This window comes from Oncorhynchus kisutch, linkage group LG20 (assembly GCF_002021735.2).
Source record: "Oncorhynchus kisutch isolate 150728-3 linkage group LG20, Okis_V2, whole genome shotgun sequence".
Taxonomy (NCBI): domain Eukaryota; kingdom Metazoa; phylum Chordata; class Actinopteri; order Salmoniformes; family Salmonidae; genus Oncorhynchus; species Oncorhynchus kisutch.
In genome coordinates this window covers 50337191-50409279 of record NC_034193.2, presented here as the reverse complement: position 1 = coordinate 50409279, position 72089 = coordinate 50337191, and the positions used below count along the sequence as shown (strand labels likewise).

The window sequence follows — 72089 nt, the reverse complement described above, 5'->3', positions numbered from 1 at the left end:
CCCCATCATGGGACTTGGCACTGGTTCTGGATGCACTCACGGGCCATCATTTTGAACCCCTGGACACGGTGGATCTTAAGACTATGTCTTATAACAAGGTTTCCCATACTCGGTCCTGGGGCCCCCCCTGGGTGCATGTTTAGATTTTGGCCTTTGCACTACACAGCTGATTCAAATAATCGATGCCTAATGATGAGTTGTTATTTGAATTAGCAGTGTAGTGCTAGGGCAAAAACCAAAATGTGCACCCAGGTGAGGCCACAGGACCGGGTTTGGGAAACCCTGTCTCATAAGATGGACCTGTTGCTCAACTTGGCTATGGCCAAGCGAGTTAGTGACCTTCATGCGCTCTTGGTTCATTTTCATGTACTCAGTTTAATCCCGACTACTCCAAAATTATGATATGTCCTTATGCCGAGTATGTTCCTAAAGTAATTCATATGGCATAGTAGTCAAGCCACTGACCTCTTCCCCTTCCACCCTCCACCATTCTCTTCCCCAGGTTGTGTCTGGTACATGCCCTGCACGTCTACATGGACAGGACTAGGCTGTTCCGGAGCTGTGACCATTTGTTTGCTTTCCCAACCCTGCTCAGGGTAGGGCTTTGTCCAAAGAACAGGTAGTGAGGGCTATTGCCAAGGCATACAGTTGTAGGGGGTTGCAGTCTCCCCTGGGTGTCCAGGCACATTCCACTGGAGGATTTGCTACATCATGGGCACTGTTCAGGGCCATCTCTCTGAGATTTTTGGGCTTCCTGTCACACCTTTGTTAGGTTATATCGTCTGGATGTCAATACACCTTCTCTGGCGCACAAAGTCCTCGATGCTGGAGCTGAGTAGGATGAAGAATCAGGCACATTACCATGTACCACAACAGGCTTCTCAGGAAATGGGGTAGTGGCAATCAGGGCATTTTGCAAGTGTCCCATTGTGAGATGTCGAACCGATTCGACTGAAAGATAACTTTGGGTTACAGTATGTAACCCCGGTTCTCTGAAGGAGAGGAGGGAGCCATCTCACCAGATTGCCCCTCTTGCACGACTCTAGAATTAGGAAACCAGAGCATTTCAGGTGCTATATAGCCAAGCAGGGTGTACACCCACAAAGCTCTGATTGGCCTGCTAGGTGTGATTCTCCTCCAGAGAACCGGGTTACATACCGTAACCCAAGGTTTACAGTCCCAGACAGTTCGCCCAAGCCAGTGGTCCAGCAGCAGCCCTGGTATGAACTCAAGCAAGCTAATATAAATCATGCTGTTACACAGAGCAAAGGGGTCATGTGGAACATGGGCTCTGAAAAGGGAAGCAGTTTTTGGCCCGCAGATTCAGCAGGCAGCCAACTTACCAGTAGCCGAGCTCCCAGGAGGCCAAGCAGTCAACCTACAAGCAGCCAAGCAACCAGCAGCCCAAGCAAGTCGTGCAGCTGACCTACCAGCAGCTGAGATGCCAGCAGCCCAAGCAACTCGTGCAGCAGGCCTACCAGTAGATGAGATTCCAGCAGCTCAATATCATGATTAGTGATAAGTTGGAAATGTTCATGGTTTTCCAGACTCTACACCTTCCCTGAGGGTGACATCCATGGAACCTCTGACCAGATCAAGAGAGTTTGGACAACCACACTTGGGTGGGTATAAAGCAATTGCACTATTAACCACTTGAAGGTTTTGGCCTTAGAAATTGTCTATAACAACTAACATTTCTGCTCTTGCTCTCAGTTTGGGGAAGGCCCTTTCCTGTTTCAGCATCACAATGCCCCCGTGCACAAAGCAAGGTCCATACAGAAATGGTTTGTCAAGATCGATGTGGAAGAACTTGACTGGCCTGCACAGAGCCCTGAACTCAAGCCTATCAAAAACCTTTGGGATGACTTGGAACGCTGACGCTGTCCCTGTAGCAATGTTCCAACATCCAGTGTGAAGCCTTCCCAGAAGAGTGGAGGCTGGTTTAGAAGCAAGGTGAGGACCAACTCCATATTAATACCCATGATTTTGGAATGAGATGTTCGACAGGCAGGTGTTCACATACTTTTATCATGTAGTGTGTGTAAACAGTGCATTTCGGAAAGTAGTCAGACTTGTTACATTACAGCCTTGTTCTAAAAATGGATTAAACAGTTCCCCCCCCCCTGTTCAATCTACACACAATACACCATAATGACAAAGCAAAAACAGGTTTAGAAGTTTTAGCAAATGTATTAAAAATAAACCAATATCACATTCACATAAGTATTCAGACCCTTTACTCAGCACTTTTGTTGAAGCACCTTTGGCAAAGATTACAGCCTGGAATCTTCTTGGGTATGACGCTATAAACTTTGCACACCTGTACTTGGAGAATTTCTCCCATTATTCTCTGCAGATCCTCTCAAACTCTGTCCGGTTGGATGGAGAGCGTTGCTGCACAGCTATTTTCAGGTCTATCCAGAGATGTTCAATCGGGTTCAAGTCCGGGCTCTGGCTGGGCCACTCAAGGACATTCAGAGACTTGTCCTGAAGCCACTCCTACATTGTCTTGGCTGTGTTTATGGTTGTTGTTCTGTTGGAAGGTGAACCTTCTGCCCAATCAGAGTTCCTGAGCACTCTGGAGCAAGTTTTCATCAAGGATCTCTCTGTACTTTGCTCCATTCATCTTTCCCTCAATCCTGACTAGTCTCCCAGACCCTGCCGTTGAAAAACATCCCCACAGCCTGATGCGTCCTCCAGACGTGACACTTGGCATTCAGGCCAAAGAGCTCAATCTTGGTTTCATAAGACCAGAGACTCTTGTATCCCATGGTCTGAGAGTCCTTTAAGTGCCTTTTGGCAAACTCCAAGCAGGCTGTCTTGTGCCTTTTACTGAGGTGTGGCTTCAGTCTGGCCACCCTACCATAAAGGCCTGATTGGTGTAGTGCTGCAGAGATGGTTGACATTCTGGAAGGTTTTCACATCCACAGAGGTACTCTGGAGCTCTGTCAGTCCCCATTGGTTTCGTGGTCACCTCCCTGACCAAGGCCCTTCTCCCCCGATTGCTCAGGTTGGCATGACAGACAGCTCTAGGAAGAGTATTGGTGTTTCCAAACAACTTCCATTTAAGAATGATGGAGGCCACTGTGATCTTGGGGACCTTCAAGGCTGCAGAACATTTTTGGTACCCTTCCACAGATTTGTGCCTCGAAACAATCCTGTCTCGGATCTCTACGACAATTCCTTTGACCTCATGGCCTGGTTTTTGCTCTGACGTACACTGCCAACTGTGGGACTTTGAACGGGGTACGGTAGTAAATGCCAGGTGCATTGGTTTGTTTTTTAAGAACTGCAACACTGCTAGGTTTTTCACGCTCAACAGTTTCCTGTGTTGATCAAGAATGGTCCACCACCCAAAGGACATTCAGCCAACTTGACACAAGCGTAGGAAGCATTGGCGCCAACATGGAACAGCATCCCTGTGGAACGCTTTCAACACCATGTAGAGACCATGCCCCAACGACTTGAGGCTGTTCTGAGGGCAAAAGGGGTTGCAACTCAATATTAGGAAGGTGTTCCTAACGTTTGGTATCACAGGAGGTTGTTGGCACCTTAATTGGGGAGAACGGGCTCATGGTAATGGTTGTAATGGTATCCAAAACATTGTTTCCGGATCTTTGATGCCATTCAATTTACTCTGCTCCAGACATTATTATGCACCGTTCTCCCCTCAGCAGCATCCACTGTTTGGTATACTCCAGATTGTTTTTGTTGAATGCCTGGTATAGCAAGTAGCGGCGAAGGAACACAATGTATATTATCCAGGTCAAACTCAAACCCTATAATCTGCATGAATAGTGTTGAATACTTCTCTGGTCACACTTTATGCTCACAAACTAAATTAGTCAAAACCAGCTATTGCACCTTATTCTACCCTATGGTGAATTATGACATTCTGTGCAGACAAACATCCAAAAGGGAAGATCAAATCAGGGAATGGAACCTAAATTATTTTCCAATCGTTTCATTCCGATCAGAACCCCTATTTATTTTGTTCCGTTCGTGTTTTGACCAGGATAATAAAGTTCTGAGTCAGTTCTAATCCCCAAAAAGTAACTGTTCGTATGGTCAGAGAGGAAGCGAGGCCCAACTCGCTGGAAAATCTGTCTCTCTCCAGCAGGTGGCGTTTTCCCACTGTATTTTCGCCCACTAAGCAAGGAGTTTTTGGTTGGAAGTCAATAAAATAGTGTCTAATTTGGTCAACAAAAATTTGTTACGTGAGTTCTTTTTGGTCTAATAGAAGTTTCATAATGCTTAACTTGTTATGAGTGTACTGATATAAGTAGGACACATGACATCCTGGAAATTTTGAGAAAAAAAACCCTATCGGAGATGTCTAGAGATGACTACACATACAGTATTCATGGCATGAGGCTAGTAGCATAAAATCTCTCTCATATGAATACAGACTGTTGATGTCAACAACCCTCATCGAATATTAAAAAAAGTATTATAATAAGGAGTTCATGTATCCACCAACCCAAAGAAAGGATAAGCAGAAGCTAGACAGCCAGCCGTGCCGCTTTGTGGACAATGACTCCCATTGTTAGGGCAGAGACATGTATCTTGTCAGTATACCCATACTCTTTGGTATAGTTCCTTTTCGTTCATTTGTACTGCAAGAAATCAACTGTTTTTACATTTAGCTCATTAAGGCTGCATTCACACAGGCAGCCCAACTCAGATTTTTTCTTCTTCCACTAACTGGTCTTTTGACCAATCAGATCCGCTCTGAAAAAGAGCTGACATGAACGGATCTGATGTGATTGGTCAAAAGACCAATTAGTGGAAAACATATCAGAATTGGGCTGCGTTTAAAGGCAACCTGATTTACTCCACCAACTAGAGTAGATAGAGCAGCTTGCTATGGAACAGAAACTCGTTTTTTGCATATTTGATGGACAGATAAGCGCAGGCCATAGAAACTACTATAATATCACAGGTGGGGATAGAGCGAGAGAGAGAGAGTGGGGTGGACATGGAGGCTTCCCTTGAAGCACTGAGCAACATGACAAAAAAGTGTTTTCAGTTCTGTTCCTTGAAACAGTTCCAACCTCTGTATCAAATTTTGATACATCTTTGTATTCTATATTCTCTCCATTTAGTTTTTTATTTAATTTTTCACTTATTGTTATCCATCCACAGATTCGTCACTGAATTAACTGTAAACCCATGTGACGATGTAAACTATTAGAGGATGAGTTCCAACACTTACCTGCATGTTCAAAGGTGGGTGGGTGCCTTTAGCTTTGCTATATACACTACCAGTCAAAAGTTTTAGAACACCTACTCATTCAAGGGTTTTTCTTTATTTTATATTTTCTCCACCTTACAGTGAAATACTTACTTAAAAAACCCTTAAAAAACTTCTTTGGGACTGGTGGGCAGTATTGAGTAGCTTGGATGAATAAGGTGCCCAGAATAAACTGCCTGCTACTCAGGCCCAGTTGCAAATATATGCATATTATTAGTAGATTTGGATAGAAAACATTCTGACGTTTCTAAAACTGTTTGAATGATGTCTGTGAGTATAACAGAACTCATATGGCAGGCACAAACCTGAGAAAAAATCCAACCAGGAAGTGGGAAATCTGAGGTTTGTAGTTTTTCAAGTCATTGCCTATTGAATATACAGTGTCTATGGGGTCATATTGCACTTCCCAATGCTTCCACTAGATGTCAACAGTCTTTAGAACCTTGTTTGAGGCTTCTACTGTGAAGGAGGGAGCTGTTTGAGCTGATTGAGTCAGGGGTCTGCCAGAGTGGCATGAGCTGATCACACGTGCTCACGTGAGAGTTCCATTGCATTTCTACAGACAAAGGAATTCTCTGGTTGAAACATTATTGAAGATTTATGATAAAAACATCCTAAAGATTGATTCTGTACTTCGTTTGACATGTTTCTAAGAACTGTAATATGACTTTCATCTGAACTTTCGCCTGGACTTGCCCGCACCTCGTGAGTTTGGATTGTGTACTAAACGCGCAAACAAAAAGGAGGTATTTATCAAACAAAACAAACATTTATTATGGAACTGGGATTCCTGGGAGTGCATTCTGATGAAGGTCATCAAAGGTAAGTGAATATTTATAATGCTATTTCTGACTTCTGTTGACTCCACAACATGGCGGGTATCTGCATGGCTTGTTTTTGTGTCTGAGCGCCACACTCAGATTATTGCATGGTTTGCTTTTTCCGTGAAGTTTTAAAAAAAATTGACACAGCGGTTGCGAAATGTATCTAAAATTTCATGCATAACACTTGTATCTTTTAGAAATGTTTATTATGAGTATTTCTGTAAATTGATGTGGCTCTCTGCAAAATCACCAGATGTTTTGGAACTACTGAACATAACGCGCCAATGTAAACTGAGATTTTTGGATATAAATATGAACTTTATCGAACAAAGCATACATGTATTGTGTAACATGAAGTCCTATGAGTGTCATCTGATGAAGATCATCAAAGGTTAGTGATTAATTTAATCTCTATTTCTGCTTTTTGTGACTCCTCTCTTTGGCTGGAAAAATGGCTGTGTTTTTCTGTGACTAGGTACTGACCTAACATAATCGTTTGGTGTGCTTTCGTCATGAAGCCTTTTTGAAATCGGACACTGTGGCTGGATTTACAACCAGTTTATCTTTAAAGTTGTGTAAAATACTTGTATGTTCTGTTGTTTTGAATTCGGCGCCCTGCAATTTCACTGCCTGTCGGCGAGGTGGGACGCTACCGTCCCGACTATCCTAGAGAGGTTTTAACCAACAATGCAGTTAAGAAAAATGCAAAAAAATAAAGAAATTAAAGTAACAAATAATTAAAGAGCAGCAGTAAAATAACAATAGCGAGGCTATATACAGGGGGTACTGGTACAGAGTCAATGTGCGGGGGCACCAGTTAGTCGAGGTAAATGAGGTAATATGTACATGTAGGTAGAGTTAATAAAGTGATTATACATAGATAATAACAGAGAGTAGGATGCAAATGGGCAATGCAAATAGTCTGGTTAGCCATTTGATTAAATGTTCAGGAGTCTTATGGCTTGAAGGTAGAAGCTGTTTAGAAGCCTCTTGAACCTAGACTTGGTCGCTCCGGTACCGCTTGCTGCTCGGAAGCAGGGAGAACCGTTTATGACTAGGGTGGCTAGAGTCTTTGACAATTTTCAGGGCCTTCCTCTGACACCGCCTGGTATAGAGGTCCTGGATGGCAGGAAGCTTGGCCCTGGTGATGTACCGGGCTGTACACACTACCCTCTGTAGTGCCTAGCGGTCGGAGGCTGAGCAGTTGCTATACCAAGCAGTGATGCAACCCGTCAGGATGCTCTCTGGTACAGCTGTAGAACCTTTTGAGGATCTGAGGACCCATGCAAAATCTTTTCAGTCTCCTGAGGGGGAATAGGTTTTGTCGTGCCCTCTTCACAACTGTCTTGGTGTGCTTGGACCATGTTAGTTTGTTGGTGATGTGGACGCCAAGAAACTTGAAGCTCTCAGCCTGCACCACTACAGCCCCGTCGATGAGAATGGGGGCGTGCTCGGTCCTCCTTTTCCTGTAGACCACAATTATCTCCTTTGTCTTGATCACTTTGAGGGAGAAATTGTTGACCTTGCACTATAGTGTCAGGTCTCTGACCTCCTCCCTATAGGCTGTCTCATCGTTGTTGTCGGTGATCAGACCTACCACTTTTGTGTCATTGGCAAAATGAATGATGGTGTTGGAGTCGTGCCTGGCCATGCAGTCATGAGTGAACAGGGATTACAGGAGGGGACTGAGCTCACACCCGAGGGGCACCTGTGTTGAGGATCAGCGTGGCAGATGTGTTGTTACCTACCCTTAACAACTGGGGGCGACCTGTCAGGAAGTCCAGGATCCAGTTGCAGAGGGAGGTGTTTAGTCCCAGGATCCTTAGCTTAGTGATGAGCTTTGAGGGCACTATGGTGTTGAACGCTGAGCTGTAGTCAATGAATAGCATTCTCACATAGGTGTTCCTTTTGTCCAGGTATGAAAAGGCAGTGTGGAGTGCAATAGACATTGCATCATCTGTGGATTTTTATTTAACCAGGCAAGCCAGTTAAGAACAAATTGTTATTGATAATGACGGCCTACCCCGGCCAAACCTGGATGACACTGGGCCAATTGTGCGCCGTCCTATGAGACCCCCAAATACGGCCGGATTTGATTCAGCCTGGATTCTACCTAGGGACTGTAGTGACGACCTCTTGCAAATGCAGTGCCTTAGATCGCTGCGCCACTCGGGAGCCCTGGATCTGTTGGGGCGGCATGCAAATTGGAGTGGGTCTAGGGTTTCTCGGATAATGATGTTGATGTGAGCTATGACCAGCTTTTCAAGCACTTCATGGCTACAGATGTGAGTATTATGGGTCTGTAATCATTTATGCAGGTTACCTTAGTGTTCTTAGGCACAGGGACTATGGTGATCTGCTTGAAAGATGTTGGTATTACAGACTCATCTAGAAAAAAAAGAAATGCACACCTATTAAGACGAGGTGCTGGCTAGCGGAGTAGAAAACTTGAAAATAAAACTTGAAAATAAAAGAGAGCTGTATTACAGACTCAGACAGGGAGAGGTTGAAAATGTCAGTAAATACACTTGCCAGTTGGTCAGCGCATGCTCAGAGTACACGTCCTGGTAATCTGTCTGGCCCTGCGACCTTATGAATGTTGACCTGTTAAAAGGTCTTACTCACATCGGATCCGGAGAGCGTGATCACACAGTTGTCCGGAACAGCTGATGCTCTCGTGCATGTTTCAGTGTTACTTGCCTCGAAGCGAGCATAGAAGTAATTTAGCTCGTCTGGTAGGCTCATGTCACTGGGCAGCTCTCGGCTGTGCTTCCCTTTGTAGTCTGTAATAGTTTGTAAGCCCTACCACATCTGACGAGCGTCAGAGCCGGTGTAGTACGATTCTATCTTAGTCCTGTATTGACGCTTTGCCTGTTTGATGGTTCGTCGTAGGGCATAGTAGGATTTCTTATACGCTTCCGGGTTTGAGTCCCGCTCCTTGAAAGCGACAGCTCTACCCATTAGCTCAGTGCGGATGTTGCCTGTTATCCATGGCTTCTGGTTGGGGTATGTACGTACAGTCACTGTGGGGACGACGTAATCGATGCACTTATTGATGAAGCCAGTGACTGATGTGGTGTACTCCTCAATGCCATCGAAAGAATCCCGGAACATATTCCAGTCTGTGCTAGTAAAACAGTCCCGTAGCTTAGCATCTGCTTCATCTCACTTCAAAGGGCTCCTTTACTATGCTACCCGCCGCACATGTTCTTCAAGCCTCCAAACAGTGGTGAATGAAAAGAGACATCTTTTCAACAAATCACCAAAAAGTGTAATGACATTTGGCGATTGTCAATTGGCCAGAATTGATGCGTCATTTGCTGTCTGCATCTGTGTCGGCCACTCATCTCTGCCTTGGCAAAATGTCAATGTTCTGGTCGAACCACATCACATTTTGGAGCCTAGGCTATACCACCTGTTTAAGTCCATTCGCAAATGTTTCATGACTCTGACATGCGGTAGAGATTAATAATGGTGTAATAGCCTACCGTTCTCTTGACATTTTGTTTTAATTATTGTAATAGGCTCATGTTTTACCGATATGGCGTACCCCCACTTTATTTTGACACCCTTCCGGACCTCCTTACTTTCACCCCTGGGAAAAAGTAAATGAATCCACAAATTGTACATATATTTTAAATGACCACGTTTTAATGAATTTGTTGATATAATTAAAAACATATATTAGAAAACAGTGAAGCAGGAAGTAGGCGGGACTTTCATATCAGATAGACGGGTTGGCTGACAACGTCACAAATTATGCGTGTGCATTGGTGCCGGAAGCCATTCTTAGTTATAATTCTGAATAGTCAGATGCTGTAGCTAGCAACAATGAAATGCAGGGAATCGCAGTTGGCTCATTTCAGCTAGTTTTTATCTTGTTCTTGATACCATGTCTTGTTTTGAGGTGTTTTGACTGGTTTCATGTCAATGCTAATATGGCAAAAATGTGCTAGCTAACTAACTCTAACGATGTATTTGTTTTCAATAAACATTTGGGGAAGAGTCTAAATGTTTAAATGAAAATTTTACAAGCCCACATAACACACTGCTGCTACTGTTTATCTGTCCTGTTGACTAGTCACTTCATTCCTAGTTATATGTACATATCTACCTCAATTACCTCGTTCCCTTCATGTCAACTTGATACCTCATGTATATAGTCAAGTTATTGTTACTCAATGTGTATTTACTATTACATTTCTATTATTTATCAATTTTCTTTCTACGTTGTTGGGAATGGCCCGTAAGTAATCGTTTCAGTTTTAGTCTACACCTGTTGTTTATTTAACTAGGCAAGTAAATTCTTATTTACAATGACGGCCTAGGAACAGTGAGTTAACTGCCTTTTTCAGGGGCAGAAAGACAGATTTTTACCTTGACAGCTTGGGGATTGATCTAGCAACCTTTCGGTTATTGGCCCAACGCTATAACCACTAGGCTACCTGCCATTTACAAAGCATGTGAGGAATAAAAATGTATTTGATTGAACTTGTTTGCAAATAATTGGTTAGAGATCTTAAATATCACTTTAATTTGTATCTCCTGTAGCTTTAGAATTGTGTCAAAGTTAGTCCCTGTTTCAGTAACGTCTTTGGTCAAGTTTGCGTGAGTCAACCAAAAACACCCGAATGATTGGCTGACAAATAGTGCCTCAATGCAGGTGATGGCTGCATGGTGCAGTTAGTATGACGCAACTGCAGCGACTTGAAGACAACTTCATCAAAGACTGTTACAGAGGATCAAAACTGTAATGTATCATGAGTAGTTATTTATTAAACAAGGTTCTTTGTAGATCAGTCAGTCGGCATTCGCCTGCACTGTCGGCTGCAATGTTAAACAAGCCCATTAACGGCATTCCCTTTGATCACATGGTTTTTGTAAAGTTCATGCAGTCCACATTTTTGTCTCCATAATGCAACACACTTGAGCTGCTCGAACCATAGAGAATGATAGAGGCCTCTAGTGGCCAAAAGTCTGCGTTAGCATGGGAAGCACCATTGAGAGCTTCCACCATCTTAATGTAGTCAACTGGGTGGGACTTCCAACTTCATTGGCTGATCCCTCCTGAAGAAGAACAAAATGTACTACTTCAAAATGGAGATTGCCTCAATGGCGCTCCCAATGCAGTCACAGACGCTATGATGGCAATGATAAAGATGAGTCCTCTATCTATCTCTATGGCTTGAAGGTGCCCATTTTCTGTCTCTCACTGATGAACTGTATGTAGCAAGGTGTTTTGACTGTGTGTATGCGTGTACCCTTTTCTCCAAGTTAATTGTGATGCAGTAAGTTTTAGCAGTGAGGGTGGAAACAATTATAAAGAATAGGCAGTTTAGTTCTGATTGGGTATGTGCAAGACAGATTTTTAACATGGTGATTCAATCAAATAAATCACCCCCCCCCCCCCCCCCCCCCCAAATAAAGTGGTTCGCTAGGGAAAGTGGATATAATCAATTCCAGAAAAACGCACAAACCAGGAGATTAACCAAACAAATGAAATACAGTGGCTAAACAAGAAAACGTGTTAATATGATAAATTAAATTCCAGACATTTCAGGCATAAACATTTTAATCACATATTTTTAAATACCTATTTTGGTCATTGGTGGAACTACAGTGGCACAAGCAGACATTTTAATTGAAAAAGAGTTTGCCTGCAGACGGGCCAGTGAGACAAAATGGCCGACCTGAAATTAGCTCATGGGATGTGCGAAAATGAGTAAATGTCAGTAAATTTAATTTTCCCCAATGATGAATAAATTTGCATATGTTATTTTGGCTCTGGATGCATATGTTGTACATATACAGAACAATTTAGCACTTGAAGCAGTTGAGCATCTTTTTTGTTCAGTCTGGCCTAAAACGAGTCTTACCTTTCTGTTTTTTTGTTTCTTCCTTTTTCCTTTACAATTTAGATTCTAAATTTGAAGCCACAAAACTAACAAATCACCCCTATCTATAGACAATTTGGTTTTTAGACACTTATGTTGCTATGCTACTATGAACAACTATAGCTTTTGAACAGTTTAAATGCTTAACAGCTACAAAGAGAGCCCACAGATCACAAGCACTGGAGTTTCAGCTGAAACTTTTCTAGGATGTGGGATGAATAAAAATAAATAAAAGAAAGTACAATACATCATTTCCACCAAAGATGTTATACTTTACTATAATTATAAACTGTTTTTAGTATACTTGTGTTGCCACGGTTCTTAAACAGACCCCTCCCACTTATGAATTCCACCCCTGCTCCCTTCATACTTCCCTCACCCTTCCCCCATCAGACAAGACCACACCCCATCCCCCTCTTCTTGCCATGTCAGAAAACAGTCTTTAGCTCTTCCACTATGGCGGTCTTGTGACTAATACTGTCTATTCTCCTAGTAGAGCAGGTGATCAGGTAGTCTGTGAAAGTCTACACTAGTCTTGCATACTCTCAGGCGATCAGGTAGTCTGTGAAAGTCTACACAAGTCTTTCATACCCTCACAGATCTAAGAAAATCAAGTTAGAAATGGTTCTGTTCTCTCTTCAACACATATCATTTCCTTCAACTTCTACTTACCTTGTTGAATTAAAAAAAAACTTCATAGACGACAGTATTCATACTGTACTTGATTTTTTTTTATTTTAAAGCTACTCCTACCAGCTTTCACGTTGTTTTCTGTCATGGACGACATCTAGTAGGAGGTGCCTAGACTGCTCTCACGCACTCAACCCACTCCCCTTGACTACGAAGGAGGAGGAGCTGGCAACACAGTGGTGGATGACTGACTGTATTCGCTGAGAACAGTCTGCATGCACAGGTTTTGTTTTGGTGTTCTTTCAAGCCGGTGTGTCCGCGTCACTATCACGCTCATATTTACGTTTTTTCCCTTGGTTCAGTTTGCGATCCTCTGCACATTATAAACCGATGTTGTGAGCGAGGAGCACATTCAGCTCGTGCGGATACCGGCTATTTCGCGGGAAACAGGCAGAATTCAGAAGCATCGGTGAGTTAGCTAGCATGCTAGCTGTCTTAACTGTTTTTACAGATCATTCCAACAGTTTTATTTTTGTCTATTTAAAATGTGTCACGTTCTCTATAAAATAGACGTTTCGTTTTTTTCTGTCATGTTCTTGAACGAGTAAGTGTAAAACATTAGCTTGCGATGTAGACTGGTCTTGGCAGGGACATGGACGTGAAAAAAAGTGAGGTGGGGTGAAGGGGGGCGCTAGTTAGCTAACGTTAACTGTTAGCAAAATCATTTGAGATTTTTGGCTATTGACTAGAGAACTACAATTGTTTGTTGGTATATATTTTAAAGATATATGTGTGTTTATATATCTACCAAAATATATATATTTAAAAAATGTGTGTATATACACACAAGCACACATTTAAAAAAATATATATATATATATATATTTATATATATATATTTTATTATTATTCTATTTATTATTATTAAGATTGTGTGATTTTAAATATATCTATCTTTTATTTATATATATATATTTTTTTTTTAAGTCTGTCTATACACACACTATATATATATGTGTGTATATATCTACCAAAAGATAGCTGCAAATGTAATTATATTTAGTATTTCTTATGTTTGCTTTGTATTTGGCTGTACATTTTTTGTTGCTGCCCAAAATGTTATGTTTCTTTGAAGACAAAAATGTGCTTTCATTGAAAAACAAAAAAACAAGTATCAAGTACAAGTGAATGTTGCAAGCCTAAGCAGCTAAAGCGGTTTGTTTCACAGCATAGCTTGTTGGCACGCTAACTACCATACTTTATATTATTTGGTGTCATAATTTGGAAATGCACACGCCATCTACAGGTTATAGTCCATCATAACCTAGCCAAGTGATTCTCAATTGATGGGTTGTGACCCAAGGAGGTTTTGAGTGGGTCGCGGGTGTCTGGAATAAAATAAAATCTTGACTTAAACCAGGTAGAACATGTGTAGTATAGCAACACTATTTTGGTTGATTTTTGTGAGTTTATTAACATTTTTAGTCAAAGACATGGGCAAAGTTGTATTTTTGAAAATGAAAGCGGTGGGAATGTTGTTTCCTTGTCATATAATTGCTGCATTTACTATCAATATAGCATAAAAATGTTTTTCAGATTGTGTTTTGGCAATGCGAATATTGGGTCGCAACTGAGACAACCTGGTTCAATATGGGTCCCGGGGAAAAAACAGTTGAGAACCACTGATCGTCGATGCACTCAGAATCTAGACCACCCCATTGGTTGGGATGATGTGATCCCTTTCAACCTTGACAACTTCTTTTATAACCATGACGGCCACCAAACATTGACAAAGTTGTGAGTGCAAGTCACTGGGGCTATAACAATAAATGTTGCTTCTTGCTCTATAAATGAAGCAAGGAATTTGTTTCAAAAGGAATTATCAATGATCGTAAATTAAAAGATTTATAAAATGTTTGCAGGGAAGCATGGAAGAAGCCTATGTAGGATCGGGTGATGCTGGAGGGTGTCAGTTGAGATGTTGCAGTATTACAATGAAAGGGGTTATCTGGCTTAAATCATTTTAGTAATCAGACTGATAGCCTCTTTTCAAGATCAGAATATTTGCAAATATTGTCAAGTTTGTAAATAGCCATCAACCATTTCAGTTTCAAAACTAGCAACCAAACAAAGAGCAAGTAATGTCAAACTACCATGAGATATTGAGACAAAGTATTGGTACACACACTATGGAAACACAGACACAACATTGAATGACAAAAGGGAAGAAATGGACAAGACTGGTCAGGATCTTTTCTTTAGAGCCACTGTATGAGGAGTCTCGCTCTAACATCAGCAATAACATGTCAAATGTATGAGTAGGGCATAAATACATTTAGCATATGTCTAATTCAGCACCAGTAGGAACTTTAGGAAGCAACCTTAATGTGACTGCAAAGTATTCCCTGACATTGTTACAAATTGGGGATCAAGCACATGGAAAAAACCTAGCTAACAGCAACTATGGTGGCCATTTTGAGTTGCTGCAATAATAAGTGGCACCGTCAGAAAATGTGGCAGCGCAGTGTTTGTGTGTGGGGGAGGGGATGGGATAGTGAATAGTTAGCACTCAGCTAGCTGCATTAGCCTCCCAGGAAATGCATAATAATTATATATGATAACAACTATATGATAACATTTTAGACAATCTATCACTTTCAAAGTCTTGGGTCTTTGAAGAGTACTGCCATTTTTGTTCTTGTTGGCTGTGTAGAAGGCATTTTGAATATCTGCTCCCAATGTGCTCTCTATTGCAATTGGAACTTTCTTAGGTCTACGAAAATAGAAATGATGGTGAACAGACACAATTACTTTCCCGAACATGTTTTCATTACATTGGAAAGATTATTATCAGATTACATGTGGGCATAGGCCTAGAATGAGCTTTTCTCCTTCTGTTTCCACACAGCCCTAAAATGAACAGTATTGTAAACTATGTGACTTACATCGAGGGCAGACACATCTCTCTTGGAGACATATTTTGTGCTGGAATTGGAATGCTCGTCTCGCTGTATGTACTAGCATACGTGAAAGGCTGTTCATGCTTGAAGAAACCTAGTGCACCCCTGGAAGCATCGTTTCAGGTATGCCTAGATGTTTTTTACACATATTGTAATGAGTTTGGAATTACATTGGTTTTGAGGTAGTCTGTCTATTAGTGTATCGTAAGGTGTACGTAGAATTACAGAATTAATACGCAATCTCCTTTAACGTGAACTATTTCAAGTTGTTTTTGATAAATATTGAAACACCTATTATTGGTATAGTTTCTTATAAAAAATTATATTTTTGAACGTAACAAATGGTGTCTTTAATGTTCGAGCATTACTCTCCCCTCTTGTCTTGTTATTTGATCTCAACCCCCCCTGGCTTCTTAAAGTGGTACGGCCCTGGTTTGCTGTACTTTTCCACTCAGTACACAGTCTGTCTGTGAGTGACTGTGTTAGTGAGGGGGAGGGGTGTTCCAACGTCTCCTGTGTAGACCAATCATTTACTGGATAGTTGTGCGTTTTTGTTTTGTATATTTGTTCTATTGGTGCAACTTTCTGTGTGTGTGTGTGTTTTAGGCAAATTTGGGCTTTAAAAATAAGTTATTTCAGGCACATTGGTGAGTTAGTTAATGTTCATTTGTGTAGAGACTTGAGATTGCATTCGTTCTGGGGGTTTTTCAGTTCCCTAGTGTAAAGTAGTTTATTACCTTGAACGTTTCATTGTAAATATGAGTACCAGTAGTTCCAGTTCGTTCACACCAAGTGTGTATGCCCCCTCATCCACTTTAGTCTCCCCTCTGAGGAAGATGGTACAGTCCTGCAGACAGTTATCCCTCCCCCACTGCTTTTCCAGGCTTCCATATGCCTGCGGTTTCGGGGCTAACTGAAAAGGAGGCAGAATTCAGGACAAAAGCTAGGCTTTTGCAGTTGTCATAGACTATATTAATATTTTATACTGGCTAGTTAATAGCTATTGGGCGATTCCATGCCAGCGGGAGAGAAAAATATTTTTGTTATCTCTGATTGTTTTTGGCAATTCTCACATAGAAACTTCATTGGGAGGAAGGATGTTTGACATTTTTTAAAACATTTGTATCACAAATCATATGATGAAAAGTGTACATTTAAGGCCCTTTTTTTAGACCTACACATGTTTCCTGTAAGACTATGATCCATACATGATATTTTGGAATGTAGACATACTCCATATTTGAGAGAACAATATAAGGAGGAAGATGTTGTCTGGATCATGTACAGTTCACAAATCATCGTGTCTTACAGGAGGTGTGTATTGGTCTAAAAAGAGTCTAAATTGGCCACTTTAATCATGATTTTTCTGAAAAATGGTTAGTGATACAAATGTTAAGTATTTTCAAACATTTTTAATCCCAATGAAGTTCTATGTGAGAATTACCCGAAAAATCTGATATACCCAAAATATTTTTCGCTGATGTGGAATCGCCCTATTGCTAGATGAACTACCTTTGAAATAATACATCATTGTTGAATAATTACCTAATGTTAATAAACCATATGCACATTTCTGTAAGAAAAAATAGGTACGCGTTCTTGTGTCAAGAAGAGACATTGTCGTGTCATCCTAGTTTCAGATAAATAACTTTGTAGAAATGACTGTTGTAAGTTTTTAATAGAAAAACGATAGCATGGCGAGTTTATCCACATAGACACTTTTGAATTTGGCTAACGAAGACGTTGTTGAGTTTATTTTGGTTCATTTGACAATCTGGTTCAACAAGACAGTTAACTGTTTGTGGTAGTATTGGACTGTAACTGGTTCGAAACAATCCCTCTTTCACCTTCTGTCAAACCAAGATGTCTGCCTCAAGCGACCTCACCAACCCTGATCAGTCATACCCAACCTGTCTCGGGACCCAGAGTATGATATAGCCTTATAATAATATATACCATTTAGCAGACTTTTATCCAAAGTGATTTACATCAGTGTGTGCATACATTTGAATGTGAATGGCCCTAGAGGGAATCAAACCCACGACCCTGCGACACAAGCGCAGTGCTCCACCAACCGAGCCACACAGGACACTCCTTGATCAACCAGTTTCAGTGAATCGAACAGCCAGTCTATGGATGAACATAACCCAAGGGAGGGACTGACACCAATGCAGCACAAATATGAGAAATGTGCAATCAGTTCTGTGTGGGCAATCAGTAGCAAAGCAAGGAACCCCTGTCTGGCCTGGGAGAAACAGTCTCCAGATACTCACTTCATCAGTGCTTTGTTGTACAGTTTAGGCCTTCAAATTTGACAGACATTACAATAATCGGAATACCATTCAGATGCCTGTATTCTGTGATTCTATTAGTTTTTTTGCATCGTGGAAGGTATTTAGTTCAGAAGTATGAAAGCTCAGAATACCAGTTGTGTGCGTAGTATTTGAAAATATGTGTTATGTACTTCATCTCAATACGGAAATATTTAGGCTAGTGAGGTTGGACCACTTGAAGACTGCTTCCACGTTGTGACTGTTGCTGTGAGTCGCTACAGAACTGTTGTGTGGGGGATGGGCAGCATAAAAAACGAGAGAGCCTACTCTTAACAGGATTTGTGGAGTAGCATTTGTGTGAAGGCCTACAGGTCAAGTCTATAACAGAACTATAAGGTGCAGCCACCCCACTCCGGAACGTTTTACCCGTTCATGTGATAGACATCTTTAATGGTACTTTACATAACAGAAATATAGGCCTAACACCAGCATAATGTCTTGTACTAGCCTAATCCCATTTGTGGTCAGTTAGCAATGTAGGCTAGTCACTTACATATATTTATCTAATATGCCTGTAGGCTAATGTAGGAAACCAATGCCATATATCACTCCTTGTTCTGGATCCCCAGGGCTATTCATGCCAGAATTCTTCAAAACTGAAGGTCGGAGTTAACACTGTAAAGTAGGAAGTAGAGTATTGAATGATTCTTCCCTTGTCTAAATAACATTGCTTAAACTGGTTTCAGCAGGTTCTAGCTGGTTCCTTTTACACTGCCTCTGGATTGGCTAACGACCTGATTGAGAGAGCAGGGGGAGGAACGTGTTCCCAATGTGATCTTGAGTCAATATTTATGTTCGTCTTTGGTGCTTTGGACATTTCATGAATCATTGATTGTTTTATACCCCAAGGTCATTTAAACAGGTGGTTATTTAAATACTTAAAACATTTTTATGTATGTGTGTCAAAATGTCTGATGTACAAACTTGAGAGAAATTATGTGTTCATTGTCAGCAAGGAACGCATGAACCAACCTGCATTATGGATGAGAATCAGGCCTAATTATAATTTATAACAATTATTATTCTGCTTCTCACAGGAGTCATTCACATAAAGCCATGAACTGCTATTGAATAAAATACTTCGTGGCACTCATTAGACCAGTAAAGAATATTATGTCCAGTCCTGCAGATCTATAATAAAAGTGTTCACAGAACCCCCAGGGTGTAATGTAGTATATATGTACTGTGTTGCTCGGGTCTAATGATTGCACCACTATCAGTTACTAGTATAGGGCCCTATAAAATCTGCATTGAGGAGAACGAGGTACAGAATTACTGAATCCAGATATTAAAACAGAATTGATCAATATTAAAAAATATATTGAACTTATTAGTAGGAAATCAACTAAATGTATTGAACTTATTAGAAAATCCATTAAATTGCCCAAATTAATCATAAAACATGAACAAAATCCATCAGTGATTTGTATTCCTGCACTTTCTGAAAAGACACAGGAATGTCCCTCTGTGTGTGTGTGTGTGTGTGGTGCGTGCATATGTCTACACTTTGTGCGATGATGCTAATGATAACCTTCTGATAGGGATGGAAAGGCTTTCCTAAAAAAAAAACTAAATAAAAAGTTAACTACAAAGTAATATATGCCTACCTGGCAGAATGATATCATGATTATTTGCATCAATCGAGTGGACATTTGTTTTGCACACACTGCAAAGTGCTAGAGAAATGTTGCTAACCAAACAAAGGTATCTTGCTGGTGCATTAAAGGGTAACTACACCCCAAAATCAAAATGTCTTCTATTTTTCTCAGACCTCGAGTAGTATCCTGATGAAGTTTAAGCATTGTTGTGGATTTAAAATATCCCATTTTTTTGTTTTTCTATAAATAAATGTGTGATTTTTGAGAGTGAAAACCTGGTTATTCCCCCTAGGGGGGGAAACGGAATTAGGGGAATAATTAGGGAAATAAACGAATCGGGCAAAAAAATAAAACATATTTTATAAGGCGCTATGTCGGTAGGTTACTTCGACTTATATTTTTTTGTAGTTTCTGGTTAGCAAGGAATTTCTCATTGTTAGGAATATTTGGACTTTCAACGTACAATTGATTTTAGACAGATTGGGTAGTTCACCTTGGTACTGGGTGGTCACTGTGGGTTTCTTGTCCTCTGGAATAGAACAACCTTGTGGTTAAAGATGCCAGGGATTTTGGGGGTTTGGCAGGGTTATAAATCTAAATTACACATCACAAAATCTAATTTGCGACAAGATTACACATCAATATTATTTGCCTTGAAGATACTTGAGAAACTTTCGTTGTTTAAAAAAAATCCATGATAGACAAGAGGGTGACTGAAATAAATCAAGCCCAATGCATTTTTTATTTATTTCTTATGACAATATAGGTCAGTTGTTTGTATTGGTTCAGACAAGAGACCTAGATAAGACCTAGATATGGCCTGTTATGTTGTCAGCTTTATGTATAAAAAAAAAACGGTGATAAAAAATGCTTCAAAAATTGGTTGAGGATTGAAGGCCAGATGTGACCAATATTCTCGCTAAGCTACGCTCTTGCACTCAGTATTTCGTACTTGCACACAGTATTTCTGGCAGTGCCGCACACAGGAAACCGAAGCCTGTGTAGATCCGCACATGTTGTGTCATGCCGATGGGATTCGATCTTGCAACCTTTCGGTTACTAGTCCAACGCTCTAACCACTAGGCTACCTGCCGCCCCACCTTTCTGACCCTGAACAAGGCAGTTAAGCCACTGTTCCTAGGCCATCATTGAAAATAAGAATTTGTTCTTAACTGACTTGCCTAGTTAAATAAAGGTAAAAAAACTAAACAAATGCAACTCCCACCTGGTTGAACATTCACTTGAGGTCACCCAGCCTTTTGGACAGAAATTGAATTTTTTATTTAATTGTTAAAAATTGTAGTTCACCTTTATTTAGCCAGGTAGGCCAGTTGAGAACAACTGCGACCTGGCCAAGATGAAGCACAGCATTGAGTATTGTCTTTGTCACAAAGCACCTAATCAGAGGGAACATTGGACCGACAGGGTAACAATTGGAAGTGGGATGGATGCCAAAGACTTGGGCTTTCCTACAAACCCAGAAGTTGTGAACAATCGTTATTGTGTGAACAAGTCAGACAGCTGTCATTAATTTAGCCCTTCTTTAACTACTAGAATATAGAGTAACAATTCCAAGCTTGACTTAATTCTAGAGGCACTCTGAGGTCAGTGGTCAAGTTCTAAGGAGAACCCCGATGGTGAAAAAGAGGACACAAAGCTCAGTGAGTAAGATACTGGAGGAGGTCTGTAAACTGCATGAGAGCTGAAAAAGCACGGAACATCTCTGTTCAAATCAGTATCTCAATCAGAGAGTCAGCGATCTTTCGGTTTCATTGTTAACGATAGGTTATGAAGTGCTGTCTTTCGGTACAATCCCCATTGTATAATTATGGTAAGAATAAAATGATACCTTAAAGTAGGAGGAGTTTAATCTCTCTAGTCCTCCTGCACAAGTGAATGTTTCAGCCAACAGCTGCCAAGTGCTAAGCCTGGCTGCACATAGCAGCAGCACTGGCGGACATTTTGAGTTTCTGCTGGCAGTCCTCAGGCAGTCTATGAAAGAGGAAGGGAGTGGGGGATGGGCATACTACGCAGTGAGCGATTAGCTGGCTAGTGTTAGTTGTACTGAATAACTGTAATATCAGCAGCATTTTTTTATTATCTTAGGTTTCATCTTGTAATCCAAGAAATATGCAAGAAACAGAAAACATAGATAGATTACTCATTCTTGAGTCAGGACTATCTACTTTTTTGTATGCATGTTCGCTTTATCATTGTATTGCTATTGACATAAGTGATTATAGGCATTTTTAGTTAAGTTATTTTATACTTTCACCTGTGTTACTTGTGTATCTTTTTCTAGAGTGTGCTCAGCTGCCATAATATTCCATACTGGTGTTCAAATCAAATATTATTTGTCACATACACATGGTTAGTAGATGTTAATGCGAGTGTAGCAAAATGCTTGTGCTTCTAGTTCCGACAATGCAGTAATAACCAACGAGTAATCTAACCTAACAATTACAAAACGACTACCTTATACACACACACGGGTAAAGGGATAAAGAATATGTACATAAAGATATATGAATGAGTGATGGTACAGAACGGCATAGGCAAGATGCAGTAGATGGTATCGAGTACAGTATATACATATGAGATGAGTAATGTGGGGTATGTAAACAGTGGCATAGTTTAAAGTGGCTAGTGATACATGTATTACATAACGATGCAGTAGATGATATAGAGTACAGTATATACATACACAGTGGGGCAAAAAAGTATTTAGTCAGCCACTAATTGTGCAAGTTCTCCCACTTAAACAGATGAGAGGCCTGTAATTTTCATAATAGGTACACTTCAACTATGACAGACAAAATGAGAAAGAAAATCCAGAAAATCACATTGTAGGATTTTAAATGAATTTATTTGCAAATTATGATGGAAAATAAGTATTTGGTCAATAACAAAAGTTTATCTCAATACTTTGTTATATACCCTTTGTTGGCAATGACAGAGGTCAAACGTTTTCTGTAAGTCTTCACAAGGTTTTCACACACTGTTGCTGGTATTTTGGCCCATTCCTCCATGCAGATCTCCTCTAGAGCAGTGATGTTTTGGGGCTGTTGCTGGGCAACACGGACTTTCAACTCCCTCCAAAGATTTTCTATGGAGTTGAGATCTGGAGACTGGCTAGGCCACTCCAGGACCTTGAAATACTTCTTACGAAGCCACTCCTTCGTTGCCTGGGCGGTGTGTTTGGGATCATTGTCATGCTGAAAGACCCAGCCACGTTTCATCTTCAATGCCCTTGCTAATGGAATGAGATTTTCACTCAAAATCTCACGATACATGGCCCCATTCATTCTTTCCTTTACACGGATCAGTCATCCTGGTCCCTTTGCAGAAAAACAGCCCCAAAGCATGATGTTTCCACCCCCATGCTTCACAGTAGGTATGGTGTTCTTTGGATGCAACTCAGCATTCTTTGTCCTCCAAACACGACGAGTTGAGTTTTTACGAAAAAGTTATATTTTGTTTTCATCTGACCATAAGACATTCTCCCAATCCTCTTCTGGATCATCCAAATGCTCTCTAGCAAACTTCAGACGGGCCTGGACATGTACTGGCTTAAGCAGGGGGACACGTCTGGGACTGCAGGATTTGAGTCCCCGGCGGTGTAGTGTGTTACTGATGGTAGGCTTTGTTACTTTGGTCCCAGCTCTCTGCAGGTCATTCACTAGGTCCCCCCGTGTGGTTCTGGGATTTTTGCTCACCGTTCTTGTGATCATTTTGACCCCACGGGGTGAGATCTTGCGTGGAGCCCCAGATCGAGGGAGATTATCAGTGGTCTTGTATGTCTTCCATTTCCTAATAATTGCTCCCACAGTTGATTTCTTCAAACCAAGCTGCTTACCTATTGCAGATTCAGTCTTCTCAGCCTCGTGCAGGTTTACAATTTTGTTTCTGGTGTCTTTTGACAGCTCTTTGGTCTTGGCCATAGTGGAGTTTGGAGTGTGACTGTTTGAGGTTGTGGACAGGTGTCTTTTATACTGATAACAAGTTCAAACAGGTGCCATTAATACAGGTAACGAGTGGAGGACAGAGGAGCCTCTTAAAGAAGAAGTTACAGGTCTGTGAGAGAAAGAAATCTGGCTTGTTTGTACTTATTTTCCACCATAATTTGCAAATAAATTCATTAAAAGTCCTACAATGGGATTTTCTGGTTTTTGTTTTGTAATTTTGTCTGTCATAGTTGAAGTGTACCTATGATGAAAGTTACAGGCCTCTCATCTTTTTAAGTGGGAGAACTTGCACAATTGGTGGCTGACTAATACTTTTTTGCCCCACTGTACATATGAGATGAGTAATGAGATGAGTAATGTAGGGTATGTAAACATTATATTAAGTAGCATTGTTTAAAGTGGCTAGTGATATGTTCAGGTACAAGGAACATGATTGATCCCTGATTGATTGATATATGTCAAATGTTGTAAACATTGATATATTTGACTATGTTGTCTAACGTTATGTACTCTCTCAGGCTTGTTTTGAACATTACGGCAAAAGGTCCTTATTTTCACTTGCGTTCTTATTTTAGGACGGAAGTCATCTAGATTTCTGGTGGTTAATTAAACGGTTCTCTCTAGCACCCTCTCTAGTTGGAGAAAAATCTTCTCCCCCCCGTCAGAATGGTTTAGTCCTAGCTAGGCTGTAATTTTCCATGCAGCTACAGACTGCTAGTGTGGGGGAGGGGTGGTGCTAAGTGTGTCAGGCTGTGCACTCTGTACTGACGCTGCTAGCCTGTTTTTTTTTGCGGGCAAAAAGCAGTCTCTGTGCTGCATGCTTCTGCCAAAGTTACAAAAAAAGTATATTTTGCTTTTGTTTTAATCACTTTTAAGATGGCTACCCTGGGGTAAATCCCAAAGGGGGAAAATCATTTTGTTTCCATCCTTTTTGTTCTGAGTGTGTTGCACTGCAGTTTGTCAGCCTGTGCTGGGTCAGTGTTGCCTGTGCTGGCTGTCTTGAGCCACGAGGCTGAGATTGATGGTTTCACTGTGCGCACAGCCTTGCACAAGAACACTCTATGCTGAAACAGATGGAACAGTCCAACCTTAGTCCCCCTCACCCTCCTGCTTTTTTTCTTCCTCCCTCTGCTGTTGCTAGTACAATCAACACAGCCAATCGAATCACGCGTACGACCTCTGTCCAACGGAAGGCCTTCTTCTCCAGACTACTGTTCAAGGTTTACTTGAATTTCTTTCTTTTTTTGAAGACTGTTGTACAGTTATGATGTTTGCTCTGTTCTGACTATGATCTTGGCCTACATTTCACTATTTAACTTAGCCATTGTTCTATATATTATTTTCCATTAAGTAGTGCTATGCTAGCCACAATTCCGAAACGTAGATAATATATATATTTTTTTATAAAGTGTTATTTAAAAAATAATGTTTACAGTAGTGCTGTATTTGTGTTTTGTATTAGGAGAAAATATTTGTATATATTTTCTGTAGTAAAAAAGTATAATTCTTGGCATTTAGATTGTCATGCCCTGCTATTTGTGTGTGACGACATGAGAGGGTTGGGGGTGAATGCTAGAAGCCTTAAGTATTGTATTTAGCAGCAATGCTTTGCAACCAGTCCGAATGTGTAAAATCTTTGTCTGACAAGTGAAAAAGGTCTTGAATCATCATTGGCACCGGAATAAGAACAGGAGCTTTAACAGGGATGTAAAATCTTTATATCTACCAATGTTTTCTCATATTGGTTTCTTGGCTAATGGATTCTTATGGGAATCTATAAAAAATACAAAAAGCAATAAGACCACACGGTCTCTGATCAATACTGGGATATGAACACTGATCAAAGCTCATGTTGCGCTGGCTCCTCCCGCCTTGCCACTAATTGAAAAACACACCTGGGGTTTGAAAGGTATAGGGGCGGCAGGTAACCTAGTGGTTAGAGCGTTGGGCCAATAACCGAAAGGTTGCTGGTTCAAATCCCCTAGCTGACAAGGTAAAAATCTGTCGTTCTGCCCCTGTTCCCTGGTAGGCCTTCATTGTAAATAAGAATGTGTTCTTAACTTACTTGCCTAGTTAAATAAAGGTTCAATATAAAATCATCTTGGATCGAGTTAACAAAAGTTTCATTATTCAGAGGCTGTCAAGAGTAATTTGTTCTTGTCGAGGCAGTGAAAAGTAAGAGCAGGAATTCTTGAAGATTTCTGCGGACTACCTACCTCAGTCAAATCAGTTGTGAAATGTAACATACAATGTTTACTCGACATTGCTGAGACTGATAGCCTACCTTTGCCTGTGTCTTGGGAGAGATCTGAAAACGGAGGGAATTTTCACAGAAAATATTGTCTGAAAGGAGTTTCTGAAATGTATGCCATCAACCTGAGGATGCAGCAGGAGAAAACAGTCACGAAAGAACTGTAGCTTGGACTATGGCTTGGAGCCCAGCCCATCTCTGCCAACTTTTTGGTTTGACCAAACCTGTCTTGCTGTGTGACAGGTTTTTTGTATTTAATTTTTACTTTGTATTGCCCTTTGTTAATGATTGAAAGATCAGCAGTATTTTACAAGTACTTGAGGAATTGCATACCTGTATACCTGCTTAGTAATTTTGAGATGTTTGCCAGTGCCTGTGTTGTCATATGGATGAATTCAGGAATGGGCAGATCACTGGAAATATATTTATAATGCGCTGCAATCACAGATGTGCCCATTATTTTCAAGCCTTTTGAGATTCTGTGAATTGTTGTGCTGCTGTGTGGCCACACACCCCTCTAGAATTGTTGTGAGCTATGAGCAGAACACAGTACTAGTCAAGTACTACTAGCCTAGTAAATCACTAAGGTTGGTCAGAGGAGACAAACATTACCAAAGGAATAGAAGCAAGAACATGATGGTGATGAGGAGTCTTTTTTTTCTCCTCCAGTTTGGAGGTATACAGTGGACAGTTTACAGCTATTGCAGACCAGAAACCAATCATCTATGGCCCACATCAATCAGTAAATACTGTAGTATATAGTACAGCGGAGGACTAGCTTGAACCGCATCATGGGAGCTTCAGGAGAAACTTTACAAAAACTAAATACATTTAACCTAATTGATCAGCATAACCTAAAACAACATTATGTGGGATGGATGAGGATCATAACTACTTTGAAAAAGAAACTGTTGTACTACAGTGGATTGGATGCATGTTCAGTTAGCAGTGTGTGGGGGCTCAGTCTGGCTGGCTGCGCATACAGCAGAGTTGGCGGACATTTTGTTTTTTCTGCAGTGAATCCGGAACGCGTGTAATGAAAGGAGTGGTGAGGGGAAGCCTATGCACAGTGTGCAGTAACATTGGAATGTTAACAGAGCTGTTGTAACATAGCAGTGATTTTATTCATTTTGTATCATATCAGAGATGAGAAAATAACATGTTAATAAATATTATAGTAAAGTTATGATGGCAAAATGTTACTGAACATATTATTTTTCATCTTCCATTCAAAGGACATTTTGGTCAAATAAGTATCACAATCAAAGAGTCAGCGTTCTTTTGATTTCTTTGTTAGCAATAGGAGTCCATAGAACACACAAAGAATGTCATAAATTGCGATCGTTCGATACATTCCCTATTGTATGTATAATTATGCGAAGAGTAAAATGAAACCTAAAAGTAGGAGGAGTTTAAACTCTAGTCCTCTTGCTCAAGTTGATGTTTCAGTCAACAGCTGCCAAGTGCTAAACCTGGTTGTCCATTGCACCAGCACTGGCGGACATTTTGAGTTTCTGCAGGCAGTCCTCACACAATCTATGAAAGAGGAAGGGAGTGGGGGATGGGTATACCATGCAGTGAGCTATTAGCTGGCTAGTGTTCTACTGAATAACTGTATCAGCAGCAATTTTAAATCTAATTTTGGTTTCATCTCATAATCCAAGCACTATGGAAGATACAGAAAACAGGTTAGACCTGCCTCTCAAGAATGATGTTTTTATTGGTGTTTACTTTATCATAGTATTGATATTGCCATTAGTAATTATAGGCCAATTAACTAAACAATTATCATCTCACTTTCTTCTCAGAAATTCAAATTCAAACCACATTTTATTTGTCACATGCCCCGAATACAACAGGTGTAGGTATACCTTACAGTGAAATGCTTACTTACAAGTCCGTAACCAACAATGCTTTAAGAAGTTTTAAGGGAAATAAGGGTTAAGTAAAACATGTAAAATAAAAGTTACAAATAATTAAACAGCAGCAGTAAAATAACAATAGCGAGGCTATATACAGGGGTTACCGGTACAAAGTCCATGTGCGGGGGCACCGGTTAGTCGAGGTAATATGTACATGTAGGTAGCATTAAAGTGACTATGCATTGATAATAAACAAGTAGTAGTAGTAGTAGTAGTAGTAGTAGTAGTAGTAGTAGTAGTAGCAGCAGCAGTGTAGAAGAGGGGTCTGGGTAGCCCTTTCATTAGCTGTTCAGAAGTCTTATGGCTTGGGGGTAGAAGCTGTTAAGAAGCGGTTTGCCAGTCTATGACTAGGGTGGATGGAGTCTGACAATTTTTAGGGCCTTCCTCTGATACCTCCTGGTATAGAGGTCCTGGATGGCAGGAAGCTTGGCCCCAGTGATGCACTGTGCCGTACGCACTACCCTCTGTAGTGCCTTGCGGTCAGAGGCCAAGCAGTTGCCATACCAGGTAGTGACGCAACCAGCCAGGATGCTCTCGATGGTGCAGCTATAGGACCTTTTGAGGATCTGAGGACCCATGCCAAATCTTTTCAGTCTCCTGAGGGGGAATAGGTTTTGTCGTGCCCTCTTCACGACTGTCTTAGTGTGTTTAGACCATGATAGTTTGTTGGTGATGTGGACACCAAGGAACTGGAAGCTTTCAACCTGCTCCACTACAGCCCCGTCGATGAGAATGGGGGCATGCTTGGCCCTCCTTTTCCTGTTGTCCACAATCATCTCCTTTGTCTTGATCACGTTGAGTGAGAGATTGTTGTCCTGCCAGGTCACTGACCTCCTGCCTATAGGCTGTCTCATCGTTGCCAGTGATCAGGCCTACCATGTTTGTGTCATCGGCAAACTTGATGATGGTGTTGGAGTCGTGCCTGGCCGTGCAGTCATGAGTGAACAGGGATTACAGGAGGGGACTAAGCACGCACCCCTGTGGGGCCCCCATGTTGAGGATCAGCATGGCAGATGTATTGTTACCTACCCGTACCAACTGGGGGCGGCCCATCAGGAAGTCCAGGATCCAGCTGCAGAGGGAGGTGTTTAGTCCCAGGGTTCTTAGCTTAGTGATGAGCTTTGAGGGCACTATGGTGTTGAACGCTGAGCTGTAGTCAATGAATAGCATTCTCACATAGGTTTTCCTTTTGTCCATTTGGGAAAGGGTAGTTTGGAGTGCAATAGAGTTTGTGTCATCTGTGGATCTTTTGGGGCGGTATGCAAATTGGAGTCGGTCTAGAGTTACTGGAATAATGGTGTTGATGTTAGTCATGACCTGCCTTTCAAATCACGTCATGGCTACAGACGTGTGCTACTGGTCGGTAGTCATTTAGGCATGTTACCTTAGTTCCTGTTCCCAAGAACACTATGATCTGCTTGCAATATGTTGGTATTACAGACTGCCAGGGACAGGTTGAAAATGTCAGTGAAGACATTTGCCAGTTGGTCAGCGTGAAGACATTTGCCAGTTGGTCAGCACATGCTCGGTAACGCAGATGAAAAACACAACAGGTTAACATTCACAAGACCGCAGGGCCAGACGGATTACCAGGACATGTACTCCTGTGTATCTTTTCTATCTATAGTGTGATCAGCTACCCTAATATTCCATACTGGTCAGGGCTCGACATAAATGCTTGTCCTCTTGTCCAGGATGAATTTTATTTTATTTTATTGTCGGACAAGAAGAATATACATTTAAGTTGTCCTAATGGACAAGTAAAACAAATCACACAAAATTCACAATATCAAACAAGGAGGGCCCTGATACAATATTCAATAGACAATGGCTTTAATATTCAAATCAATTTTTCATGTACATAAATTTAAAAAAACAACATGTCATAGGGTAGGTGACATGCACATTGGCTACAGCCTTGTGTCCAAACCTATGCTGACCAGAGGGAGACGCCAGAAAATGTAGCAAAGTTTTAATGAGACTTTTAATTGCATAAATATAGGCTAAGCGGCCGTCATGTTTGACAAATATTTTGAAAGATAATTTGCCTAACATTAACATCTAAAGGCTTGATTCTTTCTGTTGACATAGGCTACACGAGGCAGGGTTTGTTCAGACTAAATGGTCACAAAACTGGAGAGTGAAGGACCGTGCCTGTTGCCAGATCACACACCTTGAATCTGAGTAGAAGCATTAAGAAAAGATTTAACCATAAATGTAATTGTCTAAAACTTGAAGTTTTATGTGTCATATTAGTAACCAATGCTAGTTGATGCATCTTTAGATCTCCCCTCTTTCTTAATTTCTAACGGATATTTTCTTCTCTGTCACATAAAACCACTTGGTATTTTCCTGCTAATTGCACTTTAGAACATTTGCGCATATCCAACAGCTATGTGCGCCATTGTTGAGCTTATAATAAGTTTTTTTTTAAACTTTAGCAACATTTTATGCTAAATGGTCTGATCTGTTGCATCAACCTCATTATTTTTTTTAAATTCTTTAATCTACAGTGGTTGTATTCATTTTGGATCTGTCATCCCAGAATTCTCCCCGGGTCTGTTTTTAAACCGTAGATGTATTGTTTATCGTCCCAGGGACGACAGGACGAGCCCTGTAGGCAATTATTTTCTAAAGACATAAAAAGTATTTGGTTGTAATTGTAATGGTGCAATATTTTATTGGCTACCGAAAATGGCCAACCATCCTCCAGAAGAGCCTTGAAGCGGTAGTGTTGTATTTTGAGACAGGCTTGAACGTCCAAAGAAGCCATTAGGCTGAGTGTGGCCAGCATTTTTGTCTGATTCTCTATGGTAAAAAATATAGAACTGCATTTTATTTTGCAAAGTGGTTCCTTGCGTCATACAATGATGTGAAAATTGTGTCACAGACCTTTTTTTTGGAACAAGTGTTTGAGCTTTTGGAAATAATTGCAAAAAAAAGTTAATTTCAAGCCCAGCTGGTGTAAAGGCACATGGAGAATAATTGATCCCTGTATTGATTGATATCTGTCCAATTGTACAAGGCTTTTTTTTTAACATAACAGTTAAAGGTCCTTATTTTCATTAGCGTTCTCATTTTAAGACAGAAGTAGTCTAAATTTCTGGTATTTTAATGAAACAGTTTTATCTCTCTAGCTCCCTCTCTAGTTGTAAAAAAAATATCCTCCCCCTTCCTCTGTCAGAATGGTTTAGTCCTAGCTAGGCTGTAAATTTCCATGCTGCTGCAGACTGTTAGGGTGGGTGGGGGAGGGGTGGCCACTAAGTGTGTCAGGCTGTGCACTTTAGCACTGACTGTGCTGTTAGCCTGTTTTTTTGCAGGCAAAAAGAAGTCTGTGCTGCATTGTGAGGTAAATCCTAAAGGCAAAACATAATTTTGTTCTCAACCTTTTGTTCTGAGGGTGTTACATTGTGCAGTTAGTCAGCCTGTGCTTGGTCAGTGTTGCCTGTGCTGGCCGTGTTTAGCGATGAGACTGTGATGGTTTCACTGTGTGCCCATGTGCACAACCTTGCAAAAGAACACACTATGCTGAAACAGATGGCACAGTCCGACCTCAGCCCCCCTCACCCTCCTGCTTTTTTTTCTTCCTTCCTGTGCTGTTGCTAGTTCCCTCAACACAGCTAAACTAATCACGCGTACGATCTCTGTCCAATGGAAGGCCTACTTCTCCAGACTACTCCTTTTCAAGGTTTACTTAAATTTTTATATGTATATTTTTAAACAGCTATACCCAAGTTACTCTATTCTGACTAGTATCTACACTTCAGTATTCTATTTTTTGTTTGTTCGCTAAAGAGTGCAACGCTAACAATTCTTCCAAAACGTAGATAATGTGTTTTTTTTTTGTTAGTTATGTAACACTAATGGCGTTGTATTTGATCATTGTGTGTTTTTGTCTTAGGAACCTTTTTGTTTTTGGTATAAAAAATATGCAAATTTTTGACATTTAGATATTTATGTCCAGCTATTTGTGTGATAGGAAGTGAGAGGGTCTGAACAGTTGGGGGACAATACTAGAAACCTTAAGTATTGTGATGGCAGCAATGCTTTTGCTACAATTTAGAATGTGTAAAAAGTGAAAAAGATATTGAATCATCATTGGCACCAGAACAAGAACACGAGCTTGAACAGGAAAGTGATCCCTTCATGTATTCCAATATTTTCTCCTCTTAGTTAACCGGCTAATTGAGTCAAATAAGTATCTTAGAAAATGAACTGTAAAAGGCGATAAAACCACAAACTGTCTCTGATCAATGCTGGGATATGAACACTGATCAAAGCTCATGTTGCATGGCTCCTCCCACCTTGCCACTAATTGAAAAACACACCTGAGGTTTGAAAGGTAGAGATCATCTTGGATCGAGTCCAATTAACAAAAGTCTAATTATTCAGAGGCTGTCAAGTCATTTGTCCTTGTCGAGGCAGTGAAGAAATTCTTGAAGATTTCTGCAGACCACCTACCTCAGCCAAATCAGTTGTGAATGTAAAATTCTACGTACAATGTTTACTCAACATTGCTGAGACTGATCCTCTACCTTGTGCATTGGGAGAGATCTAAAAGGGGAGGGAATTTTCACATAAATTGTAATCTGAAAGGAGTTCCTGAAATGTATGCCATCGGCCTGAGGATGCAGCTCACATTGGTCTAGCAACAGAACATTAGAGCACTCTGCACTTGGATCAGGGCCTTATTTAACAGGAGAGAATATTCATTAAACTAGACTAGGCTTGAAGCCCAGCCCGTCTCTGCTAACTTTTTGGTTTGACCATATCCTCTCACTGCTGTGTAGCAAGGCAGGCGAGTTGTATTTATTCACTTTTTACTTCGTATTGCCCTATGCAAATGATTGAAAGATCAGCACTATTTTACAATGACAAATGAGAGGACTTGCCTTCCTGTATACCTGCATAGTTTTTAAAAGTAATTTTCAGTTGTTTGCCAGTGCCTGTGTTGTCATACGGATGAAATCAGGAATGGGCAGATTGCTGGAAAGATATTTATAATGCGCTGCAATCACAGATGTGCCCATGAATTTTCAAGCATTTCCCTGATTTTACACACCTGTGAATTGTGCTGCTGTGTAGCCACATATCCCTCTGGAATTGTTGTGAGCTTTGAACAGAACACAGTACTAGTCAAGTACTATTAGCCTAGTAAATCACTAGTGTTGGTTAGAGGAGACGAACATTACCAAAGGAATAGAAGCAAGGACAAGATGGTGATGGAGTCTTTTTTTTCCCCTCCAGTTTGGAGGTATACAGTGGACAGTTTACAGCTATTGCAGACCAGAAACCAATCATCTATGGCCCACATCAATCAGTAAATGCTGTAGTATATAGCATAGCGGAGGATTAGCTTGAACCGCATCATGGGAGCTTCAGGAGGAAAATTTACCCAAACGAAATACATTTAACCTAATTGATCAGCATAACCTAACAGAAAATGGCGTGGGATGGATGAGGAAGTACATAATAACTACTTTAGAAAAAATATACAATTTGTAAAAAGTAAACCTAACCTACTTTTTATACAAATAAAAATGAACGAAACCATCTGTGAAAATTGGCTTACAGAGCAAATAATTTAACATTAAGGTGATGTAAGTTGATGCACTGTTGTACTACAGTGGATTGGATATGTGTTCAGTTAGTAGCGTGTGAGGGCTCAGCCTGGCAGTGCACACAGCAGAACTGTCGGACATTTTGTTTTTTTCTGCAGTGAATCCAGAACGCGGGTAATGAAAGAGGAGTGGGGAGGGGAAACGACGCGCACTGTGCAGTAACATTGGAATGTGAACAGCGCCATTGTAACATAATAGGATGTGATTTCACCTCATTCGTTTTATATCAAGGAAACTCATCAGAGATTAGAAAATAATGTTAATAATTATTGTAAAGTCTAGGGAAAAGGTGACTAAACTATTTTTCATCATCCATTCGAAGACATTTGGGTAAAATCAGTAGTGCAATCTTTTGGTTCCTTGGTTCGCAATAGTCCATACAAGAGACAAATAATGTTATTCTCAATCTTTTGGTAGGATCAAAAATATGAATGCAACATATGAAGTGTTTTTCATGAGCTGAAATAAAAGATCCCAGAAATGTTCCATATGCACTAAAAGCTTATTTTTCTCATCTTGTTGACCAATTTTTACATCCCTGTTAGTGAGCATTTCTCCTTTGTCAAGATAATCCATCCACCTGACATGTGTGGCATATCAAGAAGCTGATTAAACATCATGATCATTACACAGGTGCACCTTCTGCTGGGGGCAATAAAATGCCACTCTAAAATGTGCATTTTTGACACGCAACACAATGCCACATGTCTCAAGTTTTGAGAGAGTGTGCAATTGGCACGCTGACTGCAGGAATGTCCAACAGAGCTGTTGCCAGAAAATGTAATGTTAATTTCTTTGCCATAAGCCGCTCCAGCGTCGTTTTAGAGAATTTGGCAGTACATCCAACTGGCCTCACAACCGCAGACCACTTTTAACCATGCCAGCCCAGGACCTCCACATCCGGCTTCTTCACCTGTGGGATTGTCGATGAGACCAGCCACCCGGACAGCTGATAAAACTATGGGTTTGCACAACCAAAGAATGTCTGCACACACTGCCAGAAACAGTCTCTGGAAGCTCATCTGCGTGCTCGTTGTCATCACCCGGATCTTGACCTGACTGCAGTTTTGCGTCCATTCGATGGCCGCTGGCACGCTGTAGAAGTGTGTTCTTCACGGATGAATCCCGATTTCAACTGTACCGGACAGATGGCAGAGAGCGTAGAGTGTATGACGTCGTTTGGGCGAGTGGTTTGCTGATGTCAACGTTGTGAACAGAGTGCCCCAGGGTGCCATTGGGGTTATGGTATGGGCAGGCATAAGCTGCACACAATGAACACAATTGCATTTTCTAATTTGCGATTTGAATGCACAAAGATCTGCCGCCATCACCTCATGTTTCAGCATGATAAGGCACAGCCCCATGTCTCAAAGATCTGTACGCAATTTCTGGAAGCTGAAAATGTCCCAGTCCTTCCATGGCCTGCATATTCACAAGACATGTCACCAATTGAGCATGTTTGGGATGCTCTGGATCAATGTGTACGACCGCGTGGTTCAGATCCCTCCAATATCCATCAACTTCACACAGCCATTGAAAAGGAGTGGGACAACATTCCACAGGCCACAATCAACAGCCTGATAACTTCTATGCGAAGGAGATGTGTCGCGCTGCATGAGGCTAATTGGTGTTCACACCAGATACTGACTCGTTTTCTGATCAATGCCCCTACCTCTTTTTTTAAAGAAATGTGACTAACAAATGCATATCTGTATTCCCAGTCATGTAAAATCCATAGATGAGGGCCTAATTAATTAATTAATTAATTAATTTGAATGGACTCATTTCCTTATATGAACTGTAACTCAGTAAAATATTTGACATTTTTGCTTGTTTTTGTTAAGTGTATAATTATGTGAAGTGTAAAATGATACCTAAAAGTAGGAGGAGTTTACACTCTAGTCCTCCTGCACAAGTGAATGTTTCAGCCAACAGCTGCCAAGTGCTAAGCCTGGCTGTGCACAGCAGCAGAACTGGTGGACATTTTGAGTTTCTGCAGGCAGTCCTCACGCAGTCTATGAAAGAGAAAGGGAGTGTGGGATGGGCATACTACGCAGTGAGCTATTAGCTGGCTAGTGTTAGTTCTACTGAATAACTGTAATATCAGCAGCATTTTTTAATTATCTATTTTTGGTTTCACCTTGTAATCCAAGAACTATGCAGGAAACAGAAAACGTAGTCCTGACTTTCACGAAGGAGTAAATGATCAACTACCATCTTTTTTTATGCATGTTCGCTTTATCATTGTATTGCTATTGCCATTAGTGATTATCGGCCTTTTAAATTAATACAAATAATTATTTCTAAACAATTATCACACTTCTCAGAAATTTTGTTACACCTGTGTTACTTGTGTACCTTTTCTATCTATATTCCATAATGGATCCCTGTATTGATTGATATTTGTCAAGTTTTACAACTCGTAAGCATTGATACAGTTAACTATGGTGTCTAAGATTATATACTCGCTCAGGCTTTTACATTTTTTTTTTTACATTACACCAAAGGTTCTTTTTTTCATTTGCGTTCTTATTTTAGGACAGAAGTAGTCTAGATTTCTGGTGGTTAATTAAATGGTTCTCTCGACCTCCCTCTCCAGTTATAAAAAAACATCCTCCCCCTACTTCTACCTGAATGGTTTAGTCCTAGCTATGCTGTAGTTTTCCATGCAGCTGCAGACTGCTAGGGTGGGGGATGGGTGGTACTAAGTGTGTCAGGCTGTGCACTTTAGTACTGACTGTTGCAAGCCTTGTTTTTTTTGCAGGCAAAAAGATGTCTGTGCTGCATGCTTCTGCTAAATTTACTAAAAATATTTACATTTATTGTTGTAGCTTTTATTATGGCTACCCTGAGGTAAATCCCAAAGGGAGAAAATCATTTTGTTTCCATATGTTTTGTTCTGCGGGTGTTACATTGAGCAGTTTGTCAGCCCGTGCTTGGTCAGTGTTGCCTGTGCTGGCTGTGTTGAGCCATTAGGCTGAGACTATGGCAGTTTCACTGTGTGCACAACTTTGCACAAGGGCACTCTATGCTGAAACAGATGGAACAGTCCAACCTTAGTCCCCCTCACCCTCCTGCTTTTTTCTTCCTCCCTCTGCTGTTGCTAGTTCCCTCAATCAACACAGCCAAATGAATCACGTGTACGATTCCTGTCCAACGGAAGGCCTTCTCCAGACTACTCCTGTTCAAGGTTTACTTTAACTTTTTTTGAAGAATGTTGTACACCTATAATGGTGTTGCTCTATTCTGACTAGTATCTTGGGCGTTTTAGTATTGAACTTGGATATTGTTATATTTTTTTGTTCCGTGAAGGAGTGCTGTGCTAACCCCAATTCCAAAACGTAGATGTTTTTATGAAGTGTTATTTTTTACAATAGCGCTGTATTTATGTTTTGTATTAGGAAAAAGTATTTGTATTTTTTTTCTCTATTAAAAAAGTAGCAGCATTGACATTTAGATTGTCCATGCCCTGCTATTTGTCGACAATGAGAGGGTCAAAACAGTTGGGGGGAATGCTGGATGTCTGAAGTATTGTGTTAGCAGCAATGTTTTTCAACTAGTCTTAATGTGTAAAAATATTTGTCTTGACAATTGAAAAAGGTCTTGAATCATCATTGGCACCGGAACAAGAACAGGAGCTTTAATAGGAAGGTGATATCTCTATATCTACCAATATTTTCTCCTATTGGTTTCCTGGCTAATGGAGTTCAATGGGGATGTTAGAAAAAAATATTAACGCTACAAAACCACAAACGGTCTCTGATCAACACTGGGATATGAACACTTATCAAAGCTTGTGTTGCGTGGTTCCTCCCGCCTTGCCACTAATTGAAAAACACACCTAAGGTTTGAAAGGTAGAAATGAGCTTGCATCAAGTCCAATTAACAAAGGTTCATTATTCAGAGCTGTCAACAGTAATTTGTTCTTGTCGAGGCACTGAAGTAAGAGCAGGAATTCTTGAAGATTTCTGCAGACCACCTACCTCAGTCAAATCAGTTGTGAAATTCAACATACAATGTTTCATCAACATTGCTGAGACTGATCGCCTACCTTTGCCTGTGTATTGGGAGAGATCTGAAAGTGGAGGGAATTTTCACAGAAATTCTAATCTGAAAAGAGTTTTTGAAATGTATGCCATCAGCCTGAGGATGCAGCTCACATAGGCCTAGCAACAGAACATTAGGGCACTCATTTAACAGGAGAAAACATTCACTAAATAAAATGTAGTATGGACTACGGTTGGAGCCCATCCCAACTCTGCTAACTTTTTGGTTTAACCAAACCTGCAAGACAGGTTTTTTTTCTTCTTATTGCCCGATGCTAATGATTTTAAAGATCAGCAGTGTTTTACAATGACAAATTAGAAAAATTGCCTTCCTGAATAACCAAATAGTTTTTTAAAGTAATTTTGAGATGTTAGCCGGTGCCTGTGTTGTCATACGGATGAATTCAGGAATGGGCCGATCACTGGAAACATATTTATAATGCGCTGCAATCAGAGATATGCCAATAAATTGTCAAGCCTTTCCCTGATTTTACACATCTGAATTGTTGTGCTGCTTTGTAGCCACATACCCCTCTAGAATTGTTATGAGCTATGAACAGAACACAGTACTAGTCAAGTACTATTAGCCTAGTAAATCACTAGTGTTGGTCAGAGGAGACGAACATTACCAAAGGAATAGAAGCAAGGACAAGATGGTGATGAGGAGTCTTTTTTTCCTCCAGTTTGGAGGTATACAGTGGACAGTTTACAGCTATTGCAGACCAGAAACCAATCATCTATGGCCCACATCAATCAGTAAATACTGTAGTATATAGTACAGCGGAGGACTAGCTTGAACCGCATCATGGGAGCTTCAGGAGAAAATATACCCAAATGAAATACATTTAACCTAATTGATCAGCATAACCAAACAGAAAATGGTGTGGGATGGAGGAGGAAGTACATCATAACAACTTTGAAAAAATCTAAATTTTGTAAAAAGCAAACTTAAACTTTTATACAAATAAAAAAACAAATGAATCCGACTGCAAAATTGTCATACAGAGCAAATACTTTATTAACATGGAGGTGATGTAACTTGATTCAGTGGATTGAATATGTGTTCAGTTAGTAGCCTGTGAGGACTCAGCCTGACTGGCTGTGCACACAGCAGAGCTGGTGGCCATTTTGTTTTTTCTGAAGTGAATCCAGAACGCGGCTAATGAAAGAGTGGGGGAGGGGAGGACTACGAGCACTGTGCAATAACATTGGAATGTGAACAGCGCTGTTGCAACATAACAGGATGTGATTTCACTTTTAAAAAATAAAATAATTTAACAAGGAAACTAATATTAGAAAATAACATGTTAATCATTTTTATTGTAAAGTTATGAGGAAAAATGTTACTGAACATTATTTTTCATCATCCATTCGGAGGACATTTTCAAATCAGTATTTCCATCAAAGAGTCAGCGATCTTTTGGTTTCTTTGTTACTAATAGGATTCAATACATGAGACAAATAATGTTACAAATTGCGATATTTCTGTACAATCCCCGTTGTATGTATACTGAAGAAAAATATGAACACAACATGTAAGCTGTTGGCCACATGTTTCCTGAGCTGAAAAATAGATCCCAGACATTTTCCATATGCACAAAAAGCTTATTTCTCTCATTTTGTGCATACATTTGTTTACATACCTGTTAGTGAGCATTTCTCCTTTGCCAAGATAATCCATCCACCTGACAGGTGTGGCATATCAAGAGGCTGATTAAACAGCATGATCATTAACAGGCCACTCTAAAATGTGCATTTTTGTCACCAATGTCATGTGTCAAGTTTTGAGGGAGTGTGCAATTGGCATGCTGACTGCTGGAATGTCCACCAGAGCTGTTGCCAGAGAATTTAATATATATATATATATATATATATTTTACCATAAGCTGTTTCCAACGTTGTTTTAGATTTGTATTATGTCCAACCGGCATCACATCCGCAGTCCACGTGTAACCACGCCAGCCTAGGACCTCCACATCCGGCTTCTTCACCTGTGGGATCCTCGATGAGACCAGCCACCCGGACAGGTGATGAAACTGTGGGTTTGCACAACCAAAGAATTTCTGCACAAACTGTCTCAGAAAAATCATCTGCGTGCTCGTTGTCCTTACCAGGGTCTTGACCTGACTGCAGTTTTGCGTCATAACCGATTTCAGTGGGAATAGCCTCCCTTCGATGGCCACTGGTACGCTGCAGAAGTCTGTTCTTCACGGATGAATCCCGATTTCAACTGTACCGGACAGATTGCAGACAGTGTAGCGTGTATGTGTTTGTGGTTTGCTGATGTCAACGTTATGAACAGAGTACCCCATGGTGGCGTTGGGGTTATGTTATGAGCAGGCATAAGCTATGAACACAATTGCATTTTATCGTTTGCGATTTGAATGCATGAAGATCTGCCGGCATCACGTCTTGTTTCAGCATGATAATGCACGGCCCCTTGTCGCAAGGATCTGTACACAATTTGTGTACAGATCATGTACGACCTCGTGATCCAGATCCCACAGGCCACAATCAACAGCCTGATAACCTCTATGCGAAGGAGATGTTGCACTGCATGAGGCAATTGGTGGTCACACCACATACTGACTGGTTTTCTGATCTATGCCCCTACCTCTTTTTAAATTGGCTCATTTCCTTATATGAACTGTAACTCAGTAAAATCTTTGACATTTTTGCTTGTTTTTGTTCCGTGTATTATTATGTTTAGAGTAAAATGGGAGGAGTTTAAACTCTCGTCCTCCTGCACAAGTGAATGTTTCAGCCAACAGATGCCAAGTGCTAAGCCTGGCTGCACACAGCAGCAGAACTGGTGGACATTTTGAGTTTCTGCTGGCAGTCCTCAGGCAGTCTATGAAAGAGGAAGGGAGTGGGGGATGGGCATACTACGCAGTGAGCTATTAGCTGGCTGATGTTTTACTGAATAACTAATAGCAGCAGCGTTTTTAAACAATCTATTTTTGGGTTCGTCATGTAATCCAAGAACATGTCATCTAAGCAATTGCTATTGCCGTTAGTGATTTATAGGTCTGTTAAGTAAAATCCTTATTTCTAAACAATTTTATCACACTTTCTTCTCAAAAATTGTGTGTTTTCACCTGTTATCTTTGTATCTTTTCTTACCTTCGGAACGTATTTAGGTTACATCCTTATTCTAAAATGGATTAAATTGTTTTTTCTCTTCATGAATCTACACACAATACCCTGTAATGACAAAGCAAAAACAGGTTCTTCAAATTTTATTTTCTCCCCCCCCCCCCCCACATGTGCATAAGTATTCCGAGCCTTTACTCTGTACTTTGTTGAAGCACATTTGGTAGCGATTACAGCCTCGAGTCTAATTGGGTATGACGCTATGAGCTTGACACACCTGAATCTGTGGAGTTTCTCCCATTCTTCTCTGCAGAACCTCTCAAGCTCTGTCAGGTTGGATGGGGAGCGTCGCTGCACAGCTATTTTCAGGTCTCTCCAGAGATGTTCGATCGGGTTCAGGTCCGGGCTCTGGCTGGGCCACTCAAGGACATTCAGAGACTTGTCCCGAAGCCACTCCTGTGCTGTGTGCTTAGGGTTGTTGTCCTGTTGGAAGGTAAACCTTGGCACCCAGTCTGAGGTCCTGAGCACTCTGGTGCAGGTTTTCATCAAGGATCTCTCTGTACTTTGCTCCATTCATCTTTCCCTTGATGCTGACTACTCTCCCAGTCCCTGCTGCTGAAAAACATCCCCACAGCATGATGCTGCTACCACCATGCTTCACCGTAGGGATGGTGCCAAGTTTCCTTCAGATGTGACGGTTGTCATTCAGGCCAAATAATTCAATCTTGGTTTCATCCTACCAGGGAATCTTGTTTCTCATGGTCTGTGAGTCCTTTAGTTGCCTTTTGGCAAACTACAAGTGGGCTGTTATGTGCCTTTTACTGTGGAGTGGCTTCCATCTGGTCACTCTACTATAAAGTCCTGATTGGTGGAGTGCTGCAGAGATGGGAGAACCTTCCAGAAGGACAACCATCTCCACAGAGGAATCTGGAGCTCTGTTAGAGTCACCATCGGGTTCTTGATCACCTCCCTGACCAAGGCCTTTCTCCCCCAATTGCTCAGTTTGCCCGGGCATCCAGCTCTTTGAAGAGTCTTGGTGGTTCCAACTTCTTCCATTTAAGAATGATGGAGGCCTCTTTGTTATTGTACCTTCAATGCTGCAGAAATGTTTTGGTTCCCTTCCCCAGATCTGTGCCTCGACACAATCCTGTTTCAGCTCTCTACAGACAATTCCTTCGACCTCATGGCTTGGTTTTTACTCTAACATGCGCTGCCAACTGTGGGACCTTATATAGACGGGTATATGCCTTTCCAAATCATGTCCAATCAATTGAATTTACCACAGGTGGACTCCATTCAAGTTGTAGAAACAACTCAGGGATGATCACTGAAAACAGGATGCACCGGAGATACATTTTGAGTCTCATAGCAAATGCTCTGAATACTTATGTAAATAAAGTATTTCTGTATGCAAAAAATATAAACCTGTTTTGTCATTATGGGGTATTGTTTGTAGATTGCTGGGAATTTGTTATTTAATCAATTTTAGAATAAGGCTGTAATGTGGAACAAGTCAAGGGGTCTGAATACTTTCCGAAGGCAGTGTATAGTGTGCTCAGCTGCCCTAATATTCCATACTGGTGTTCAGGTACAAGGAACATGATTGATCCCTGTATTGATTGATATTTGTCAAATTGTACAACTCGTAAACATTGATACATTTGACTATGGTGTCTAAGGTTATATACTCTCTCAGGCTTTTTTAAAATCATTACAGTTGAAAGGTCCTTATTTTCACCTGCGTTCTTATTTTACGACAGAAGTAGTCTAGATTTGTGGTGGTTAATTAAACGGTTCTCTCTCTACCACCCTCTCTAGTTAGAAACAAATATTTCCCCCCTACTTCCTTCAGAGTGGTTTAGTCGTAGCTAGGCTGTAATTTTCCATGCAGCGTTAAACTGTGCTAGTGTGGGGGAGGGGTGGTACTAAGTGTGTCAGGCTGTGCACTCTAGTACTGACTGCGCTTCTAGCGTGAGTTTTTTTTGTGTTTTTTTTTTTGCTGGCAAAAAAGCAGTCTTTGTGCTGCATGCTTCTGCCAAAGTTACTAGAAAAGGTATATTTTGCATTTGTTTTACTAGGTGTTAGTATAGCCACTCTGATGTAAATCCTAAAGGGGAGAATCATTTTGTTTCCATCCTTTTGTTCTGAAGGTGTTACATTGTGTAGTTTGTCAGCCTGTGCTGGGTCAGTTTTTCCTGTGTTGAGCCATGAGGCTGAGACTATGACGGTTTCACTGTGCGCACAGCCTTGCACAAGAACATTCTATGCTGAAACGGATGGAACAGTCCAACCTTAGTCCCCATCACCCTCCCGCTTCTTTTCTTCCTCCCTCTGCTGTTGCTAGTTCCCTCAATCAACACAGCCGAACAAATCGCGCGCAAGACCTCTGTCCAACGGAAGGCCTACTTCTCCAGACTACTCCTGTTCAAGGTTTACTTGAATTTTAGATTTTAAAGAATCTTGTACACCTATACCCATGTTGCTCTATTCTGACTAGTATCTTGGACTACATTTCAGTATTTAACTTGGCTACTGTTGAAATTTCTTTTTTTTTGTTAAAGAGTGCTACAGTAACCACGGTTCCGAAACGTAGATAATATACGTTTTTGTGTGTGTTATTTTTAAATAATATATTGTGCAATGGGGCTGTTTGTTTTGTATTAGGTGAAATATTTGAATATATTTTCTGTATTCGTAAAGTAGCATTTTTGGCATTTAGATTTTCATGCCCTGCTATTTGTGAGAGGAAGTGAATGGGTCAGAACAGTTTGGAGAGAATGCTGGAAGCCTTAAGCATTATGTTCGAATATGTAAAAAAAACTTTTGTCTGACAAGTGAAAACTGTATTGAATAATCATTGGCACTGGAACAAGAACAGGAGCTTAAACAGGAAGGTGATATATTCATATATGTTTTCCTGGCTAATGGAGTTATTTTGGGATCTTAGAAAATAAAACCGTAAATGTGACAAATATCCAAACTGGGTCTGATCAACACTGGGATAGCAATGCTAATCAAAACTCATGTTGCATGACTCCTCCCGCCTTGCTACTGATTGAAAACACACATGAGGTATGAAAGGTACAGATCATCTTGGATCGAGTCCAGTTAAAACGTCTCATTATTCTGAGGCCGTCATTAGTCTTTGAGGCAGTGAAAAGTAAGTTGAGGAATTCTTGAAGATTTCTGCAGACCACCGAGGTCACTTAAATCAGTCGTGAATGTAAAATTCAACTTAAAATATTTACTCAACATTGCTGCGAGCGATAGCCTCCATTTTCCTGTGTCTTGAGAGATCTGAAATCGAAGGGAATTAACACTGAAATAGTCATCTGAATGGAGTTCCTGAAATCTATGCCGGTAGCCTGAGGATACAGCTCACATAGGCATAGCAACAGAACATGTGAGCACTCTGTACTTGGATTAAAAGCCTCTGATTAACAGGAGAAAGTTTTATTTAGTAAATGTTATCTTGGACTAGGCTTGAAGCCCAGCCCGTCTCTGCTAACTTTTTGGTTTGACCATATCCTCTCACTGCTGTGTAGCAAGACAGGCAAGAGTTTATTTAATTTGTGTTCGTATTGCCCTATGCTTATGGTTGTAAGATCAGCAGTATTTTACATTGACAAATGATAGAAATTGCCTACCCACATACTTTTTAAACGTAATTTTGAGATGTTTTCCAGTGCATGGACTTTTCAGTTACACCTGTTGCTGATAGGTGTATAAAATCGAGCACACAGCCATGCAATCTCCATAGACAAACATTGGCAGTAGAAGTGGAAATGTCAAGGAGCAACAACAGCCACAGCCGTGAAGTGATAGGCCACACAAGTTCACAGAACGTGACCGCCGAGTGCTGAAACACGTAGCGTGTAAAAATTGTCTGTCCTCCATTGCAACACTCACTACCGAGTTTCAAACTGCCTATGGAAGCAACTTCAGCACAAGAACTGTTCGTCGGGAGCGGCATGAAATGGCTTTCCATGGCCGAGCATCCGCGCACACCAGCCTAAGATCACCATGCGCAATGCCAAGTATCGGCTGGAGTAGTGTAAAGCTCGCCACCATTGGACTCTGGAGCAGTGAAAACACGTTCTCTGGAGTGACAAATCACATTTCACCATCTGGCAGTCCGACGGACGAATCTGGGCTTGGTGGATGCCAGGAGAACGCTACCTGCCTGAATGCAAAGTTCCAACTAAAGTTTGGTGGAGGAATAATGGTCTGGGGCTGTTTTTCATGAATCGGGCTTGGCCCCTTAGTTCCAGTGAAGGGAAATCTTAACGCTACAGCGTACAATTGCATTCCAGATGATTCTGTGCTTCCAACTTTGGCAACAGTGCAACAACAATGCTGTTTCAGCATGGCAATACCTCTGTGTACAAAGCGAGGTTCATACAGAAATGGTTTGTAGAGATTGGTGTGGAAGAATTTGACTGGCCTGCACAGAGCCCTGACCTCAACCCCATAAAACACCTTGGGGTGAATTGGAACGCCAACTGAGAGCCAGGTCTAATCGCCCAACATCATTGTCCGACCTCACTAATGCTCTTGTGACTTGTGGCTGAATGGAAGCAAGTCCCCGCAGCAATGTTCCAACATCTAGTGGAAAGCCTTCCCAGAAGAGTGTAGGCTGGTTTAGCAGCAAAGGGGGGACCAACTTCATATGAATGCACATAATTTTGGAATGAGATGTTTGACAAGTAGGTGTCCACATACTTTTGGCCAGTGTATTTATAATGTGCTGCAATCACGGATGTGCCCATACATTTGTGAATTGTGCTGCTGTGTGGGCACATAACCGTCTGGAATTGTTGTGCGCTATGAACCAAACACCGTACTAGTCAAGTACTACTAACCTATTAAATCAGTAGTGTTGGTCAGAGGAGACAAACATTACCAAAGGAATAGAAGCAAGGACAAGATGGTGATGAGGAGTCTTTCTTCCTCCAGTTTGGAGGTATACAGTGGACAGTTTACAGCTATTGCAGACCAGAAACCAATCATATATAGTACAGCGGAGGACTAGCTTGAACCGCATCATGGGAGCTTCAGGAGAAACTTTACAAAAACTAAATACATTGTAACAAAATTGATCAGCATAAATTAACACAATGATGTGGATGGATGAGGAAGTACATCATAACTACGTATTTTTTTTACTTTTTTTCCCAAACTTAAACTAACCTTTTATACAAATGACTTACGAAACCTATGCAAAATTTGGCATAGGGTGCAAATAACTTATTGACATGAATGTGACTTGATACACTATTGTACTACAGTGGATTGGATGCGTGTTCAGTTAGCAGCGTGTGAGGGCTCAGCTTGGCTGGCTGCGCACACATCAGAGCTGGTGGCCATTTTGTTTTTTCTGCAGTGAATCCAGAACGCGGGTAATGAAAGAGTGGGGGAGGGGAAGACTGCGCACAGTGTGCAATAACATTGGAATGTGAACTGAGTCGTTGTAACATAATAGAATGTGATTTCACCTTTATTAGTTTTATATCAAGGAAACTCATCAGGGGTGAGAAAATCATATGATAATAGTTGATATAGTAAATGAATGAGGCAAATGTTAAGGAATGTATTATTTTTCATCATCCATTCTAAGGCCATTTTTTTAAGTCGAAGGACATAATAAAAATATTTGATAAATGATCAAACTCAAAATAGAACTCAAACCCCCCCTTATCTGTATTGATATGAGGGGTAGCTGTGCGCTTAGTTGTAACAGAGTGTCATTGGTATGTAGGCTAGCGTAGCCTGCAGCTCTGTCTGCCTCCAGCTGTAACTTAGTTTGCACAGTCTGTGTAAAGGACATGCTCTCTCTGTGTGTAGGTTGCTTAAAGGATGTTGTAAAATTTCTGTGACTGTTTGTCATGTGTTACCTGGCTGCACATTGAAGTCAAAGGCACATGGGGTGGGGCCACCAGCAACGTGGCCTATTTATATAGCTGTAAGCAGTCTACTGCAGTCTGTCTAGGCAGCAATGCAGCAACAATGCAGTAGACTGTTGTACCTGGAACTGATACAATAATGCAGTTTCTTGGGCCTGGAATTTATTGAGTTTACAGGGCCAAACTAAAGCACCTGATTACCTAGCTCATTTTAATATGCTGGGTGAAAATCAATTGGTTCGGATAGCAGTATCTGACCATTTCTGAGAAACATTTAGAAAAAATAACCTACTCCTCACCTCAACAATATCATGGCTATTTTGTTGTTTCGCCGATGTGTTCGTTATTTGGAAACCACTGCATTTTGATGAGTGGTAATGTCATTCAGTGACGTGAGTAACCTGTCCCTGTGGAAAGTAAAATATCACTAGGGGGATCAGACAGCAATGCTAGGTAACGGTTTCACTACGTCAACTAGAATGGTGTATCGTAACTAGGCTAAAGGCCTATTGCTCCATGTGTAGGTTGCTATGACCAAATAGTTAGAATATTTTTGTATAGTATTAGTTAGTTTTTTTCTTTTTATGTATACTTTTTATAGTATTTTACAGTTTCTCTGACTGCTGTCTGTAGTTGCTGCTCATCTTTGGAGTGTTCAGGCGAGGCAGATGGCGAATCATCTTCCATTATTCACACTGCAGTTTGTCCGTGCCTTTTAGCTTGGAATTCATTATTATTCATTATCTCTGTGTTGGTCCTGTGGAGCCTTCTGCACAAACTGATCAGTTCTGTGCCGAAAATGTACTTTCAAATGCTTAATTCTGTCGTCATCCTCTGTGTGAAGCCTGTTGTGCGAGTTTGTCTCTGTGTGTGGTGGTTGTTCTAGAAAATTGTGAAACAATTATCTGGACATTTCAAGATGTATCTTGAAGCACAGAAGCCTAAGTAATGATAGTAAATCTCATTTGTGAAGACTAGCCTACCCTTTTTGGCTGGTTTTTGGCCATTGTGGAATACCCTACTTGTAAAACATCAAACTGTCAGGAGCTTTGCAACACCCGCGGCCTGTTCTATTATCAATTATTACGGCCACCATCTCTTGACTAGTAAAACATGTCTGCAACTTGTTTTTTTTATGATGTACTTATTAATGAAACGCTCTATATGTTGCTGAAATGTGCTTTAAGTCGTTACATTGAATTAATAATAAATACATTTTCCCCCTCCCCCTCTAGGTTATTGGATCCTTTTGGTGTCAAATCCATGATCGGAAACCTCCAGGTGAGATATTATTTTAAATATAATATAATATAGGACCACTGACACCCCTAGGTCACATTTGACTAAATACAAAAATCCATATGAATGTCATTTTGTATATTGGCCTATTGTTCTTAATGATTGTATCAATGTCACTGTAACTATGAGAAAATGACTGTCAGCGAAATATATACTCCATAAGCACAAATTGGAACCTAGCCCCGACGCTGGAATGCGTTCGACAATTGGAACTGTATAAGGTAAATCATGCAGTCCTTGCATAACCCTTCCTCCCTGTTGCCAACGGAGCCTGTATCTAGGGGCCCTGATTGGCTGAGGAAAAGGACCAATAAGAGCGAAGGGGAGGGACAAAAGCAAGTAATGTTGCTGCCATCCCCTGGGATAATGTCATATCCGTGCTGCAGACTGGACCGGCTGTGTTGGATTTGACAACGCAAAAGCTTGTCAGCCAATTGAAGCGAGGGATAGTGTTCTTACAGTGAAAAGTATAGTCTTCTGTCATGTTAGTGTGTTCGTCACCCCTGGACCACATGGCATCTCAAGTTCGCAATCCTGAGGACAAAAAGTTGTGAGCGAACATGCTGGACTAAACTTCAGTGGAGAGGAAGCTGGACTTGAGACCATTTGGATTGACTTCTGCTGAGTCACTCTTTCTGCTGAAATTGACTCTTGTATAGAATGGTTCTGTATGCTGAGCTCACAGTGAAAAAGAACCTTCTAGAATAGAACAAAGAGAGGAAAAAACATACAAACAGGGTTCTACAGTGACCCCTAGTGGTGTCCCAGAACACTACATCGGTTTGGCCTTAAAGATAGCTCATCTGTACCCATTGAAGTGGGTAGAAGCTAGGTGGGTGGCGCAGGTGCTGTTAGCATTCCCGAGGAGGATTCTTTCATGACCTGTTCCAACTAACATCCCCATCCCTCCTTGTCATTCCTCAGGTTAAAATGGAAGTTGCTGTGGCAGAAGAGAAGAAGAAGATATTCCGAGCCAGGAAAACCATGAAGATAAGCGACCGCCAGCAACTGGAGTCTCTCCACAGCACATTGTCGTCCCCCGTCCCGCCCCTGTCCAATTCCAGCTCTCCCCCTCCCCGTAGCCCACTGACAAACGGTACGCACCCAGAGGATGCACAGAAGGGGGCAGACAGAGAGCAAAACGACGTTGTGGTGACGTCTCGTTCCACAACCCCAGTCTCCCCTACCTCCCTGACCTCTCGATCCCCTCCCCTTGCTCTGTCCCTATCGTTGTCTCCCTCCCCACCAACCTCCCAAAGCCCCAAAGCCAAGGAAGATGCCACTCCCTCCCCATCATCTCCATTCCACAACCTTAACGACGTGCTGAAAAAGATGGAGGAAGAGGGAAAGAAAAAGGAGTGTTCCACGTCCCCTTCCAATAAGGACAAGGAAGGAAAGGATACAGAGATGGAGGTGGCAAAGACGGACAAGAAAGAAGAGAAAGCACCTGAGACAGAGAAAGAGGTTTGTATGAGAACGAGTGAGAGGAGCTGAAATATGGATAAATGGGGAAACATTGGAAGTTAAGGAAAATGGGGGTTATAGTTGGAAAGTTTTGAAGTTGGCATTGTTAGGGGTCCAAGCACCGCGAGTAGGATTTTTTTTTTCTCCATGTGTTTAAGTTTGGCGGCTAAAATACAAACTTACCTGGATGTTCTCTTCTCCAGGAGGCCTGCACTACAACTGGAAAGAGCCATGAGGATCAAGCCCCTATGGATCAGTATCCTCTGGACTCTTCGCTCTCTCCCGTCTCGCTCGCCACGTCTGACGAAGAGTCTGGGAAGGAAAAGAAGACAGAGCAGAAAGAAGACACCGTGGCCATGGAAACGGATACGGACAAGGACCATACAGAGACCAAGGCCTCTGAGACCCCCACTTCCACGGAAGAGAGACCTTCCTCCCCCAAAGCCGCTACCATGGCCTCACCTAAAGCCGCTACCATGACCTCCCCTGTCCGCACCCCCTCCCCCTCTGCTGCCCCTGAGCCGGATCAGGACATCAAAGAAGAGGTGGTGAAGAAGGGAGAGAAGAAGAAAGACGATAGTCCGAAAGAGAAGGAAGGAGTAACGAAGGAGGAAAAGATGGAGGTAGTTTCTGTGAAAAAGGAGGTGAAAAAGGAGAAACAGAATGCTGCCGGGTGTTCTACCTCATCTCTTGCCTCCTCCACCTCTACATCCACAAGTGACAAAGGTATGAAATGATAGAATCGGCAAGACCTGAAAAATCATCCAGAGCTGACTGATAGTAGTAGGCACTACTATGCCAGCTATGTTTCATTTTCAAACTTTTGGGGATCTCTAACAAAATATATTATCTGGGAATACTTGCATTTTACAAATAAAACAATACAGGAAAAAAATATAAAATTAATAACATACACACAAGCATACTGCACAGGAAATTATATCACATGACCATTAACCAAAATAATCTGATTAAACTAAACCAGAACACTTTGTCTCAACAGGGGTGAAGGTGGAAAAGAGCTCCTCTTCTGGACAGAAGCGTCCCCTGTTGGAAGGTGACGAGAAAGATGGAGGGAAGGTTGAAAGAGACGGGAAGAGGCAGAAAGTGCAGGGCGTGGAGTTGGAAGCTCAGCTCGAGTTGAAAATCACTGCGAAAGGTGGCAGTCGCCTAAAACTTGAAAAGGTTGGTCTGGCAGGAATTGATGATACCTGTTCTCACGTATTTGCATTTTACCCCCAGTCAGGGGGTAACACTCAAACAAGTAACACTCAAACAATATAGCCCCACACTATCTAGCCCTAAATTGCATCTTGAACTCATCCTACGTTTCTCTTCTTTTCAGGTTCTGCAGAAAATGGTTGAGGAGCGGTTGAGGGCGCTGCAGCTCACCGTCTTCGACCAAGGTTTACAGGAGCTAAAAGACCGGGTAGAAAAGATTGATTGTGCCACAAAACACCAGAGCACCCTTAACACACTACAGGTAAGCTAGCTACATGTTAAACTACTAGTAACGGGTATGTTACAAGTCGACTTGACAATAGTCACAACAGTCAGAAATTGTCGTCAATGGTTATAGTCAGCAATAGTCATAGTTTTCAATAGTCACAAAATTCAGCAATGCTAATTAAAATCCTTACAAATGGAAAGTCTCACAGGTTCTCACTGTTTCTTACCCTTTTTCAGGCCAAGATTGCTAGATTAGCGAAGAAATTCGGAGAAGCCAACCAGGCCTCGGAGAACAAAAGAAAACAGGAGGTAAGAAATTTTGTTAATTTATGGGACCCCAGTGTCTCAGATATATTTTTGTAAGTGATCTACTACTCATCGATATTAGTTAAAGCTGCATTATGTAACTCTTTTGGGTGACCTGACCAAATTCACATAGAATTGTGAGTTATAGAGATCTGACATTCTCATTGAAAACAAGTCTAAGAATGCTTCCCGTTCTAAATATTTGTTTTGCGTCTTTTGCTGAAAATACAATATTTTTGGTTATGTAAATTATATTTCACAGCGGTTTAAATTGTACAATGATTCTCTACACTATACTTGCTTGTTTTGTCACATAAACTAAAATTAGGTGAACAATTAGAATTTTAGAAACAGGAAATGGCGGGACGAATTCTGCATATTGCACCTTTAATATCAAACAGACAATTAAATAAAAATTGCTGAGGGTGTTGGCTAAAGGTGTCACCATGGCATGTGTTCGCAGGCGCTAACGTCCCCTGTTGCCAAGACTGCACCTGCTACAAACACCATTCCGACACAACGGTAAGAGTTCGGTCCTACTGCCAATGTACTACTTCCTCATTTAGAAAAGCTTTTAGTCATTTGTATGCATTTCCTCCTGTGAATCACAGGTGAACAGTAATCAAAAACAGGGGATTGCATTGCCTCTAGTCTTATGAAGATGTTGGATTCAACCATTATTTTAGTTTGTTTGCAGTCTTGTGTTAATCACCATTGGCAATCATGGATGGCAATTCCAAAACTTTCACATATTCCATAGTTTCCTTTTTTTCCATCTCTTTTGACAGCACATTCCCATTGCTTGTATTCTCCAGCATAAAAATGTATTTTCTGTATTTGTAATTCAAATCATGCAGAAGGAAAGCTGTGTGTTAGTCATTGCATGGGGCTATACTAGCTATCATTGTGCCTTTGTATCAACGTGACAATACCGGCCTGAAGCCAATGAATGCCACACATGGAGTCAATCACAACGTGTGATTGAATGTGTGGTGACTCTGCACAGGATCGTTGTCAATAATACTGAGGCTGGATTAAATTCTCGGGGAGATTGGATTAAAAAGCAACAACATCCGCTAAAAACCATAATAACGGGAAACAAAGATGATACCTTTCGAGGGTATTCTCTCTGATGTACAAGACTGACTTCTCTTTTGATCGCTTAGTGCCTACCCGTCAGGCATTTTCAAACCAAAATCCCCACATGAAATCAATCATCATTTTGTTTTGGATTAAACAAACAAACAGCGGTTCGGTTTTTGCGTCTTTTCTTTCGCACACCACCATGGTTCCAGGTCCTGAGTCTTGTGACGTTATACAATGCGCCAAAGCTTGAGAAAACAAGCTTTTAAAAGCTGTGCAGACAGTGTTCACAGCACCCGATCCAACTGCACCTCTCCTCTCAACAGCGTGCTCCGAATGCATCCAAAGCTGGAGCTGCAGTCTGAAGAGGGGGCATGGCGGAGAGGGGAGCTGGCGACCTCTATTGGTTGGATTAAGAAGGAAGTGAAGGAGGAGGAAGAATCTGAAGAAGAGTATGAAGAGATATCTGAGGAAGAGGAATTTGAGAATCCTTCATTCAACCTAAGACACCAGCCTGCTAGAAGAGATGGGTCACAGCAGCAGTCACCACAGCAACCGAGTGGAGGAACTAGGGTTCGTTCAGACATAATGCTGCGTCCCATCTCCACAGACAAGGAGAGACAGCTTTACCTGCGTTCTAAGAATGCTGCAAGAAAGGCCAGATCCGATCGTTACGCAGTATTCCTGTTCCGGAACCTGGTCTCGTACGAGAACTACGTGAAGTGGGTCACCACCGTGAACTATGTCGGAACGTTGGGCAAAGACGCGCTGCCTGTTAACCTGCGCGAAACCATGAAGAAATATTTGGAACAAAGGTTCAACAAACTGTATGCCAGAGACTGGAAAAAGATCAGGGACTCCATCAATGAGATCCTGAGAGTGAAGAGACTACAGTTCTTCTTTGAATCAGACTTTAATTTGACTTAAACATGTTTGATTGGGAAGGTGCCATTTTCCACAGTAGTCGTGTTGCACTTTTATGTTTTGTATGGAATTATGGAAACGACATAGTCTTGAGATAGTTGCAATCGTCACTTTTATTTTACCAACGTTAACAATAATATATTTGCATTCTTGCCCCATGAAACATTTTATTTGTTCAAAATATTCCCAGTTCCTAATGTACTGTACTAAATAAAGGTCTGGATTACTATATAAAAAACATGTTATATCATTACAACACAAATGTATACCAAAATGTTTTATTTAATGTACAGTACCAAAAATGTTAACCTGCAAACACTTCATGATTTTCATGACAGAATACCACAAACAACTCAAGAATGATACCTATACACTAAACAAGTCCTAAAGGAATCAACACTTTTTACCCCCTTTTTTGTGATCAAGATTTTTTTTTTTTATGTGTAGATTTTTTGGGGTTGAATTTGTAAAATTCAATGCAAAGAAGAACAAACAACAAAATACACATAACAAAAAAATCTGTAAACACAATGTTACAAACATGGGGGGAAACAGAAGAAGACCGAACCAGAAGACTAATAGTAAACTGGCAAATTAAACTGGTAAAGTGTGGCAAAGAGGTCGCCAAATTACAGGAAGACTTTTTCTCTGGTCTGTCTCAATATGATCTCTGACCTATTTTTAAACAAGCCAACTGAATGCAAATCATATCTCTTTCAATTACCTTTACATTTTTTTTTATTAAACTCAATGCAAACACACATCTTTTCCAACAGGCCAGTAGCAGCTGTTGTAAAGCAGCCCATGACCAGCCCAGTCTCTACCAACCTTACAGGTAAGATCTCCCTTCTTCTTCACCTTCTCCCTTAACTGTCAATAGGATGTTTCATTTATCATGGGGATTGAACGACCCTGAGATCAAGTTACAAGATAAAGAATGACACCAACTGACCATCAGCTGTCAGGAATAAACTCACCATTCCTTTCCTCTCTCCTGTTGTCTTTCCAGTTTCTCCGGTGAAGCAGGCCAAACCTGTCCCCACTACCACTACGGCCACTGCCATGGTAACACAGGGCTCCATCCTGCAGCTGATCCCCACCTCCTCTAGCTCCGCCTCCCTGTGCACCGTCACCTCCCAGAGCGGCCCCACTGGCACCCTGCTCCTCAAGACCACCTCTGGCTCCAACGTGGTGGGCCAGAATGGCCAGCCGCTCCTCATCCAGCTGCCTCTCTCTGCCATGGCCAACGGCGGGGCCGGAACCTTGGTCAACATCCCTGTGTCCTCCTTCGCTGCAGTCAACTCGCTCAACAAGGCCAAGACCACTACTCCCACCACTACCTATATCCTCAAGGCCGGCCCCACCACCTCCACCATGGCCGGCCCCACCACCTCCACCATGGCCTTGCAGCCCATCTCCTCCACCACCCAGCTCTCCCCAGCCATGTCCCCAGCCCAGATGACCCTGGCTCGGGCTGTGTACCAGGGGGGCACTGGGGGGATCAGTACGCCCAGTGCTGGGATGTCAGTGACCACAGCCAGGGCGCCGGTTCAGGCGTCCTCTGGTCCAGCCGCTACGGGCTCGGCAGCTCCAGGACCTCCTTCGGGGACGGCTATGACGTCAAAGACAGGTGGGTTTTCTAGCAACAGGCCTGATAACAATATCCTATACTGTATGTGGACAAGATTAATAATTGCATTTATATATACAGTTGAAGTCGGAAGTTTACATACATACACTTTAGCCAAATACATTTAAACTCAGTTTTTCACAATTCCAGACATTTAATACCCTCAAAAATTCCCTGTCTTAGGTCAGTTTGGATCACCACTTTATTTTATGAATGTGAAATGTCAGAATAATAGTAGAGAGAATGATTTCTTTCTTTCATCACATTCCCAGTGGGTCAGAAGTTTAGTATTTGGTAGCATTGCCTTTAAATGGTTTAAATTGTCAAACATTTCGGGTAGCCTTCCACAAGCTTCACACAATAAGTTGGGTGAATTTGGGCCCATTCCTCCTGACAGAGCTGGTGTAACTGAGTCAGGTTTGTAGGCCTCCTTGCTCACACACACTTTTTCAGTTCTGCCCACAAATTGTCTATAGGATTGAGCTCAGGGCTTTGTGATGGCCACTCCAATACCTTGACTTTGTTGTCCTTAAGCCATTTTGCCACAACTTTAGAAGTATGCTTGGGGTCAATGTCCATTTGGAAGACGCATTTGCGACCAAGATTAACTTCCTGACTGATGTCTTGATGTTCCTTCAATATATCCACATCATTTTCCAACCTCATGATGCCATCTATTTTGTGAAGTGCAACAGTCCCTCCTGCAGCAAAGCACCCCTTCAACATGATGTTGCCACCCCGTGCTTCATGGTTGGGATGATGTTCTACGGCTTGCAAGACTCCCCTTTTTTCCTCCAAACATAACGATGGTCATTATGGCCAAACAGTTCTATTTCTCCAAAAAGTACAATCTTTGTCCCCATGTGCAGTTGCAAACCGTTGTCTGGCTTTTTTATGGTGGTTTTGAAGCAGTGGCTTCTTCCTTGCTGAGCGGCCTTTCAGGTTATGTCGATATAGGACTTTTGTACCCGTTTCCTCCAGCATCTTTACAAGGTCCTTTGCTGTTGTTCTGGGATTGATTTGCACTTTTCGCACCAAAGTACATTCATCTCTAGGAGAGGGAACGCGTCTCCTTCCTGAGCGGTATGATGGCTGCGTGGTCCCATGGTGTTTATACGTGCATACTATTGTTTGTACAGATGAACATGGTACCTTCAGGCGTTTGGAAATTGCTCCCAAGAATGAACCAGACTTGTGGAGGTCTACAATTTTTTCCCCTGAGGTCTTGGCTGATTTCTTTTGATTTTCCCATAATGTCAAGCGAAGAGGCACTGAGTTTCAACGTAGGCCTTGAAATACATCCACAGGTACACCTCCAATTGACTCAAATGATGTCAATTAGCCTATCAGAAGCTTTTCCAAGCTGTTTAAAGGCACAGTCAAGTTAGTGTATGTAAACTTCTGACCCACTGGAATTGTGATTATAGTGAATTATAAGTGAAATGACCTGTCTGTAAACAATTGTTGGAAAAATGACTTGTGTCATGCACAAAGTAGATTTCCTAACCGACATGCCAAACTGCTGTTTGTTAACAAGACATTTGTGGAGTGGTTGAAAAACTAGGTTTAATGACTCCAACCTAAGTGTATGTAAATTTCCGACTTTCAAAGTGCTCAAAGCACATCCACTCAGGATGTGTAGCACCCAAAGCAGCAAAATCCAAAAACCTGTTGTAAAAGAGAATATTATCTAACTGTTTTCTTTCCTATGTCTGTTCCATCCCTTTCAGATAACCAAGCAACAAGCTCTACTCCAACCAAAACGGGGGCTCGACCCAAAGGCTCCTTCATAGACCTCACTGAGGAGGAGGAGGAGGAGGATGATGATGTACTAGGTGAGAATGAACCCCAAAACCATCTCCAAATTCCTCCTTTTCAACTCCAGAGAGGTCTACTAAATTATTGAGTTATGTCCTCTAAAATAGTGACTATTGTTGCTAATGATGTGAACAATTCTGGATAAATAAATATGAATTGAATTCCCTCTTCTGTTCTCTATTCTTAATTCCTTCTCTTTAATTCTACAGTGACTGGTGTGAGAAAGGCCATTACGACTGCGGTATCGTCCTCTTCAGTTACCCAGCGATCTACTGGACCTCCTCCGCTGATCAGCACTCCTAGTGGTGAGGCATGCACGTTACATAGTCATTGATATTGACTCTATACACAGGCAGTTAGGAAAGCTAAGGCTAGCTTTTTCAAACAGAAATTTTGCATCCTGTAGCACAAACTCAAAAAGGTTCTGGGACACTGTAAAGTCCATGGAGAATAAGAGCACCTCCTCCCAGCTGCCCACTGCACTGAGGCTAGGAAACACTGTCACCACTAATAAATCTACTATAATTGAGAATTTCAATAAGCATTTTTCTACAGCTGGCCATGCTTTCCACCTGGCTACTCCGGTCAACTGCCCGGCACCCCCCAAGCCTCCCCATTTCTCCTTCACCCAAATCCAGATAGCTGATGTTCTGAAAGAGCTGCACAATCTGGACCCCTACAATTCAGCCGGGCTAGACAATCTGGACCCTCTCTTTCTAAAAAAATTTTTGCAACCCCTATTACTAGCTTGTTCAACCTCTCTTTCATATCGTCTGAGATTCCCAAAGATTGGAAAGCTGCCGCGATCATCCCCCTCTTCAAAGGGGGAGACACTCTAGACCCAAACTGCTACAGACTTATATATATCCTACTCTGCCTTTCTAAAGTCTTCGAAAGCCAAGTTAACAAACAGATTACCAACCATTTCGAATCCCACTGTACCTTCTCCGCTATGCAATCTGGTTTCAGAGCTGGTCATGGGTGCACCTCAGCCATTCTCAAGGTCCTAAACGATATAACCGCCATCGATATGAGACATTACTGTGCAGCCATATTCATCGACCTGGCCAAGGCTTTCGACTGTCAATCACCACATTCTTATCGGCAGATTCAACAGCTTTGGTTACTCAAATGACTGCCTCGCCTGGTTTACCAACTACTTCTCTGATAGAGTTCAGTGTGTCTAATCGGAGGGCCTGTTGTCTGGACCTCTGGCGGTCTCTATGGGGGTGCCACAGGGTTCAATTCCCGAGCAGACTCTTCTCTGTATACATCAATGATGTCTCTCTTGCTGCTGGTGATTCTCTGATCCACATCTACGCAGACGACACCATTTTGTATACTTCTGGCCCTTCTAGTGACTCCCCATCCCGCATGAGAGGGAGTAATCATCGACTGACACTAATTTGCATAACGCAATGGACATAAATATTCCTATTCATGAAAATCACAAGTGAAATATATTGAGACACAGCTTAGCCTTTTGTTAATCACCCTGTCATCTCAGATTTTCAAAATATGCTTTACAGCCAAAGCTAGACGAGCATTTGTGTAAGTTTATCGATAGCCTAGCATAGCATTTTGTCCAGCTAGCAGCAGGTAACTTGGTCACGGAAATCAGAAAAGCAATCAAATTAAGTCGTTTACCTTTGATGAGCTTCGGATGTTTTCACTCACGAGACTCCCATTGTTCCTTTTTTCCCAAAATATTATTTTTGTATGCGAAATAGCTCTGTTTGTTCTTCACGTTTGGCTGAGAAATCGCCCGGAAATTGCAGTCACGAAAACGCCGAAACATATTCCAAATTAGCTCCATAATATCGACAGAAACATGGCAAACGTTGTTTATAATCAATCCTCAAGGTGTTTTTCCAAATATCTATTCAATAATATATCCACCGGGACAATACGTTTTTCAGTAGGACCGATTTGGAATAATGGCTACCTCTGTATTTTACGCGAGAATCACTCTGGGCGCATCAGGTGACCACTTGCGCAATGTGGCCGCTTACGGGTATTCTTCAACATAAATGCGTAAAACTACGTCACAATGCTGTAGACATCTTGGGGAATACGGAGAAAAAGTAATCTGGTTGATAGCCCAATTCACTGCTCAATAGGGACGCATTGGAACGCAGCGCTTTCAAAGCATGAGGCACTTCCGGATTGGATTTTTCTCAGGCTTTCGCCTGCAACATCAGTTCTGTTATACTCACAGACAATATTTTTACAGTTTTGGAAACTTTAGAGTGTTTTCTACCCTAAGCTGTCAATTATATGCATATTCTAGCATCTTGTCCTGACAAAATATCCCGTTTACTACGGGAACGTTACTTTTCCAAAAATGAAAATACTGCCCCCTAGTCACAAAAGGTTAACTAACCTCCAGACGAGCTTCTATGCCGTACAACTCTCCTTCCGTTGCCTCCAACTGCTCTTAAATGCAAGTCAAACTAAATGCATACTCTTCAACCGATCGTTGCCCGCCCGTCCAGCATCACTACTCTGGACGGTTCTGACTTATAGAGTATGTGGACAACTACAAATACCTAAGCATCTCCAATCCAAAAATAAATCTAGAATCGGCTTCCTATTTCGCAACAAAGCATCCTTCACTCATGCTGCCAAACATACCCTCGTAAAACTGACCATCCTACTGATCCTTGACTTCGGCGATGTCATTTACAAAATAGCCTCCAGCACTTTACTCAACAAATTGGATGCAGTCTATCACAGTGCCATCCGTTTGGTCACCAAAGCCCTATATACTACCCACCATTGCGTCCTGTACGCTCTCATTGGCTGGCCCTGGCGTCATACTCGACGCTAAACTCACTGGCTCCAGGTCATCTACAAGTCTCTGCTAGGTAAAGCCCCGCCTTATCTCAGCTCACTGGTCACAATAGCAGCACCCACCCGTATCACGCGCTCCAGCAGGTATATCTCACTGGTCGCCCCCAAAGCCAATTCCTCCTTTGGCCGTCTTTACTTCCAGTTCTCTGCTGCCAATGACTGGAACAAACAGCAAAAATCACTGAAGTTGGAGACTAGAGGTCGACCGATTATGATTTTTCAATACCAATACCGATTTATTGGAGGGACAAAAAAAAGCCCATACAGATTAATCGGACGTTTTTTTATTTTATTTTTATTTTTATTTTTTATTTATCTATATATATATTTGTAATGATGACAATTACAACAATACTGAATGAACACTTATTTTAACTTAACTTCTTGATGCTACCCATCCCTTTAGCGGGATAATTGTCATCAACAATCGCTGAATTGCATAGCGCCACATTCAAATAATATTACAAAAAATATTTATATTCACATAATCACAAGTGCAATATAGCAAAACACAGCTTAGCCTTTTGTTAATCCACCTGTCGTGTCAGACTTTGAAAATATGCTTTACAGCGAAAGCAATCCAAGCGTTTGTAAGTTTATCGATCGATCGCTCGACAAAACATTATGTACACCTAGCATCAAGAAGGAAGCCTGTACAGAATAAACATATTCCAAAACATGCATCCTGTTTGCAATTAAAACTGCAAAAAAGGTGGCAAAGAAATTAACTTTATGTCCTGAATACAAAGTGTTATTTTTGGGGCAAATCCAACACAACATATCACTGTGTACCACGTTTCATATACTGAAAAAAAATATAAATGCAACATGCAACAATTTCTAAGATGTTATGTTACAGTACATATGAGGAAATCAGTCAATTGAAATAAATGCATTCGGCCTTAATCTATGGATTTCACATGCTGGAAATACAGATATGCATCTGTTGGTCACAGATACCTTAAAACATTGGGCCTCACAGTATCTTCACAGTATCCTCACAGTCTCTTCACAGTATTACTGTGCATTCAAATTGCCATCAATAAAATGTAATTGTGTTCGTTTTCCGTAGCTTATGCCTGCCCATACCATATCCCCACTGCCACCATGGGGCACTCTGTTCACAACGTTGACATGAGCAAACAACTTGCCCACACAACGCCATAAACGTGGTCTGCGGTTGTGAGGCTGGTAGGACATACTGCAAAATCTCTAAAACAACGATGAGAGAAATTAACATTAAATTCTCTGGCAACAGCTCTGGTGGACATTCCTGCAGGCAGCATGCCAATTGCACACTCCCTCAACTTGAGACATCTGTGACATTGTATTTTGTGACAAAACTGAACATTGCATGTATGGGAAATTTCTGGGATCTTTTATTTCAGCTCATGAAACATGGGACTAACACTTTACAAATAGCGTTTTTATATATTTTTTTCAGTATATGATTATGATGGTCATAAGCAAGCATAGTGGTGGGGCTGGCTGCATCATGTTATGAGTATGCTTGTCATTGGCAGGGACTAGGGAATTTTTTTATAGTAAAAAGAAACATAATTTTTTTAAATCCTGGAGGATAACCTGGTCCAGTCTGCTTTCCAAAAGACACTGGGAGACCGTCACCTTTCAGCAGGACAATAACCTAAAACAAGGCCAAATATACACTGGAGTTGCTTACCAAGACAACATTGAATGTTCCTGTGTGGTCTAGTTTCAGTTTTGACTTAAATCGGCTTGAATATCAATGGCAAGACTTAAATGGCTGTCTAGCAATGATCAACAACCAACTTGACAGAGCTTGAAGAATTGTAATAATAAAATAATGTGCAAAGCTCTTAGACTTACCAGAAATAGTCACAGCTGTAATCTCTGCCAAAGGTGATTCTAACATGTATTGACTCAGGTGGGTTGAATACTCTAATCAAGATGTGTTTTTTTTTAAATATATTTTTTATATATACAAATATTAGAATTTTACTTCCACTTTCACATTTAGTATTTTGTGTAGATTGTTGACAAAAAAGTCATGGGGTCATACTTTCTGAAGGCGCTGTAAAGTCTAAGATCTTTGATTGGCTGAGGCAGAATTTGTGACCAGAAATAATCAACGCCAGCTGGACTTGTTAGCATATGGCTAAGTGTGCCAGGATATCTAATTGGAATAGCTAACATGTAGCGTTCTATCACGTGCAAGTACGTAGACCATTTTAAATTGCAGATGCGGAGTTGGACAAAAAGTTTACGTTTAAACTTTTTCTAATGTTCATATATGGACCCCATATCACCCTGATATTACTATAACACTCATTAGATTCTAATCTTAATTGCTGGATGTTTTATGATTGTGGTCAGTCAGTTGACACAATTTAATAGAATTCCAAGGATATCTATTAGCCTAGCCATGCCTGTTATTTAATGTGTTATATATAAGTCAGCTCTATTTGCTCTGTAAAAGTGGTTTTGAGTAAAAGTTTGCATATAGTTTTTTTACTGAAAGAATCTTGTGATCAACGCAGATTTGAGGAGGGGATGCTTATTCTGTTATCTAATTTGACATTGTCCTCTCTTTACAGGCACAACATCAAGAGCTTCTCCTCAACAGTCAGTTGGCGGTCCTCATCTGACAGTTCACTACCGCCCCCCTCTGGTGAGTTTGTTACCGCTGAATCTAATTCATATTTTTCTTTGATTCATTTGAGTTCCTATAACATTTTAATGTGTTAATTTCTCAACATTTTAATGAATACGAAACAAACACAACACAATGAAATACAAATAGGCAGCTCCTTGGCCACCTATATTAAGTAATGACCTTGACCTTTAAAGATTTATCCTTACTTTTCATATTTAATATAGCTTTTGTAAAATAACATTAAAATATATTTTCTGTGTTGTACTGAAGGACATGTGTTTTTGTTACAAAGGTTACTAGAGGATGAAATCATCAAATATTTCAGAGAGATTTACTGACCTCATCACATTGATAGAGAGTCTTCAATGGGTCTTCTTTGTGATGTCACACACTGTCACATGATTACCATCATGTGATATGCTTTAAAATGGCTTTTTACCTTTGTTATACTGAATGACATTGATGAAGTGCAAAAGTCCGGACAAAAGTTGTTCAAGATTTAAAATATTTTTTCGATACAATATGTCGCCCATTACTCTATATATTTTTGCACACACTAACATACACACAAAAAAGATGGCGCCGACAGAGATGGTCGCCTTGCTTCAAGTCCTTAGGAAACTGCAGTAATTTAGTTTTTTATGTATTATTTCTTACATTGTTAGCCCAGAAAATCTCAAGTGTTCTTACATACAGCCGGGAAGAACTATTGGATATAAGAGCGACGTCAACTTACCAACATTACGACCAGGAATATTTCTTTCCCGAAGCGAATCCTTTGTTCGGACCTCCACCCTGGACATTGGATATAATCCCAGATGCTGACCCAAAACATAAAAAGTGAAAAGGGTATCAAAGCGTTGCAAAAAGAAAAACGAGAACTAAAGAAGAAAATTCTACAACTGGAAATGCAACTAAAACAATCGCAACAAAAAAGTGACAAATTAAGAAAGGGCATGCAAAGGTCAAATAAATCTAACTGAAAAATACAGGCCACGAGGGGAAAATAAAATGTATTCCGTGAGGAAAACACTGGTCATTGCATTTCTTAGTAGAGATTAAAATAGTGGCCTTTTCTCAAGGAAGAAAGACACGATCATGCAAAAGAAGATTGAGGCGCATACTCATGAAATCTCTAAAATAACGCCATGCAGAGTACAATTCAGAGGTGGATGAACACTCGCTGTCATACAGACAGTTTTTACCACTGTGGCCACTTTACATTACAGAGCCGAAGGCACATGACCTCAACACCTGTGCGTGTCTCGATCACGAGAATGTGAAACTTCTAGTTGACAGGTTGGGCCAAAGCGGGTTGCTGCAAACCTCAAGCGTTTCCGAGTTACTGTCTTCCATTGTCTGTGATCTCAAGAACAGGCAATGCATGTACCGTCTTTGTGCAAAGTTATGCTATGATGAAATAGAGCTGGTCCTACCTGAAGAGAATGTACTAATTTCCTGGCAACAGTGGCAAAGGGAGAAATCAAGCAATGGAGAAAGGTCATTCTCAAATCTTGTGAGAAAAAAAAACAGATGGGCAAGTGGAGGAAACATGTGTTAACATTGCCAAAGCAAGTGAGGTAGATAATATATATAAAGTGAAATAAACAATAAAAATTAACAGTAGACATCACACATACAGAAGTTTCAAAACAATAAAGACATTACAAATGTCATATATATATATATATATATATATATATCAGTGTTTTAACAATGTACAAATGGTAAAGGACACAAGATAAAATAAATAAGCATAGATATGGGTTGTATTTACAATGGTGCGTGTTCTTCACTGGTTGCCCTTTTCTCGTGGCAACAGGTCACAAATCTTGCTGCTTTGATGGCACACTGGTATTTCACCCAGTAGATATGGGAGTTTTTCAAAATTGGATTTGTTTTCGAATTCTTTGTGGATCTGTGTAATCTGAGGGAAATATGTCTCTCTAATATGGTCATACATTGGGCAGGAGGTTAGGAAGTGCAGCTCAGTTTCCACCTCATTTTGTGGGCAGTGAGCACATAGCCTGTCTTCTCTTGAGAGCCATGTCTGCCTACGGCGGCCTTTCTCAATAGCAAGGCTATGCTCGCTGAGTCTGTACATAGTCAAAGCTTTCCTTAATTTTGGGTCAGTCACAGTGGTCAGGTATTCTGCCGCTGTGTACTCTCTGTGTAGGGCCAAATAGCATTCTAGTTTGCTCAGTTTTTTTGTTAATTCTTTCCAATGTGTCACGTAATTATCTTTTTGTTTTCTCATGATTTGGTTGGGTCTAATTGTGCTGCTGTCCTGGGACTCTGTAGGGTGTGTTTGTGAACAGAGCCCCAGGACCAGCTTGCTTAGGGGACTCTTCTCCAGGTTCATCTCTCTGTGGGTGATGGCTTTGTTGTGGAAGGTTCGGGAATCGCTTCCCTTTAGGTGGTTATAGAATTTAACAGCTCTTTTCTGGATTTTGATAATTAGTGGGTATCGGCCTAATTCTGCTCTGCATGCATTATTTGGTGTTCTACGTTGTACACAGAGGATATTTTTGCAGAATTCTGCGTGCAGAGTCTCAATTTGGTGTTTGTCCCATTTTGTGAAGTCTTGGTTGGTGAGCGGACCCCAGACCTCACAACCATAAAGGGCAATGGGCTCTATGACTGATTCAAGTATTTTTAGCCAGATCCTAATTGGTATGTTGAAATTTATGTTCCTTTTGATGGCATAGAATGCCCTTCTTGCCTTGTCTCTCAGATCGTTCACAGCTTTGTGGAAGTTACCTGTGGTGCTGATGTTTAGGCCAAGGTATGTATAGTTTTTTTGTGTGCTCTAGGGCAACAGTGTCTAGATGGATTTTGTATTTGTGGTCCTGGTGACTGGACCTTTTTTGGAACACCATTATTTTGGTCTTACTGAGATTTACTGTCAGGGCCCAGGTCTGACAGAATCTGTGCATAAGATCTAGGTGCTGCTGTAGGCCCTCCTTGGTTGGTGACAGAAGCACCAGATCATCAGCAAACAGCAGACATTTGACTTCGGATTCTAGTAGGGTGAGGCCGGGTGCTGCAGACTTTTCTAGTGCCCGCGCCAATTCCTTGATATATATGTTGAAGAGGGTGTGGCTTAAGCTGCATCCCTGTCTAACCCCACGACCCTGTGTGAAGAAATGTGTTTTTTTTGCCAATTTTAACCGCACACTTGTTGTTTGTGTACATGGATTTTATAATGTCGTAGGTTTTACCCACCACACCCCTTTCCATCAGTTTGTATAGCAGACCCTCATGCCAAATTGAGTCGAAGGCTTTTTTGAAATCAACAAAGCATGAGAAGACTTTGCCTTTGTTTTGGTTTGTTTGGTTGTCAATTAGGGTGTGCAGGGTGAATACATGGTCTGTTGTACGGTAATTTGGTAAAAAGCCAATTTGACATTTGCTCAGTACATTGTTTTCATTGAGGAAGTGTACGAGTCTGCTGTTAATGATAATGCAGAGGATTTTCCCAAGGTTACTGTTGACGCATATTCCACGGTAGTTATTTGGGTCAAATTTGTCTCCACCTTTGTGGATTGGGGTGATCAGTCCTTGGTTCCAAATATTGGGGAAGATGCCAGAGCTAAGGATGATGTTAAAGAGTTTTAGTATAGCCAATTGGAATTTGTTGTCTGTATATTTGATCATTTCATTGAGGATACCATCAACACCACAGGCCTTTTTGGGTTGGAGGGTTTTTATTTTGTCCTGTAACTCATTCAATGTAATTGGAGAATCCAGTGGGTTCTAGTAGTCTTTAATAGTTGATTCTAAGATCTGTAATTGATCATGTATATGTTTTTGCTCTTTATTCTTTGTTATAGAGCCAAAAAGATTGGAGAAGTGGTTTACCCATACATCTCCATATTGGATAGATAATTCTTCATGTTGTTGTTTGTTTAGTGTTTTCCAATTTTCCCAGAAGTGGTTAGAGTCTATGGATTACATTGAGCTGATTTCTGACATGCTGTTCCTTTTTCCGTAGTGTATTTCTGTATTGTTTTAGTGATTCACCATAGTGAAGGCGTAGACTCCGGTTTTCCGGGTCTCTATGTTTTTGGTTGGACAGGTTTCTCAATTTCTTCTTAGATTTTTGCATTCTTCATCAAACCATTTGTCGTTGTTAATTTTCTTCGGTTTTCTATTTGAGATTTTTAGATTTGATAGTGAAGCTGAGAGGTCAAATATACTGTTAAGATTTTCTACTGCCAAGTTTACACCTTCACTATTACAGTGGAACGTTTTACCCAGAAAATTGTCTAAAAGGGATTGAATTTGTTGTTGCCTAATTGTTTTTTGGTAGGTTTCCAAACTGCATTCCTTCCATCTATAGCATTTCTTAATGTTACTCAGTTCCTTTGGCTTTGATGCCTCATGATTGAGTATTGCTCTGTTTAAGTAGACTGTGATTTTGCTGTGGTCTGATAGGGGTGTCAGTGGGCTGACTGTGAACGCTCTGAGAGACTCTGGGTTGAGGTCAGTGATAAAGTAGTCTACAGTACTACTGCCAAGAGATGAGCTATAGGTGTACCTACCATAGTCCCCTCGAAGCCTACCATTGACTATGTACATACCCAGCGTGCGACAGAGCTGCAGGAGTTGTGACCCGTTTTTGTTGGTTATATTGTCATAGTTGTGCCTAGGGGGGCATATGTGGGAGGGAATGCTGTCACCTCCAGGCAGGTGTTTGTCCCCCTGTGTGCTGAGGGTGTCATGTTCTTGTCCGGTTCTGGCATTTAGGTCGCCACAGACTAGTACATGTCCCTGGGCCCTGGGCCTGATTTCCCCCTCCAGGATGGAGAAGCTGTCTTTATTAAAATATGGGGATTCTAGTGGGGGATATAGGTAGCACACAGGAGGAAATTTTTCTCTGTTAGGATAATTTCCTTTTGAATTTCTAGCCAAATGTAGAATGTTCCTGTTTTGATTAATTTAATGGAGTGAGTTAGGTCTGCTCTATACCAAATTAGCATACCCCCTGAGTCCCTTCCCTGTTTCACACCTGGTAGTTTGGTGGATGGGACTACCAGCTCTCTGTAACCTAGAGGGCAACCAGTGGGTCTGTCTCCTCTATACCAGGTTTCTTGCAGGATGACAATGTCTGTGTTACCGATTTCTTTGGTGAAGTCCGGGTTCCTGCTCTTTAGGCCAAAGGCAGATGACCTCAGGCCTTGGATATTCCAGGATGATATAGTGAAGGCTTTTTGTTCCATAGAGTGTCCAATGTTGTTGGTCATGGTTTGGCCTCAGGCCTGTAAGTGTGAGCAGAGCCTGCTGAGCATCTGGTACATGCCATTGGCTTGGGCGAGAGTGAGGGTTGGAACTGTTTTCCCGCTCACTACCTGGGCGTATGAGTGGCTTCCATGTTGAGGCCCTCTTTGCGGCGGTGGGGTGCATGGGGTGGGCAGGAGTGGCATAGGTCTGATCTGAGGGGGCCTAAATGGGGTATGGGCATGGTTGACGTGGGGGGGGTTGATTGGTTGGGGTGGGGGTGTGGATGTGTCTGGGGGTGCTGTGGTCTGGATGTAATTCCTCTTGGCGTGGGTCCTCTATGTGTAGGTCCAGGGGGGGGGTCCTGCAGGTCTGGGAGGGTGTCTGGGTGGGGTGTCCATTGATCTGTTGCTCCTGTGTGAAGTGTTGGGGATACGTTTGAGAGCGATGTCCTTTAGGGTTCGGGCAAAGGTGGGCACTGCTGCCTTGTAGAGGTGGACCTGGTCATAGAGGCTGTTCAAGTCCAGGGTGGAGTGGTGGGCCAGGAAAACATTTGGTTTTGAGGCACAGTCACGGGAAATACTTGCATTTACCTGCTGTATTGTGGCAGGGTGGAAGTCTTTTCGTGGTAGCAGGGTGGAGATAACCACTTGTGCGTTGGGGAAAGTAGAGGAAGCCTTTTCAATCACTCCCTTCAGTGCTGTGGCCACCCTTTCCTGCTGTGCTCTCAGGTCGTTTGTGCCTATGTGTATTATTATGTGGCTAGGTGAGCCTAGTTGGTCCTCAGACAGAAGGTCGAGGGCGCGCTGGGTGTTTGGACACCAGAGTTTAGACACACTGTGTTTTTTCTATATATTTCCCATTTGAGTCCATAAGTAGTATAATCTGTGTCTTGTGTTTGTCCTCGGTGGGTGTGGGGGGGTTGTCAGAAGGGCTATCAGGGTGGCTGACAGGGGGGGTGCTCAGAGGGGTTGAGAGCCGCTGGGCTTGGGGTTCTTCATTTGTCTGTTCTGCTGTGATGTCGACTCTATGGTCAGGGTCTAGAGTGGTGTGTGCTGTGGTGTCGAGACTTTTGTCGGATGCTGAGGTGGGCTGTTCTGCTGGCTTCTCTGTGGGGGTGGCCACCTCTCTAGTGGGTTGCTCTCTGTCACACGCCGTCCCCCTCAACCTCTCCTCCGTCCCCCTCACCCTCTCCTCCATCCCCCTCAACCTCTCCTCCGTCCCCCTCACCCTCTCCTCCATCCCCCTCGACCTCTCCTCCACCAGCTGTCTGATCCTCTCCTCTTGTGCTCTGTTCTTCTCCTGATAATGCTCTTTCTCCTGTTGAAGTTGTCTCACCACTGTCCAGAGTGCAGATATGTCTCTCTCCACCTCCAGGATTCCGGGTCTGGTTAAGGGGGTGTTGTTGTGCTGGACTGTTGTCTGGGTCTGTGCTGACTGAAGTGTAATCACCTGCTGTTCCAGCTCCACCTGCCTTACCTCCAGCTGGGTGAATTTGTCCTTCATTTCAATGAGGGAGTGGTAATCTGTGCTGGGAGGTTGACTCTCCGCTGGGGGTTGCTTGTCTGTGGGGTTACATAATGAAGAGGTCTGGTCTGACCCGCTCGGGGTGGGGGTATCTTTATCAAGGGAGAGCTTCTCCTGCTGGGCTAATTCTTTAATTTGGTGAAAGTCCAGCTGAAACTGTTTGGGGTTACCCTGTACAAGTACTGTTCCGGACTTATAGAGGTTTATATTAGCTGACTCAGAGTCCTCGTTGTCAAGTATTCTGAGTTTCTACCCCTCGTTAACCCCCCCTCTCTTAACAAGGGGGTAGTGTGCCAATATAGCACTGTGCCATGCCAGGGGATGGTTTGTGTGGAAGATGAGGTTGCTGATGTTCCCATTTTTGTAATAGTCAGCAAAAAGTGTCTCTTGATTTTCCAAAAGGAGCTTCATTTTGTCATCTTTTCTTGCCTTATCATGCAGAATTATGTTAGAATTCAGTCCTTATAAAGTAATGTTGTGTATTTTTCTTCTTGGCTTTTGGAAATAAAATATAGTTTCAGACTAAACATTACTCACTCAGTTCCAGGTTGGATGGTGTTTTCAGGTTTCTGTTGTTTTCCAGAGAATTTGCTGTATAGAGTAATAATCCTTGGTTGTTGTGAACCTTCCAGGTGATTCCGTAATTCCGTCCAAAATCACTCACTCACTCACTCACTCACTCACTCACTCACTCACTCACTCACTCACTCACTCACTCACTCACTCACTCACTCACTCACTCACACACACACACACACACACACACACACACAAGAGATTTAAGTTCAGCTAGCCTGCACATTTTAAACATCTTATCCTGTTTTATAACAACAAAATAGCTAAAAGAAAAATACTATTTCTGCTACTAATAATAGTTCATAGTATCATTGTTGTTGCTTAAGGATCACATTTAATCAATATTTGACAGCCATAGTGATATGTGTCATTCGGGGTAACAAAATATTGTCATACAGTATTTTATTAAAATACAATAACTTGCTTTTGTATGACTCAGAGAGACAAAAACAAATCTCAAAGGATGAAGTGAAAGATATTGTCATAGATTTTAACATTTTTTTCAGTGTAAGGCAGGAAGTTTTGTAGAATTTTTTTTTAAACAAATTGAGTTGTACCTGTGACACATCAAATATGTGGTATTCCAAATAAAAGTGTCATTTTTTTCTGGGTAGTTATATTTCTGCCAGTCTAAGCATGGATATATAACCTTGTGGAGAAATTGATGTGAAAAATGTATCACTAGCCACTAAACAATGCCACTTAATATAATGTTTACATTCCCTACATTACTCATCTCATATGTATATACTGTACTCTGTACCATCTACTTTATCTTGCCATCTTTATGTAATACACGTGTCACTAGCCACTTTAAACAATGCCACTTTTATATGTTTACATACCCTACATTACTCATCTCATATGTGTATATACTGTACTCGATACCATCTACTGCATCTTGCCTATGCCATTCTGTACCATCACTCATTCATTTATCTTTATGTACATATTCTTCATCCCTTTACACTTGTGTGTATAAGGTAGTTGTTGTGAAATTGTTAGGTTAGATTACTCGTTGGTTATTACTGCATTGTTGGAACTACAGTTAATGCTACACTCGCATTAACATCTGCTAGCTGAACTTAAATCTTGCTTTAGATTGCATGTGTATGTGACAAATAAAATTTGATTTGTAATTCTGAGGGGAAAAAACAGTGTTGTACTGAATTACATTTTACTAGGGTACATTCTTATGAATCACAATAAAAATGAATTATTAGCTTTATTCTGGAATATAACTAATATAAGGGCGTAGGTGACACTCCAATGAACATAAAAAAAAATACTTTTAGGGAATTGTAATTGCTGTTTTATTTTTTCCTACTTTGAAAACCTTAAGTCTTTTACCTATATATTTTTATTTTTCGAAGCTATACATTTGTGATATGTTTTCCTGCATATTTCTTGCCCTAATTAATTTCCATCTCCTCTTGTTTCCCTCCCAGGACTCTCCATCCAAAGCACGCATGGGAAACAATACCACTCCAACCAAGCCCCCCCCTGTCACCCTGCCCCCGTTACCCTTGGCTCCCTTGCCTCCTGGCCGGCTACCCATGGAGGCCAACCAGACCACGCCCCCCCAGCAGCCCCAGCTGAAGTTGGCCAGGGTGCAAAACCAGAATGGCATCGTCCTGTCCTGGTGCGTGGCAGAGACTGACCTGACCTGTGCAGGGGTGGAAAGCTACCACCTGTACGCGTATCACCAGGACAATGCTGGGTCAGCCGGTAATGGCCCTGGAGCGGGGCAGCACTGGAAGAAGATTGGGGAGGTGAAGGCACTGCCACTGCCCATGGCCTGTACCCTCACCCAATTCGTTTCTGGATCTACGTATTACTTTGCTGTCCGGGCCCGGGATGTGTACGGGCGCTTCGGGACTTTTTGTGAGCCGCAGTGCACTGACGTCATCAGCGCGACGACTCCTAGCTGAGCCAACCAGGAATGGAAAAGGCATTTCATGTGACAGGAAGTTGATAGCATTCCACCTGCTTCTTTTTTAAGGTGTTCTGGAGGACCCTGACTGAGATTGCTTTAGTGTTAACACTTGTGAACGTACACAAACACACACCATGAGAAAACATCTAAATGTACACTGTTGGACTCCAGACTACTCTGATTGGAGAAAGGATATGGCAACGGTTATCGTTGTACCTATCGTTGTATATTCTTTGTGAGTTAAAGCTATTGTACATAAGTGAATTGTTCCCCATGGCAGGTCAGATATTTATATGTTGACTTCTGTTACCCTTGTCCAGATGTTTTTATTATAATTTTTTCTTTTTGGGGGCTTTATAAAAAAGAAGTAAAAGAAAATACATTTTAACGTTCACAGAAATTGCACAGGAATGCAACATCGGTGTTAGAACTTAAATGATGTTAGAACGATGATAGTAATTTTGTATGTATTGTCTGGTAACCAGACTTAATAGGAATGACAAATTCAATAAAACGTTTTATTGGAAAGTTTACAAGTGTTGAGATTCATTTTGTTAGCCTGTGTTTACACAGCTGTCCCCATTACACAGCTGTACCCCAATCTTGTTGTCTGTTTTACATGTGACCCATATCATATTTGCTCGTTCTCACTGATGTAGCCTCTGAAATAGCCCACAGACGCAATGCTCATTTACTGCCACAGTTCCTTTACATTTTTGGGTGATTGTCTTGTCGGCATTGTATATGAATTGAGAATCACATACGAATGTGGTAAGAATCGGAACAGATTCCATGTTTTTGCTGATGTTTACACAATTGGGAAAAGGTCAGATATTAATCAGATATGCCCATACATAAGAATTTGTTGTGCTGTGTAAACCAGGCAGATTTCATGGCTGTGTTTGCACAGGCAGCCCAATTGTGTCAATTACAGTGGGGCAAAAAAGTATTTAGTCAGCCACCAATTGTGCAAGTTCTCCCACTTTAAAGATGAGAGAGGCCTGTAATTTTCATCATAGGTACACTTCAACTATGACAGACAAAATTAGAAAACAAATCCAGAAAATCACATTGT

General features: G+C 41.4%; 1 protein-coding gene and 1 long non-coding RNA gene across 2 annotated transcripts; one reads left to right on the top strand and one right to left on the bottom strand.

Annotated features, from left to right (window-relative positions):
• Positions 1 to 10595: 10595 nt before the first annotated feature.
• Positions 10596 to 12777, bottom strand: LOC109865877 (uncharacterized). Its single transcript, XR_002251631.2, has 2 exons — positions 12645 to 12777; positions 10596 to 11145 (listed from the first exon to the last, which is right to left on the bottom strand). It is a non-coding gene; the product is annotated as an uncharacterized LOC109865877 (long non-coding RNA).
• Positions 12778 to 30959: 18182 nt separating this feature from the next.
• On the top strand, positions 30960 to 71545 carry LOC109865826 (activating transcription factor 7-interacting protein 1). The gene is made up of 14 exons (XM_031799172.1): positions 30960 to 30980; positions 47530 to 47575; positions 48518 to 49057; positions 49261 to 49783; positions 50061 to 50242; positions 50403 to 50540; positions 50744 to 50815; positions 51276 to 51334; positions 53596 to 53654; positions 53829 to 54449; positions 56180 to 56284; positions 56477 to 56572; positions 61697 to 61770; positions 70527 to 71545. Exons 2-14 carry the CDS (start codon positions 47558 to 47560, stop codon positions 71007 to 71009), a joined length of 2970 nt encoding a protein of 989 aa, XP_031655032.1. The 5' UTR covers positions 30960 to 30980; positions 47530 to 47557; the 3' UTR covers positions 71010 to 71545.
• The last annotated feature ends 544 nt before the right edge of the window (positions 71546 to 72089 follow it).

What these genes read in the sequence shown, in the direction of transcription:
- LOC109865826 (XM_031799172.1), top strand. An exon ending in TACATCCACAAGTGACAAAG is followed by an intron (nt 49,784 to 50,060) that starts GTATGAAATGAT and finishes TTGTCTCAACAG; the next exon opens with GGGTGAAGGTGGAAAAGAGC. An exon ending in GGAGGATGATGATGTACTAG is followed by an intron (nt 56,285 to 56,476) that starts GTGAGAATGAAC and finishes TTAATTCTACAG; the next exon opens with TGACTGGTGTGAGAAAGGCC.